This window comes from Homarus americanus, unplaced genomic scaffold, assembly GCF_018991925.1.
Source record: "Homarus americanus isolate GMGI-L3 unplaced genomic scaffold, GMGI_Hamer_2.0 scaffold26351, whole genome shotgun sequence".
NCBI classification, from domain to species: domain Eukaryota; kingdom Metazoa; phylum Arthropoda; class Malacostraca; order Decapoda; family Nephropidae; genus Homarus; species Homarus americanus.
In genome coordinates this window covers 6,071,236-6,143,324 of record NW_024724368.1, presented here as the reverse complement: position 1 = coordinate 6,143,324, position 72,089 = coordinate 6,071,236, and the positions used below count along the sequence as shown (strand labels likewise).

The 72,089-nt window shown below is 43.0% G+C and overlaps 1 protein-coding gene and 15 non-coding genes across 16 annotated transcripts; 14 read left to right on the top strand and 2 right to left on the bottom strand.

Moving 5' to 3' along the window:
- Window positions 1-27,921: 27,921 nt before the first annotated feature.
- Trnam-cau lies at window positions 27,922-27,993 on the bottom strand. Its single transcript has one exon. It is a non-coding gene; the product is annotated as a tRNA-Met (tRNA).
- A 453-nt stretch (window positions 27,994-28,446) lies between these two features.
- Window positions 28,447-28,518, top strand: Trnam-cau. The gene has a single exon. It is a non-coding gene; the product is annotated as a tRNA-Met (tRNA).
- An 8,887-nt stretch (window positions 28,519-37,405) lies between these two features.
- On the top strand, window positions 37,406-37,478 carry Trnav-cac. The gene has a single exon. It is a non-coding gene; the product is annotated as a tRNA-Val (tRNA).
- A 1,361-nt stretch (window positions 37,479-38,839) lies between these two features.
- Trnam-cau lies at window positions 38,840-38,911 on the top strand. Its single transcript has one exon. It is a non-coding gene; the product is annotated as a tRNA-Met (tRNA).
- A 1,978-nt stretch (window positions 38,912-40,889) lies between these two features.
- Trnav-cac lies at window positions 40,890-40,962 on the top strand. Its single transcript has one exon. It is a non-coding gene; the product is annotated as a tRNA-Val (tRNA).
- A 3,052-nt stretch (window positions 40,963-44,014) lies between these two features.
- On the bottom strand, window positions 44,015-44,797 carry LOC121864280 (calcium-dependent protein kinase 1-like). The gene has a single exon (XM_042363367.1). The coding sequence runs from the start codon at window positions 44,795-44,797 to the stop codon at window positions 44,015-44,017; it is 783 nt and encodes a 260-aa protein (XP_042219301.1).
- Window positions 44,798-48,942: 4,145 nt separating this feature from the next.
- On the top strand, window positions 48,943-49,014 carry Trnam-cau. Its single transcript has one exon. It is a non-coding gene; the product is annotated as a tRNA-Met (tRNA).
- Window positions 49,015-49,519: 505 nt separating this feature from the next.
- Window positions 49,520-49,591, top strand: Trnam-cau. Its single transcript has one exon. It is a non-coding gene; the product is annotated as a tRNA-Met (tRNA).
- Window positions 49,592-51,039: 1,448 nt separating this feature from the next.
- On the top strand, window positions 51,040-51,111 carry Trnam-cau. The gene has a single exon. It is a non-coding gene; the product is annotated as a tRNA-Met (tRNA).
- A 2,720-nt stretch (window positions 51,112-53,831) lies between these two features.
- Window positions 53,832-53,904, top strand: Trnav-cac. The gene has a single exon. It is a non-coding gene; the product is annotated as a tRNA-Val (tRNA).
- A 2,173-nt stretch (window positions 53,905-56,077) lies between these two features.
- Window positions 56,078-56,149, top strand: Trnam-cau. Its single transcript has one exon. It is a non-coding gene; the product is annotated as a tRNA-Met (tRNA).
- A 4,355-nt stretch (window positions 56,150-60,504) lies between these two features.
- Window positions 60,505-60,577, top strand: Trnav-cac. Its single transcript has one exon. It is a non-coding gene; the product is annotated as a tRNA-Val (tRNA).
- Window positions 60,578-63,854: 3,277 nt separating this feature from the next.
- Window positions 63,855-63,927, top strand: Trnav-cac. Its single transcript has one exon. It is a non-coding gene; the product is annotated as a tRNA-Val (tRNA).
- Window positions 63,928-64,364: 437 nt separating this feature from the next.
- Window positions 64,365-64,436, top strand: Trnam-cau. Its single transcript has one exon. It is a non-coding gene; the product is annotated as a tRNA-Met (tRNA).
- A 969-nt stretch (window positions 64,437-65,405) lies between these two features.
- Window positions 65,406-65,478, top strand: Trnav-cac. Its single transcript has one exon. It is a non-coding gene; the product is annotated as a tRNA-Val (tRNA).
- A 1,627-nt stretch (window positions 65,479-67,105) lies between these two features.
- Trnam-cau lies at window positions 67,106-67,177 on the top strand. The gene has a single exon. It is a non-coding gene; the product is annotated as a tRNA-Met (tRNA).
- The last annotated feature ends 4,912 nt before the right edge of the window (window positions 67,178-72,089 follow it).

The window sequence follows — 72,089 nt, the reverse complement described above, 5'->3', positions numbered from 1 at the left end:
GATTCCTCAAAGGAAATGCGCCAAGGTTTTCTACCCCGTCCGGCGAATTTATGTGGAAAAGAGTAGGTTCAGCTAAATTGGCTGAAACCACATCTAAACACCGATTCCGTGGGCAATCCAGAGAGTGAAAGGCTTGATCCTTCCTGCTAGAAGACGTATAATCGACGCCCTGACGATACAAAACGACCCTTAAATGACGAGCATGTAAGGCCGAATTCAGCAGGGCTTTATCGGGTGTTGGTCTGATCTGCATGAATACTCCTGCGATACGGTAGCATCCATGTTATCCTCTGACCTGATGCCAGATACAGCCACACCACTCAACACTTTCCCATTTACTCTACCGCTCTCCACAATACTATCATAATTTATTTGATAAACATAACAAAACGAGGTGTAAAAAACTATGATTCATTTGTCCGTAAGGTTGTTAGCCACTCTAGTCGAGAACTAAAGCTCCTGGCGATGGTTGTCGTACGAAATACAAACAGAAGGGGACACTACCCTGCGGAACACCCTGCCAGTAGTCTTGGGTCGGGGCGTCGGTGGCGGGACAAACTTGTTTACCCAAGTCGTGATTTGCCTTGGTAAAGACCGCGACATTATGTTGCTAACTCTCGCACTACTCGTTGAACCCTCATATACCCTCGTTGAACCCTCACATGACCTCGTTGAACCCTCACATGACCTCGTTGAACCCTCACATGGCCTCGTTGAATACTCACACCATATCCTCTCATTAATGGGTTAAACCTCACACTGTTCACTGATCCCCACACGTCTAGATGACACCATTCCACTACATGTTAACCTCCAGAATTCTCGACGAACCCTTATTCGATATTTTTCTTAACCTTCAACGTTTCTTCAAGAAGCTTTACACCACCTACTTGAACCTTCACACTGCACCTGCAATCTTCACACATCATGTCCAACCCAAACACCACTTACTTGAAGCCTCACACTATCACCCCCCTTGAAACCCTGCACTGGTCCGTGAAGCCCTGCATGTCCTCCCTGAATTCTCTCTCTTTTGAAGCCTCTTAATTCCCCTTAAAGCCTCGTCATGGCCACCTTGAACCGTGTTAAGTTCTCTTCAAACTAACTCAGAACAACTTTAAATTCTCTCAAATCCTCTTAAATAAAACAATATTCTTTTTTAGTCGTCTTAATTTCTTTTTCAACATTTTAAACTTAAACCGCCCTGCAGGCTCCTCTGAATTATCTGAAATCCCCTGTGAACTCTCTCAACCACTCCGAACCCTTTTCATCTCTATTTGAACCGTGAAAAATCCCAAGTGAACCACAGACGCCGCCTTTTGGAACCTCTCGTCTCCTCCTCACAACCTTTTCATATAAATATCCTCTCTCTCTCTCTCTCTCTCTCTCTCTCTCTCTCTCTCTCTCATCCTGGGAAATATAGACTGACTGTTTTGACGTTTAGGTCGGATTCGGATCCAACTGTGGATTTTGCTTTGCGGATTCAGATTCAGATAAATAATATCCGAATCTGAATCGCTAACGTAGTAGAGCAACAATTAAACTAACTTCACCCAGTCTTACCGAATTTACCCTAGAGTAAGATATTTCATCTTAAGTTAACCAATCCCTAACCTAACCTAACCAACTAAACACCTAATCATCCTAAATTTTACACAATCAAATTTAACTCACCTTAACCCAGCTTCAACCTAACCTACCCCAGCAGAACTTACACTACCCTACCCTAAGTCTACTCATCAAAGCCTAGCCTAGCCTAGCCTAACCTAACCCAACCTAACCTAACTTAACCCAGCTTTAACCTAACCTACCCCAGCAGAACTTACACTACCCCACCCTAAGTCTACTCATCAAAGCCTAACCTAACCTAACCTAACCTAACCTAGCCTGGCTTTACACTACCCTACCTAACTCATCCAAAGCCTAACCTAACTTAACCCCTAACCTACCACCCCAGCAGAACTTGCACTGCCCTACCTAAGTCTACTCATCAAAGCCTGGCCTAGCCTGGCCTAACCTAACTTAACCAGCAGCTTTAACCTAGCCTGCAGCAGAACTTGCACTACCCTACCTAAGTTTGCTCATCAAAGCCTAGCAACCTCCTAGCCTAGCAGCAGCTTTGCCTAACCTGCCCCAGCGGAGCTTACACTACCCTACCTAAGTCTACCATCAAAAGCCTAGCCTAGCCTAGCCTAGCCTAGCCTAACCTAACCTAACCTAACCTAACCCAAAATTGAGTTCCTGGCTCCCACCACTTCTTCCTCTTAAAGTGGTTGAAAGAGATGAGGTGCGAGTGTAAAATACCATAAATAGGCCTACCAATTATGTGGTTCATTAGACCTATGCTAGACAAGGGTGTGTGGAACTAATGTGGGCGGCGAGAGAAAAATGAAACCAGTGAATTATATTTTATAAGGAAAAGAAAATGGTGGAGAAACTTTGTATTTTGATTATGTAAATATATATACTGTACTGATAAGATGTATGTATGTATGTATGTATGTATGTATGTATGTATGTATGTATGTATGGTACCAACACTACAGTTCCTTATCTAAAACAAGAAAGTCACTACACACTTACCCTTTACGCCTTTATTCATCATTCTAATCCATAATTATAAAGCCTAAAACCGTAAAAGGCAACACAAAATGGTCTTACACGAGGCCAAAAGATCCAGAGTAAAGTTACGTCAACACAAGAATGGTAACAAGAAACACAAATACAGGAATGGGTTGAGCGTCTGCCTGTGTGACTGTCAAAGAGAGCCCAGACCTCACGAATGTAAATACTGGCCAAGACTCAAAACCCGGATTCACCCCCCCCCCAAAAAAAAGCGTTCGTGGGATTAATTCTTTTTTGTAAGGATTCATAAAACTTCGTATGATAATTTTAAAGGTTCGTAAGATTTTTTTTTCTACGGATTCATAGATGTTCGGAAGATCAATATTTTCTCAAGGATTCATAAACATTCGTACGAAACATTATTTTTCCATAACGGATTAATTAAAATTTTTACATTAAATTAATCTCGTAATATATTAATTAAACAAGATAATAACAATAACATATCTAACAAACTCTCCAGCACAAAAAGAGGTCAAGATGACGTTAATACCACACCGAGACTCGACTGCTACCACGGACAGACTGATACTAACGACCGTTCTATAGGTACACGTGTAGGGGAAGTTACTAACGCTCGAGTCTTCAAGAATGCGGAAACCGATAAGTTGTTTTGAGTTTGGTGTGCGTGTGGGTGTAACGGGAGGGAGACTGTGTGTCAACAGAGACCGCACGCACTGTCAACTTGCTGGTACACTGACACACGGGGTGGTATTTTGACACACGGGTGGTATTTTGACACACGGGTGGTATTTTGACACACGGGGTAGTAACTCGACACATAGGGTAGTATTCTTGACACATGGGGTAGTATCCTGACACACGGGGTGGTATTCTGACACACAGGGTGGTGGTCTGACACACGGGGTGGTATGCTGACATACGAGTAGTATTCTGACACACGAGGGTAGTACTCTTGACACACGGGTAGTACTCTTGACACACGGGGTGGTATTCTGACACACGGGGTATATTCTGACACACACGGGGTAGTATTCTGACACACACACACACACACACACACACACACACACACACACACACACACACACACACACACACACACACACACACACACACACACACACACACACACACACACACCCCCAGAACTCCGCGTCACTGTTGTCCTAACTGTAAGGTCTCTTAAGGCAGAGGCCACGTGAGGTTACAGTATAGTTGGAGGCAACGGTTACTACACTGTGGAACACTACCGCAACACTGACCTGGCCTTACTTAACACTGACCTGGGCTTATGTAACACTGACCTGGCCTTACTTAACACTGATCTGGCCTTATGTAACACTGACCTGGCCTTTTGTAACATTGATCTGGCCTTATGTAACGCTGACCTGGCCTTACGTAAGACTGACCTGGCCTTACGTAACACACACCTGGCCTTACGTAATACTGACCTGGCCTTATGTAACACTGACCTGGCCTTTTGTAACATTGATCTGGCCTTATGTAAAACTGACCTGGCCTTACGTAAGACTGACCTGGCCTTACGTAACACACACCTGGCCTTACGTAACACTGACCTGGCCTTATGTAACACTAACCTGGCCTTACGTAACACTGACCTTTTACCGAATTACTTAAAATTTAGGGAACCGTTCCAGGTCAAGATCACCCCCCCCCCGCCCTACTACCACCACCTCGTAACAACACCCTTTAACCTAACCCCTTAAAATTGTCCCTTAGTTACTGGACCAACATAAAGGGTAACTGAATCACCTTTAGGGACAATGAGGAACCTGTATTCTCAAAAAAGACTTAAGATAATTTGTTTTCCCTTAACTCAAGATATAAGAACCTGGGCAATATTCTCAAAGGTTCGTAACTTAATTTTCCTCGTAAGTAAAAATATATGAACGTGTATCTGTAGTTACTTACTGATATGTTAATAGTAGAAATAATAAAAAAAGAAATGGCACAAGAATTACACTGAGACTCTGCCTTATCTAGATACTCATTACTTAACACCAGATACAGGTCAGGTCAGGTCAGGTCAGGTTAGGGTGTTTAATCAGCAGGTTAAATAAGATTGGGGTGTCTAACCTTCAAGTGATCCCAAACATTTCTAAAGAAGTTTTGTGGCCCACGACCTAAGATTTGGCGGAGGCAGCGTTACACACACACACACACACACACACACACACACACACACACACACACACACACACACACACACACACACACACACACACACACACACACACACACACACACACACACACACACACACACACACACACACACACACACACACACACACACACACACACACACACACACACACACACACACACACACACACACACACACACACACACACACACACACACACACACACACACACACACACACACACACACACACACACACACACACACACACACACACACACACACACACACACACACACACACACACACACACACACACACACACACACGACTCACCGTGATGTTGAATAAATCTTAAGATGCTGCCAACACCCCCCCATCTTTTATCAATTCATCTGTTGGTTTACATTTTTCTTTTCTTTAATTTTCTCCACCAAGGTCAGAGATACATCGAGGCAGCCACCCAGAGATACAAGTGTGTGACGAGATGGTTCAAGAAGGATGTGGAATAATAATAAATCTCACAGAAAACCCATCAGTGTGTTTGATTGGGCGTCTGTCACAGCTCTGAGAGAGAGAGAGAGAGAGAGAGAGAGAGAGAGAGAGAGAGAGAGAGAGAGAGAGAGAGAGAGAGAGAGAGAGAGAGACTGAAGATACAAGCAATCAAACCCCATTTACGAGCAATACAACGAGTGAGTATGAGCAAAGTACCTCGTTGGTGTCAAGGGTGATCAAGGCAGCAGGAGCCAAGACGGTGGTATTTTTCTTTAAGGTGCAGCCACTGTGAGAGGTCAACCCGGGTCATCCTTCGTGTACGGTGGAGACAATGGAGGTCTTTGGAGGGTCATTTAACGAGTCATAAAACGAGCGGTGATGAATAAATTGCTTGTCGGGGATCACCTTAAGATTAGATTACCCCCAGTTTATTTCCCCTCATGACTAACCACCCTAACGCTACCAAGGTAAGGAAAGGTAAGGTTAGGTTAGGTTAGGTTAGGTTAGGTTAGGTTAGGTTAGGGGAGGGAAGGGTCGGTTAGGGTAAGTTAGGTTAAATTATCTCAGGGTAGGGTAGGGTAGGGTAGGGTAGGGTTAGCATATTCGGTCATCAAGTGATAAGCTGGAGTGCCTAATCATGTGGTGATCACTTATTGGTCACCTGAGTGCCTAGTTAGGTGGGGGAGTAGGTCATCCATTCAGTGAAGTCTTCATTAAGTCGATGACATGGCTCTGGTCAATCCGGGTCAACCCTATTACACGTCGGGAACAAGAGGAGTGTTGAGAGGCCATTAGAGTGACTGGCAGTAAAACGAGTGTTGGGGGAGTCAGTTGCTTGTTGGTGTCGCGAGTGATTACCGGACACGACCACCCTGACCTGGTGTCTTCATCCTCCGCCTCACAATTGCTGCTCAGGTCAACCCAGGTCACTGATTCCTGGCACCAGATTTTCAGAGGTTCAAACGTTGAATTTTCCTTATAACTTGAGATGTAAGAACCAACGTAACCGGTTGACTTACAGTAAGCTACAACACAAAAAAACCACAACCAAAATGGCGTCAAAATTTCGTTGACGCTTGAGATTCAGTAGATAACGTTCAGTCAGCCTCAGTTAGCGAGCAAAGTTAGGCGAGGGAATCATTCGGAAAAAAAAAAATATTCTTAATTTTAGTTTTATTTCCCGACAATAAATAAATCAAATTATCTATTGTAAGGTAGAGTCTCTGTGTAATATTGATGCCATTCTTAAACGTATGTTGTTTTCTTTAGCTCAAGTCAAAGAGCTAAGAGATAAACTGATCGTGTGACCCTATGTGTGAACCCACCCCGGCCAGACACAGCTGAAGGAACAACAGATAAACAATGATTTATATCCAACATTATCGTTTAGATTCCACCCAACAGCTAGAATAATAACAAGGAACCAAGTGAAGATTAGGCACACCAGCTTATTTCACCTGGTGGTTAAACTCCCTCACACTAACCTAACCTAACCTAACCCACCATGGTAACAAACATTAAAGTGTATTACCATCATGTGAAATACGCTGAGGATATCTAATCTTCACGTGATCCCTAACAAGATATCAATTCTGCAGGATATACCACCAATAAATGCTTTATAACCCCCCCCCCTCCCCTCGCCCCGACCCTGCAACCTAGTGAGCACATCTTGGACCTCCTCTTAACACGGGGATCGATAATACCCATAGTACTCTCACACACCTCACGTGATAAAAACTCTGCAGGGGGCCGCGGTGAAGTGGTGGGCAGGGACGCTGGGATCATGATTTGAGGTGCCCGGGCCAGATAGGGGTCAAGACCTCAGCACATCACCTGCTTATTGGATGACACGTAAAACTCTCCCATAAAACACCTGTATATTTTGTCTTCAGGTAAACGTCCGGTGGAGGGAGAGCTTACAAGAGCCTGGTACAAGGGTGTGTGGATGTTAGAGGTGGATGGTCAGTTACAAGGGTGTGTGGATGTTAGAGGTGGATGGTTAGTTACAAGGGTGTGTGGATGTTAGAGGTGGATGGTTAGTTACAAGGGTGTGTGGATGTTAGAGGTGGATGGTTAGTTACAAGGGTGTGTGGATGTTAGAGGTGGATGGTTAGTTACAAGGGTGTGTGGATGTTAGAGGTGGATGGGTTACAAGTTACAAGGGTGTGTGGATGTTAGAGGTGGATGGTTAGTTACAAGGGTGTGTGGATGTTAGAGGTGTGTTGTGTGTTACAAGTGGTGTGTGTACAGTGTGTTGTGTGTACAGTGTGTTGAGTGTACAGTGTGTTGTGCGTACAGTGTGTTGTGTGTACAGTGTGTTGTGTGTACAGTGTGTTGTGTGTACAGTGTGTTGTGTGTACAGTGTGTTGTGTGTACAGTGTGTTGTACGTACAGTGTGTTGAGTGTACAGTGTGTTGTGCGTACAGTGTGTTGTGCGTACAGTGTGTTGTGTGTACAGTGTGTTGTGTGTACAGTGTGTTGTGTGTACAGTGTGTTGTGTGTACAGTGTGTTGTGTGTACAGTGTGTTGTGTGTACAGTGTGTTGTGTGTACAGAGCTTTGACAGTACAACCACAAAACCCATCACAATAACAACCACCACCACCACCATCCACAACCACAAAGCCACAACAACCACCCCCCAACAACCACCCCCACCATCAAGTCTTCATTACCTGCCATCATCAGGTAACTAACTGTATGTAGGATCAAGCAATCACCAACCCCGTTATTGTCAGTGACCGTAATTGCAATATCATTATCTCATCTCTGTACAACCAGGCTAATGATACCTTTGCAACAGTTAGCTGAGGCAGTGATATTATCGTTGATTTTGTTGCTTTTCACTATTTTCATTATTACTGTAGACCTTTTATTATTATTATTATTATTATTATTATTACTACTTTATACCTGCATACACCTCCACCACACACTACAACTAATATCATCAACCACCCCCTCTCTACCTCAACCACCCCCTCTCTACCACACCCCCCTCTCTACCACACCCCCCCTCCCTACCTCAACCAAGACCAGAACCGAAATTGACCATAAATAGTGAATAAAAATCCTATATATAGCCTGACTATTTTACAGCCAATAAAATTCCACTTATTGAGCGGCCAGACAGACAGACAGACAGACACCACCTTAATTACTCTACAACAGGTAACAAACTATTAATCCCTTCTCACACACTAACTGCAGTATTATAACTACCACCACAACCTGAGGAGTACAATATATTCACCTCATTACCTGTAGTGTGAAGCTTAACGAGGTAATCTTAGGTGTTTGTTGATAGTAATATAAAGACACACTGATACAGGTGTCTTAACTAACTCAGGTTAAATGTGTTAAGGAATTAGAAGAAATATATCGTAATATCTCCAAAGTATATTAGTTATATTTAAGAAGAAGTATACTGTAATTTGTTTCCGCCTTTTGTGAATTGACTGAAAGTGATTTTGCTGAGAGAGGAATTCCTTTAAAGTGGGTGTCTAATATACCACCCCCCAAGCTTGTTTCACCTGGTATATAATTAAACGCCCTAACGCTACCTGGGGGATTTGGTTAGGTTAGGTTAGGTTCAGTCAGGTCAGGTTTGGTTAGGTCAGGTTAGTTGGTCAGGCTTTAGGTCAGATCAGGTTTAGGTTAGGTTAGGTCAGGTCAGGTTTGGTTAGGTTCGGTTAATTTAGGTTAGTTTAGGCTAGATTACGTAAAATTAGATTAACGTGATTAATCTGAAGGCGAAATAAGCTGGCGTGTCTAATCTTCACGTGATCTGAAAAACTGTTGTGACGTAACACCTTCCAAGCACCATAATCACGGTTTGTAATTAAGTGTTAAAAAGATTCGCCGGAAGTGAGGGTTGGTGAGGTCACGGAGGCCACACCACGAGCATGAGGGCGAGGAGGGGCATCGCGAGGGAGGGGGCATCGCGAGGGTAGGATTGGCCAATCTAACGGGCCTCAACCTACTAATAGACCCTAATCTTAATCCTAGAAGGCTCCTAATTCTAACACAACAATCCTAACTACCCCTATCCTTAGAGACGATAATCCTAACAGTCACCAATCCTGATTATTCCCGATCGTAATGGAAGGAATAGTAATAATCCCTAATCCTACTATGCCGTAGTCTAATTGATTCCATCCCCTATAGAATCAAATCCTATTGAGTCCCAAACTGAATGGCTTGGCTGTGACTGAGGGGCGATTAAGACTGGACCCCATGTGACTTGTAACTGTTGCTGTAAGATGAAGAATAGGAAGAAGAAGGGGAGAGGAAGAGGAGGAAGGGGGGAGGGAGGAGGAGGAGGAGAGAGAGGGGGAGACGAGGAAGAGGGGGGGAGGAGGAGGAGGCGGCAGAAAGCAAAAGAAAACTACTGAGTAAACAAGGTGGTGACAGCAGGTGGACGTCTTGTAATAACAAATAAGAATCTCAGAGAACCTGCGGTGAGGCGGGGTAGTCCTGCAGGTGGAACCAAGGTAAGGTAAGGGTGGCATGGGTGCAGGTAAGATGGCAGGTAGTAGGCAGGCATGGAGGCAGTAGAGGCAGCAGCAGCAGTAGTAAGGACCACATGGGGTAGAGCAGCAGCAGAGTAGAGTAGAGGCAGCAGCAGCAGTAGTAGGTAAGGACCATGGAGAGGCAGGTAGAGGCAGCAGCAGCAGGAAGTAAGGACCCAGGTGAGGCAGCAGGCAGGACCAGAGGCAGCAGCAGCAGTAGTAAGGACCATGGAGAGCGGGCAGGTGCAGAGGCAGCAGCAGCAGTAGTAAGGACCATAAGGGAGAGGCAGGCGGGTAGAGGCAGCAGCAGCAGTAGTAACAACATTCAGAGGAGCGGAACGACGATCCTCTTGTTCACCACTACCACCTCCACCTGTCTAGGGGGGAGGAAGGGGAAAGTAAGAAGGGGAAGAGTAAGAAGGGAAAAGAGGAGGAAGAGAAAGGGGAAGTTAAGAGGGAGGGTAAGAGAGGAAGGGAAATGGAAGGGGGGAAGGATAATGGAAAGAAAGAGGGGAAAGTAGGAGGAAGGGTGAGGGAAAGGGCAGATGAAAAGGGAAAAGATGAAATAGAAACGGAGAGGGAATGAGAAGGGGAAGAGGTGGGGAAGGAAAAGGAACAAGGATTGAGAGAGAGAGGGGTGGGGGAGAGGGGAAGAGAGGGGAGGGAGGGAGGGAGGAGAGGAAGGGGAAAGGAAGAGAAAAAGAGGGGAAGTGGGAGAGGACGCATGATACAACAGGTGATAGTGACAAGAAGAAGGAAGTTAGTACAGGATTTAACAGGATGGCAAACATGACATTAAGGACAGGATGGCAACAATAGGATATAAATGAATGACGCTGACCACAGGATGACCGATAATAGGATGCAAAATGAGGATGAGTGCCTTGTATAGGGAGGATGGTGCCGTAGGGAGGATGGTGGTGCCGTGTGAGTCAACCCAGTGCCTCAGGAGGTGTCATGGTGGGGGGCAGGAACACACGAGGATATTACCAATTATTAGGTGTTGGCAGCAGGTGGATGGCGGGCCTCTCTCTCTCTCTCTCTCCTCCTCCTTTAAGTATCACATAAAAACTGAGATAGTTGCTAAGAGGGCGGAAGAGGAGGGTGGGGGGCAGTGAGGTCGTGGTAGAGGCAACATCCTTCCTCCTCCTTCCTCTTTCTTCTCTCTTCCCCTCTCCTCCTCTCCCCAATCTTCCCTCCGTCCTCCTACCCCTCCCTCATCTACTAACTGAGAGTGAGAGGCGGATATGGTAGTTAAGCTTTGTTAGTGAGAAGGGGTAGAGATGCATCCCCCCTACCCCCTCATCTCCCCTTTGTTCACCCCCTAATAGCTTAAAGTGGTGGGGGAAAGGGATATAGTTATACGAGGAAGGGGAAGAGGGGAGATAGGGAGTGGCTGGTGGAGGGCGGTGGGGAGGGCGGGGGGGAGGTGGGGGAGATTGGAGAGAGTGGGGAGGGAATAGTGGGATATACTACCTGATGGGAGAGAGGGCGTGGGGGAGTGACCAGAGGGTTGAGGGAGGGCGATATTTCTTGTTCAATAATTTATTTTGTCTCAAGTGTTCGAAAAGTAGAGCTTGAACAACAACAACAACAACAACAACAACAACAATAATAATAAAAATAACAACAATAATAATAGTAATAATATTAATAATAATAATCACCATTTTTAAATAATTCAAATACAATACCAAAACTTATCCAATAAAAACTTTGTTCACTCTACAGAGGTCAAATGATTCTATCTAACTCATCTAAACGAGGTCAAAACAGGTCAAAAACAACGACAAAAACCACAGCAACAAATATCGACACTCCCACCACTGAAAGGGAAGGTAGACACCACAACCTGACCCACACAGCCAATCACCAGCGAGGAGAGGTTGAACCCGTGACATTGATTGGTCGTCACGCAGCCTGCACCTGTCTCACTCGGAGCTCCAGAGGTGTGTGTGGTGTGTGTGTGTGTGTGTTGAGCTTTACCTCAGCTTGATATGAAACACAGCTTACTGGGTACTTATGTTTGTTATGAAGCTTAGATGAAGGGATGTGAATCTTTCCTCTGAGTGTACTTGTAGCCGTAAGAGTATCTACGGGGTGTTAGTGATAAATATATAGATAATAAAATAATATACCCAAGACTTACTATACTGATACACGGTGATATTATATTTATTTTGAACTCAGCTGGGCGGGTTAAGATTTGTGTGTACAGTAGTGTGTTTTCGGGGATGATCACTGTGTGTGTGTGTGTGTGTGTGTGTGTGCGTGTGCTTGTGTGCGTGTGTGTGTGTGTGTGTGTGTAAAGGTGATGAAGTCTTAACAACATTTCTAATACTAACTAGGGTTAAGGTATCCTTTTCTTTACAAACTACAAAATGGCTCACCTAAAGATTAATCGTCACATCTTATTTCACTTGACGATTAAACACCCTAACCTAATGCTACCTGAGGGGGGGGGTGAGGAGGCTAAGGTTAGGTTAGGTTAGGTTAGGTTCGGTTAGGTTAGGTTAGCGTTGCTGTATTTAATCATGAGGTGAAATAAACTCCGGCGTCTAATCTTCACGTGAGCCGACCAAGCAATAACAAATGATGCCCGCCAGAACCTGCTCCGTCCCCTGGAGTACAAGGCCTCGGGTACAACAGCAGGGCGAACACAGCAGCCCCCAGCAGACTGATGGAACGCCACCAACCCGTGAACCCCGACCAACACACACACACACACACACACACACACACACACACTACAAAAAGAAATACTCGCCTCACGACTTGTTGCCCCTTCAGGCTCAAGTGACAGCTGGCACTGATCTAGATCTTATTGCTTGTTACCAGTCGACTGATACAATAAAAAGAAGAGGATTCACTTTGTATATTTTAGTTTGCTGGTTGAGTAAGTAAGTGAGTGTGTGTGTGTGTGTGTTTGTGTGTTCCTACGAGGCGTTTCACCACTTACCTGTCACCTTCTACACCTGTCTTACACAAATCACACTAACCATGTCTCACGTTCCTTCAGGTTCCTGTTTCCCTTGAGTCCTCCCACACAAAACTGGCAGAGGAGGAAAAATAAGGAAAGAGAGAGAGAGAGAGGCAGAAAAAAGAGCCATAACTTACTTATACACGTCAAGAGGATAAACTCACTACAGGACTGCTTCGGGTGCGGCTCACGGCTCACTCTCTCAAAGGTTCGTAAGTTGAATTTCCCTCGTAGCTGATGATGTTAGGAGGTGTACCTGAACTGGCTGACTTGAGCTAAGGCACGAAAATTACACCTAAACGAGTGTAAACATCATACTTGAGACTCTGCCTTAACTAGATACGTTCACTTAGCACCAGTTAGGAGATAAAATTAACATTAAATACATTCACTTATAATCAGTCAGAGAACAATATTTACCCACAGAATCATTGTAAGATTAAACACGTTCACTTAGTACCAATCAGGGGATAAAATTAACTTAAAGAATCATTGTAAACTTAAGATACGTTCACTTAACACCACACACTTAATAATATCACCCTATAGAACCATTATATGATTAGATACGTTCACTTAACACCACACACTTCAACAATATCACCCTATAGAACCATTATATGATTAGATACGTTCACTTAACACCACACACTTCAACAATATCACCCTATAGAACCATTATATGATTAGATACGTTCACTTAACACCACACACTTAATAATATCACCCTATAGAACCATTGTAAGATTAGATACGTTCACTTAACACCACACACTTAATAATATCACCCTATAAGAACCATTGTAAGATTAGATACGTTCACTTAACACCACACACTTAATAATATCACCCTATAGAACCATTGTAAACTTATATACGTTCACTTAACACCACACAATAATATCACCCTATAGAACCATTATATGATTAGATACGTTCACTTAACACCACACACTTAATAATATCACCCTATAGAACCATTGTAAGATTAGATACGTTCACTTAACACCACACACTTAATAATATCACCCTATAGAACCATTGTAAACTTATATACGTTCACTTAACACCACACAATAATATCACCCTATAGAACCATTGTAAACTTATATACGTTCACTTAACACCACAAACTTAACATTATTAACACTATAAGAGTCTCCTAAGTGAATCCCGACCCTGCTTGGTTACGTCCTCACGACATAAAACAGGTACTCACAGGGACACTATCTGAGCCCCTCCCCCCCCACCCTCTTAATGAGATGCACCATTGCACCTCCCCTCCTGCTGGGTGTGTGTACAGGACACCTCCCCGCCACGCTGTCTTGGAGGCGACTGTTCAATGGCTTGTTCCTGTACAATGGCTGCTGGTATCACTTCTCTGGGTATGTAAAAGAGCATATTGGGAGGCTATTTTTACGAGCATTTTGTAACGCCATTTAAACAGTATTTTGTAACGCCATTTAGAAGGAAGTTTCAGTGCTTATTTTAATGTTTTGTAATGAGTATTTTATAATGGCATTTAAACACCATTTTTGGAAGGTAATTAAACATTATATGACGTCATTTAAAAAATAAATACATTCGATATATAAAATCTTTTCAGCAGGATTTTGCACGAGTGGAAAAAAGCGATATGTCTAAATGTCTAAGGGTGTAAGAGGCCAGGGTGTAAGGGACCAGGGTGTAAGGGATCAGGGTGTAAAGGACCAGGGTGTAGGGGATCAGGGTGTAAGGGACCAGGGTGTAAGGGACCAGGGTGTAAGAGGCCAGGGTGTGAGGGACCAGGGTGTAAGAGGCCAGGGTGTGAGGGACCAGGGTGTAGGGGATCAGGGTCCAGGTGTAGGACCAGGGTGTGGGGACCAGTGGGAGGGACCAGGGGTGTAGGGGACCACCAGATGTGAGGTGTGAGGGACCAGGCCAGGTGTAAGGGATCCATCAGGGTGTGAGGGACCAGGGTGTAAGGGCCAGGGGTGGGACCAGGCGTAAGGGACCAGGGTGTAAGGGACCAGACCAGGTGTAAGGGACCAGGTGTGGGGACCAGGTGTAGGGGACCAGGTGTGAGGGACCAGGTGTGAGGGACCAGGGTGTAAGGGACCAGTGTGTAGGGTGGGGACCAGGGTGTGAGGACCAGGGTGTGGGGACCAGGGTGTGAGGGGGATCAGGGGTGGGGACCAGGTGTAAGGGACCAGGGTGTAAGGGATCAGGGTGCAGGGTGTAAGGGACCAGGGCGTGGGACCATGGTGTAAGGGACCAGGGGGACCACGATGTGGGGACCAGGGTGTGAGGGACCAGGTGTAGAGGCCAGGTGTAAGGGATCAGGGTGCCAGGAGGCCAGGTGTGGGCCAGGGTGTAGGGACCAGGTGTAGGCCAGGGTGGGGACCAGGGGACCAGGGTCCAGGGTAACCAGGGACCAGGTGTAGGGGACCAGGTGTAGGGGACCAGGGTGTGACCAGGTGACCAGGTGTGTGTAGGGGACCAGGGTGATCAGGGACCAGGGTGTAGGGACCATGTGAGGGACCAGGGTGTGAAGGACCCCACGTCAGTCGTTTCCTCCCTCAGCCTCCGACGTGTCGTGACTTCCGATGACTGACCCTGACCTCCCCTCCACCTCCTCCTTCCTCCCTCCACCTCCCCCCCCCTTCCCCTCCCTCCCTTCCCTTCCTCTCTACCCGCCTCCCTTCCTCCCCCCACTTCCTTCTTCCTCCTCGTCTCCACTTTCCAACCTTTGACATCACCTTCCTTCCTTCCTTCCTTCCTTCCTTCCTCTCTCCTTCCCTTCCCTCCCTCCCCTTACTCCTTCTACCTACCCTGAGTGGGCGCCTGTCTAGACACATCTTCCTTTGTCTGGCCTCGTGTATGATTGCTTTTGTCCTTGTGTGTTTGTTTCTGTCGTTGTTTATCTGTCTGTGTTTGTTTCTATCCTTGTCTGTTTGTCTTCTGTCTGTGTTTGTCAGCTCTCTCTCTCTCTCTCTCTCTCTGTGTATGTGTGTGTGTATGTGTGTGTGTGTGTGTGTGTGTGGTTCCCAGCAGCTTAGGCAGGTACCGTGTGTGTGTGTTTTTCCCAGCGTCGTAGCATGTAATCACTGAGGTGTGAGGTGAGATGCCTCCTAGTGCGGCCTCACGACACCTGGCCTTAATTAGTACCTGTCATCAGCATCACTTACCTCCACAACAATGATCATGCCCAGATAGATAGATAGAGATAGATAGATAGATAGACGTTGACAACTACCACTATTCCTTCATCATGACGTTGACAACTACCCAACTACCACGAGCGAGCGAGCGAGAGAGAGAGAGAGAGAGAGAGAGAGAGAGAGAGAGAGAGAGACAAGGTGAGTGATGACAGGTGGTAGAGACAGTACTAGTTAACACCTGTCCTAACACCCAGGTAAGGTTCCTCAATAGTGACTCAAATTCAGGGTCAAAGTTCAAAATATAATAAGACCGAAAAAAAGTGTCGTTATAATGAGTGATTACAAAATGATCTTTCCGATTTTTAAGTTTTATTATTAATTAAAGTATCAAAGCTCCAGCGAAAAGTAGGATACACAAATATCTTTTAATGGAATTTGTGTCTTTAGTAATGAAAATGAGGTCAATTGGCTGATCATTGGATTGGGCGTGGTTGGGTGGAATGGGCGTAGGGGGGGGAGGGGGAGGGAAGGGAGTCATTCGTTCATTCATAGGCCAGCTCGTTCGTTCACATAAGCCCCATAATGAAAGAAAACATAATACCTCTTTGGTTGTCTGCAGATCTTCACTACATAAGAGTCACAGACCATTTTTTTTTTCAGGGGTCAAACATCAAGTATTATATAAGATGTAACCCACAAATTTCTTATGTGGCTCGATCATGTAGACCAATTCTTAAGGTCAAAGGTCAAGAGTTAAACAGACAAAAGATGTGGCGTTTAACCTTTTATAAGTAGCCATAACACAGACATAAACTGCTTAGACGAGACTTTGCAACTATCGTGTTAAGAGATCCTGAGGGAAAAGTCAATGGTGGTCACAAATAAACTGAGAGAAGCCAAGTACCGAGAGCAGGAGACAATTATCGCCCCTAATTTGAAGTAAGTTGGCCACACTATCGTCGAGAAAGTGTTCAGAAATAAGGAGCCTCAGTATAAATATCAAAATTCTTCATAAATGCTTCAGAAAAATCAAAATCACACACCATGATAGACCACAACATACACCATGATATACCACAGCACACACCATGATAGACCACAACATACACCATGATATACCACAGCACACACCATGATAGACCACAACATACACCATGATATACCACAGCACACACCATGACGTCAAAACATACATAGAAGTTACAAGTCTGAGGAACACAGCCTTAGTACTGTCGAGGAGGTCTGTTGTTCCGAAAGACATAAGACTCAACGAAAAATCCTCCGTAACTCTTAAATTATGATATAACTCTCCTGAACTATTTTCTACGGGTTTCTATTACTTCACAGATATATTATACTCTCCTCTACTGCTTAAGGGGAGGAAAGGTCATCAGAGGTCACGGTATCCCCAGTCCGTCTTGGCGAATTACCCCTTCTACCAACAGGGCTTTCTTCTGGACAGGTGCTCGCTCATCCAGATGCTAAGCAATAAACAAACAATCCAGAGCTTAACCACACTGACCCAAGAACCAGGAAATACACACACACACACACACACACACACACACACACACACACACACACACACACACACACACACACACACACCACTGATAACTTAAAAAAAATGATAATAAATGCAAATGAAGTTTAAAGAGGGACGGGAATGAGAGTTAGGAGACAGGGGGGAGGTAATAAAGAAGACGTGGAGGGTGGAGGAAGAACAAGAGTGGGTCAGATAAGAGGCGGAGGCGTGGCTAATTTTCCCAGTGGCTGAACATCTCCTGTAAACTCAACCAATCTTTTAATACCTGGCCTCCAAGTCACGCCTGGTCGACCCCCTCACCCACCCCACGCCGTGTCCTGTCCGCACCCACCTAACCAGTCAGCTAACCAGTCAAACAGCTATCCAGTCAGTCAGCTAACCAATCAGCCAGCTATCATGCCAATCAGGTAACCAGTAAGTCAGCTATCATGTCCATCAACTAAGCAGTCAGCTATTATGCCATTCAGCTAACCAGCCAACCAACATTTCTGCTGACCAGGCAACCAACACACACACACTGTCAGTAAACCAGTACAGGTGTTGCAGTTCCTGTTGTCTAATATAGCTTAGGAGAACACACACAGCCGGGTACAGGATCTTCGCTGCTCACACTAATGCTTGTACTTTTCGGTAAATCAATTGTATCGCCTGAAGATTAACCTAACCTAACCTAACCTAATGTAGCTTCACCTAACCTAAGATGACTAGGATCTAAGAGGATTGGGACTTAAGGGGATTGGGACTTAAGGGTACTGGGACTTAAGGGTACTGGGACTTAAGGGGACTGGGACTTAAGGGGACTGGTACTTAAGGGGACTGGGACTTAAGAGGACTGGGACCTAAGAGGACTGGGACCTAAGAGAACTAGGATCTAAGAGGACTAGGATCTAAGAGGACTGGGACCACGTCGACAGTACTTAGCGGCCCCCCAGGCAGTTTCTTAAGCCACTCATTTAATTATGCATAACGAAATCTGATGATATGCCTTTTTTTTAACAGCGACTTGGGTACACATGTGGGTAGGTACATGTGTGGGTAGGTACACATGTGGGTAGGTACACATTTGGGTCGGTACACATACCATGGGTTAGGTGCACATATGTGATAGATAGGCAGTTTACATGTGTGGTGGGTATGTACACACGTGATGGGTAGCTAGTGGATAGGTAAGTAGGTAGGTACACATGTGGTGGGTACATATCTCGAGGGTAGGTACACGTGAAGGCACACCCGAGGGTACACAGAGGTGGGCACTAGGGGACCACACACACACACACACACACACACGCACGCACAAACAAACACACACACACACACACCTCAAGGGTTAGCTATGGTGGTATTTCACTTTCTATTTAGCTGATAACGCCGGATGAGAGAGAGAGAGAGAGAGAGAGAGAGAGAGAGAGAGAGAGGAGAGAGAGAGAGAGAGAGGAGAGAGAGAGAGAGACAGAGAGACAGAGAGACAGAGAGACAGAGAGAGAGAGAGAGAGAGAGAGAGAGAGAGAGAGAGAGAGAGAGAGAGAGAGAGAGAGAGAGAGAGAGAGAGAGAGAGAGAGAGAGAGAGAGAGAGAGAGAGAGAGAGAGAGGTAAGTAACAAGTGGCAGTGTCACCGGTACTGACGCTGATGAACGACTCTTAACACACTCACACGCCGCACCCCCATGTACACACAGGACCTCATGTACACCACTACCTGTGTACAGAAACACCTGTGTACAATAATACTCTATACATAACACTGAGGCCTAAAGGTGAGGAGGACGGAGAGCTGAACACACACCATCAATAAACACGTCAGGAGTCATTAAGGTGAGGAAGGGTGAAGGGGAGAAGGGTGAGGAGTGAAGGGTGAGGGGTGAGGGGGGAAGAGTGAGTGGTGAGGGTGAAGAGTGAGGGGTGAAGAGTGAAGGGTGAAGAGTGAGTGGTGTGGGTGAAAAGTGAGTGGTGAAGACTGAGGGGTGAAGGGTGAGGGGTGAAGAGTGAGGGGTGAGGGTGAAAAGTGAGGGATGAAGACTGAAGAATGAGGAGTGAAGAGTGGGGAAGGAGTGAGGAATGAGGGGTTAAGAATGAGGAGTGAGGGGTAAGAGAAGGAGGTCGTAATGATAAAACACCACCACACCCACAGGGGACAGTCCTCAACCCAGGGCACAACAGTATACTGGGTGGATGGATATTGGTGGAGTAAATCCTTCACCCATTCTCCCATCTCATCAGCACCTTGATTATAACGACACTCACAGTACATTATTAAAACCTAGACACCTGAGGCCCTTCTAAGACGATACTTGAGGCCCTCTGATTACACCTGAGGCCCTTCTAAGACGATACTTGAGGCCCTCTGAGTACACCTGAGGCCCTTCTAAGACGATACTTGAGGCCAACTGAGTACACCTGAGGCCCTTCTAAGACGATACTTGAGGCCCTCTGAGTACACCTGAGGCCCTTCTAACACGACACTTGAGGCCCTGATTACAGATTACCCTTCCTGATGGGCCCCTTGACGACACTTGAGGCCCTCTGAGTACACCTGAGGCCCTTGAGGGACCTGAGGCCCTTCTAAGACGACACCTTGAGGCCCTCTGATTACACCTGAGGCCCTCTAAGACGATACTTGAGGCCCACTGAGTACACCTGAGGCCCTTCTAAGACGATACTTGAGGCCCTTCTGATTACACCTGAGACCCTTCTAAGACGACACTTGAGGCCCTCTGAGTACACCTGAGGCCCTTCTAACACGACACTTGAGGCCCTCTGAGTACACCTGAGGCCCTTCTAACACGACACTTGAGGCCCTCTGAGTCTAAGTACCATGTAAAATAAAACACTTTAAAGCGATACAATCTTATTCTTTATTAATATATATATATATAGACTTAAAGTATATATTGTTTAAATCGCCTCTACTGCTCTGTCACTATTTAATCCTCCCACCAACTGTACACTTTCCCTTCTGGTGAGATCATGCACACACAGACAGATATGTAAATACACACACAACACACACACACACACCTACATAAAATTACACATACACACACACACACGGATGTATTTACAGACACGCACACAATTACACACACACACACAAACACATGCACATAATTAAGGGCACACGCACACAATTAAAAACACACACGCACACACACGCACACGCACACGCACATACACACGCACGCAATTACATACACACACACACACAATGACGCAGCCCATTCTTGAAGTGACAAGAAGTGTGTAAGAAAAATAAAGTAAAAAGTTAAAATATCTGAAGAAAGTATCAGATTTATTCAATTATTTTAGTCTACTTTATTTTATTCTTACGACAGAGTAACAGAAATTACCTTTGGACCTTTATGTGGATCACCTCAACATTAACCCTCCAGTTTAATCTAGGTTAGGTTAGGTTAGATTAGGTTAAATAAACATAGGGTTAATCATCAGGTGAGCTCATTATATTTTGGTTGGCATCAGTCAGCTCAAACACTGGGCGGCGTCCTTCACTGACTCACCGACACTGTTCTTCTCCATGTGAGGAGTTTATACTTTCCATATGACAAGCCGGACGCACGACCAGCCAGACGCACGACCAGCCAGACGCACGACCAGCCAGACGCACGACCAGCCAGGTACGACCAGCCAGCCAGACGCACGACCAGCCAGACGCAGACCAGCCACACGCACGACCAGCCACGCACGACACGCACGCAGCCACACGCACGACCAGCCGCCACACGCACGACCAGCCACACGCACGAGCCAGCGACGCCACGCACACAGCCACACGCACGACCAGCCACGCAATGACCAGCCACACGCCGCGACCAGCCACACGCACGACCAGCCACGCACGACGCCACACGCACGGCGCACGCGACCAGCCAGGCGACCAGCCAGACGCACGACCAGCCAGACGCACGACCAGCCAGACGCACGACCAGCCAGGCGCACGACCAGCCAGACGCACGACCAGCCAGGCACAAACGCAACCATGACATAATCTTAGGCACTTTTATTTTGCTTCTCTTTTAAATGTTTTTCAGAGAGGAATTTCATCTCATCCGGAATTCAGGTAAATATATCCAGTCCCATCAATAATGTTTCGGTTTAATTAATGTGTCAAATCATTATATTTTCGGTTTAATTAATGTTCGACCCTGAAGCTTCAGTTAAATAAATACGTCCGTTCAATATTTTTATTTACGGGTTGATAAATGTTTCAGATCACCGACTTAATCCTATATTATAGTTTACCGTAAAAATATATAAACAACAACAACAACAACAATAATAATAACAATACGAACAATAACAATAACAAAAGTATCGATAATAATAATATGAAAAATACAGCACAAAGGTGTGGTTCAGTTATGTCACTTCCATATTTGGTAATCACAGCTTTGAATGTTACCTGTGCTGGTTATTACCTTCATCACGCTCAGGTAATATCCTCCACACACACACACACACACACACACACACACACACACACACACGAAAAAGTAATATTAGTAAAACATGAATCGTTTGTTTTGTTGAGTAGATGTGATTGACCTGGTGGTCATTGTTGTTAATGATGAAGAGAGAGAGAAGATGGAGAGAGAGAGAGAGAGAGAGAGAGAGAGAGAGAGAGAGAGAGAGAGAGGAGAGAGAGAGAGAGAGAGAGAGAGAGAGAGAGAGAGAGAAACTATTCAGTATTACATGATCATGAGTTCAAGCGTTGGAACATTTAGCGACCGGTTGGTGTATCCCCTTAATACCTCCACCAATTCACCCCCACCAATCCACCCCCACTACTCCATCTCCACTCCTCTCTACTACTCCACCTCCACCACTCCATCTCTACCACTCCATATTCACTCTCAGTATTCATTGCTTTAACGTACATACATACATACTATAATAATAACGGTTGCCCCTCGTGTAACGAGGATGGCCGGCCCAAGGGCCACCTAGGCGTGAATTTGTTTAAGGTGTAGAAGCTGTCGCCAACACAACAACCACACCCTAAGTTAACGAGCTGTATGACCCAGTGTCAAGGAATAGTCCGTGAAGACCGGAATACGATCCGCAAATCGATTAACATCCAGGTCCCCAATTACTGCTGGGTAGACAGAGGCAAATGGCTCACAGAAACTTGCCCGAAGTTTCACTCTCCCGGGTATCGAACCCGGGTCCGCTCGCGTGCGAGGCGAGAATGTTGACTATTACACCACATGTACATACATACATACATACATCGTCTCAAGAGGTCAGCATATAGTTTTTCTCTTTCTTATATAGATGATAACGTCAGATGAGAGAGAGAGAGAGAAGTACATATCTTTTAACACAGAGAGAAATATGATGGGACCCAGGAGCGGTAATTACAGGCCTGGTGTACGCCATAAACTTTATGATATATAGAATCCAGCTGGGTCATCAGGGCCCCCCACCCCACCCCTCGGCGTTACGGGAGCCTCCAGAATAGAACTTCGCCTCCTCCTTAATATCACCCAGCGAGATGCAATAAAAAAACTTGCAAGATAATTATGGTTTTTGGCTTGTTAAGTACGACCTGGCGGGGAGGATTACTCGGGCAGTGGAGGAGGAGCCGCAGTGTTTGAGCGTCCAGCAGCTACTGATCACGGCTACACACTGCCACGAGACTTTCTTCACCCTTCGTTCACTCTCACCTCTTTACGGCTCCAGGGGCCTCCTCTTGGCCTCCTGGACGCTGTTTAGCGCTTGTTTATGACTTATATCTGTGGTGGGACGCACAGGACGTTGACAGGTCTCGGAAGACAACACATCAACCAAGATTCTCTCAAGTTAAACACTCCCGAACAGGACTAAACTCAGTTGGTAAATTCAACCACGTTGGACATTTACTTCAATTTGATTATGTTAAAAGGCTTCATCACCGCGCTGGAGCAGCCAGTTTTTCACCCTTATGGCATCTGCTCACAAGAGCCCAAACTGAGAAGTTGTGGGCAGCAGTAGAGCATCGTTCTGCAGCAAATTAATCTGTGAGGGCATCTGGTGATCAAGGTCCTTAAAGATACTGCAGTCGTGGCTGGTCTGGACGGCGGGTCACATGTACCCCGCCGCATGAAATATTTTATTTTAGCGAAGGATGATGGAGAACACCTTAAAATTCGTGATAATTAGAGGCTGATGATAGGACGGTGGAGACCCCAGCTTTCATCAGGGGGTAAAACCTGGATCGTGTGAAAGAAATGTCTCAGTTCACCGTCAGGAACTCTCACGCTTCTGCACCAAGGAGCTGATCAACATCATACACTATACTATAACCTTTATAAGACAAACAAACAACTCGAGAGACACAGGAGGTGTTCCCTCAGGGGCCATTTATAAGTTTGTCAATGGCAACAACAACCATGAAATTGCTACTTTGGAAATCACGAATTGCTAATTTCACGAATCACTAATTACGGAGACGATCATGGCGGAGCCGGAGGAGGGTGTCACGACCACCACCACCACCACCACTATCACCACAATCATCATCACGCTCCTCCCCGGCCATCACCATCTGCCAGCTTGGGCTCCCACACCACCACCACCTCCACTACTATAACCACCATCATTTCCACTACTGCAACTATCATCATGACTACCATCACTATCACAAATACAACCACCACCTCCTTGTTAACATGATGATATGACAACCTCCAAAACTCACAGTACCACCACTATCAAGGGCTAATGACGTCACCACAACAACCACACCACCATTATCCCTTCCTTATGGTCATCACAACCACCCCTCCCGAGCTTATGATGTCACCGCCACCACTATCCCGTCCTTATGATGTCACCACAACCACCACCACATCACCACTATCCCGTCCATATGATGTCACCACTACCACCACCACATCACCACTATCCCGTCCATATGATGTCACCACAACCACCACCACATCACCACTATCCCTTCCTTATGGCGTCACCACAACCACCACAACACCACCACTCCCGTGCTTATGACGTCACCACAACCACCACCCCAGCTGTGTCTCTACAATTGCGAGTGATCCGCACCCACAGGAAGGCCCATTACACCCACACCCTAATTATCGGGAGAATGGGTGTAGGTCCTCACACCCTCCACCACTACACCGAGTCACGCGTACACTGACACTAAAATAAGGGGCTACACCCATCATGTGGCCACTACACCCCGCCACCCTGAATCTATGTGTGTGTGTGTGTGTGTGTGTGTGTGTGTGTGTGTGTGTGTGTGTGTAATGAATGCATGTGTGTGAATAAAAACTCCTAATTCAGTTACATCCTTTATAAATATTAACACAGGTACAGTACATATTTTTAGGTCATACAATAAAAGTGTACATTATCCAGGTATAGTACTTCCAGCCATCCTGTTGACGATAAAACCCACAAGAACATTTACCATTCAATTAACATCCTCGTCCGGTTATATTTCGGCGTTAACCTCACCATAGCCTTCAGTAGATTAGCTTTTACATCCGCTCGACTTTGATTATTATTCTCGGTTCTCTCATCATCCACCCTATCATCATCCACCCTATCATCATCCACTCTCTCATCATCCACTCTCTCATCATCCACTCTCTCATCATCCACCCAATCATCACCCATTCTATCATCATCCACTGTCTCATCATCCACTCTCTCATCATCCACTCTCTCATCATCCACCCTATCATCATCCACTCCCTCATCATCCACCCTCTCATCATCCACTCTCTCATCATCCACTCTCTCATCATCCACTCTCTCATCATCCACTCTCTCATCATCCACTCTCTCATCATCCACTCTCTCATCATCCACTCTCAGTCCACCCTCCATCATCCACCCCATCATCATCCACTCATCATCCACTCTCTCATCATCCACCCTATCATCATCCACTCTCTCATCATCCACCCTATCATCATCCACCCTATCATCATCCACCCTATCATCATCCACTCTCTCATCATCCAGTGTCCATATAAAAACATTAACTAGAATCAACGGGAATATTAATTAGTAATGAACCTGTTGATTATAGACTCATTAGGTGAAGCAAGAAAGGTGCAGCCACAGTAATTAGGACAGGTGATGCAGGGTTCCTCAGGTGACACCAGGATACGGCCCGAGTTTGCTTAGTCTTTTTTTGGGGGGGGGGCAGGAGGGGGGGCAGGGAGGGGGGGTGGGGGCAGGAGGGGGGTGGGGGAGGTGGATTTTGTGTAAGGAAATAATTATCTTATCTGGCATTTTACATGTATATTTTTGTTATGTATGTATGTATGTATGTATGTATGTATCTGTCTATCTGTTCGTGTGTGTTTCTTTAACCCTAAGATTCTCTCACAAAGCATATCAATTATTTCCGTCACTTTCAGTAAGGTGAGGAACACAACAGGTGAAGATGGCACAAGTATCCCCGGTTACAGCACAACACGAGGCCACAACCCTGCCAGTAGCCGTCACAGTGGACCCATCTTGGACACATACGCCATTTGTATTATGATTCGTGATATTCTGATGAAATTTCTAGGACAGTTTTCCAAAATTCACAAAACAAGTCAGACGTTTTTTGATTACAGAGAGTTAACGTGTGCCTACAGATAGATAAATCGTGACAGACAGACAGAGAGACAGACAGAGAGTCAAAATAGCATACTAACCGACGGTAGATAACAACAATGGTACCGGAAATACAAACTTGAACTGAAAAATTGGACCACATACCTCAGTCAGACAGACATTCATACTCAGAACCTCTATAAACAGAACTAAACAAAGAATGTATTTGAAGTACTCCCTAACATTCAGTACTATCCTGACCACTGGGGACTGTTATACACATCCATAGGACCTCTACTCTGTAATCCTTTTGCGCTACCGATCACAGGATGAGTGTGGGGGTGCACAATGAACTAGCTGCTGTGGCAAAATTAATTAAATTAAAATTATTACCATCACTTATCACAACCACCACCACTACTACTACCCTCACTATTACCACTACCACCACCACTACCACCACTACTACCACAACACAGCAGCCTCCTCGTCTTCGTGCTGGGCTGGCCATCTCCTGCACGCTTCCTACACCGTGGGAACAAGGATACGTGAGGACCTTAACCTTCGCTACCATGACCTGCCATGACTAGTACTACCATAACCTGTACAACCATTATTTGTATTGTGATAACTTCTACTACCATTATCTGTACTGCCATAACATGTACTACCATGATTTATATTACCATGATCTGTACTACCATCAATTGTACTAGCATGATCTTTAAAACCATTATCTATACTCCCATAATCTGTACTACCATTATTGTGCTACCATCACCATGACCTCCAAAATTGTTTTCCTTTACACCAAGATATGTTTATACCATCACAGTCTGCATGATTTACCATATTTTACACTACCATGAATTCACATAACCTCCCATAACTGGAACTACCAAAGCTAACCATAACTAGCAAAGTCTGTACTACCATGACCCACAACAGTTTCCTATTACTACCATTATATACGCCATCACAGTCCACATACCATTCTATAAATTGGACTACCATGAATAATACTACCATACCCTATTATCCGTTAAGTACCATAAATTACACCCTCTCAGTCTACCATGGGTTGAACTACGATGTCTTACCATGAAGTGTACTACAGTAATGAGACCTATCCTGTGTTGTCTCAAGAATTTAGGCTAGGTTAAGGTGTGGTTAGATTATGTTGGGTTAGGTTTGGTTAGGTTAGGTTAAGGTATGGTTCAGTTGGGTTAGGTTTGGTTAGGTTAGGTTAAGGTATGGTTCAGTTGGGTTTGGTTAGGTTAGGTTAAGGTATGGTTCAGTTGGGTTAGGTTTTTAGGTTAGGTTAGGTTCAGTTAGATTTGGTTAGGTTAGGTTGGTATGGTTCAGTTGGGTTAGGTTTAGTTAGGCTAGGTTAAGGTGTGGTTAGATTATGTTGGGTTAGGTTTGGTTAGGTTAGGTTAAGGTATGGTTCAGTTGGGTTAGGTTTGGTTAGGTTAGGTTAAGGTATGGTTCAGTTGGGTTTGGTTAGGTTAGGTTAAGGTATGGTTCAGTTGGGTTAGATTCGGTTGAGGTATTGGTTATGTCCTTAAATAGAACCCAATTTTGAACCTGGATCCTAGAAATACAACGTGTGTGTGTGTGTGTGTGTGTGTGTGTGTGAATTTTTACTCCCTGAAGTGCGGAAATTATCAGAGATGAACACAGAAAAGTTATTATCCTTCAATTATAATTATTAGACTATATAAATACGACATATTAAATATTTAATACCTGCGGTAGTTCTTTCAAAGTCCGTCCGCCAACCAATCAGCTGCCTTGTTACAACTGACCCTAGTTTTTTTTTCCAATGGGCAGTTTCATCCTATAATGTTCAATTCCATTAATTATTATTTTTTCACACATTTGCAGCGAAAACAATTGTCCAACATATTCTTAAAAAGGAAGTATAGCAGAGCGTGGTTTCGATCCACGGACCTCTGGGTTATGGGCCCAGCACGCTCCCTCTGCGCCACTCTGCTATGTATAAAGTATAATAGACTAGATAGTATTTGATGTTAACATACAAGGTAATATTTAATACGTTTAATACATGTGAGGTGTTACATGCTGCTGCCGCTGGCTATCGTCACCGAGTCGTTGTTGGATTTTTCTTTACTTGAGACATAATTCGACGGACTCATTGCCTTCAGTAACTCAATGAATGCTGACTTAACCGACTGACTCACTCACTGAAAGAATTTTTTCCTCCCCTGTATCACTTGAGGATGCTGGAGATAAGTTAATTTCCCTGAACTTATTCTATTTAATGTAATCTCTAATAAATGATAGCATCGAGAAAGGTTGTTTGAAGATTAATCATAAGAGCGTAAGTATATGTAAGTAGCTGTTTGTACTGCCAGTAGTGTTTATAAAGTGTGTGAAACAATCCTTCGTGTTGAAAAAGCAATGTAGTGAATCACAACTCTTAATACAGCAGAGTGGCGCAGTGGAAGCGTGCTGGGCCCATAACCCAGAGGTCCGTGGATCGAAACCACGCTCTGCTAACTTTCATTTTTTAATTCCGTCCATAGGCAACCGAGGTTACTTGTTTCACGTGTGTGTGTTTGAGTGTGTCTTTGCTTGTGTCTACGTACTTGTATGTGTGTGTGTGTGTGTGTGTGTGTGTGTATGATTATTATATACATTGACGACATAGATATAGGCGTAGACAGGAATGTAAGAAAATTTGCTGACGACACTAAAATAGGCCGTGTAATCTGACGAGGACTCCGAAAAATTATAGGAAGATCTAAACAAATTTTTCTTCTGATCTGAAAAATGGCAGATGAAATTTTATGTGGAAAAATAAATAGAGAAAATAGATATCAGATGAACAATGTTGCAATATAAAAAGATTTAGGAGTAATGATAAGTAGGAATCTTAAACCAAGTAAACAATGTGTATTTGCTCGAAACAAGGCTAACAAAGTACTTGGGTTCATACAAAGGAGTGTTAGTTACAAGACTAGCGAGGTTATCCTTATATTATATCTTGCGCTTGTAAGACCTCAATTGGATTATCCAGTTCAGTTCTGATCACTGTACTACAGAATGGATATCGAATCCCTAAAAAGCATTCAAAGAAAGATGACAAGACTAATCCCGGACATGAGGAACCTTGAGTATAGGGACAGATTAAAGCATATGAACTTGCACTCACTCGATAGACGTAGAGTGAAAGGCGATATGATTGAGGCGTATAAATGGAAGTCAGGGTTAAACAAAGGTGATATAACAGAGGTACTCAAACTATCTAACCAAGAGAGAAGACGTAGTGAGGGTTTATATTAGACAGATTTAGATATAGGCGCGAGATAGGTAAACATTGGCTTGGAAATAAAGTAGTGGACGAGTGGAACAAGTAACCAAATATCATAATTAACGAGGCAGCCCAGGCATTTCATTAAAGTAGATGAACACTTCATTTTGGAGAAAATTACCCTGACTGATAGTTTACTTATACAGAAATAAATGGAAAATAACTATACAGAAGAAATGGGCCCCAACAATTTATCACATATTTGCCAACAATAAAATATGTACAATAAACTGGTAAATTATAAAACTATATAAAAAATCCAGAATTTGTACTTATGCAAATTATAATTATTTACACTTAATATGTTCACATATCGGTTCTTACTGAAAATCTGCAGCCAACTACTGACTGAATAGACTGTAGTGAGCCCGAGTAATGACCGTGTTTCTGTTGATGGTACAGCAGCAGTCATTCCCACTTGGTCGTGAGTAGTTTCTGTAGAACACCGAGGGATGTGAGAACTAGAACTGCTCGTTAAAATGTGTGTGGAAAGACTACGGTCCATTGTTGGTTCTTTTGCTGCCAATTGATGGTACAGCGGCCCACATGTTGGACTCATGACACATAATTCCCAACTATGTGGTTCACAATGGCAGTGAACCGCCTGTCGTCTGGAATATCTTTCATCACGTCCTCAATAAAGCAATCTGATACTTCATCTGTGTATGTGTGTGTGTGCGTGTGTATGTGTGTGTGTGTGTAACGGCCACCACAACACAGCACATTCTTCCACGGAATTTATTCATTAAACAACACGATATGATGGAGAAGCTTCACGTGTTGGCAGGTCGGCGGCCCCCTGCTGTGCCACCCACCTGCCGTGTGTGTCAGCCCTCTACCACCTCCCTACCCACCACCATCACCACCTCCCATGTATTGAACCAAACACACAATGTGCTTGAATACCTTTCACGCAAATGTAAATAACAAAGACATACTGCCTCACACTGCTGTACTCACTAAGTCACCCTGCATGTACAGTAGTGAACTAAACAATGTATATGCAATATTCTGAAACATTCAACGTCATAAAATCCTGACCACTGGGGTCTGTTATACACGCCCTCGTGGCCTCTTCTCTGTAATTATTTTGCGCTACTGCTTACAGGATGAGTATGGGGTGCACAAACAACTAGCCGCTGTAAGTGGCAAAATTAAAAGTATAAATAATAATTGTCCCTCACCACCACTACCACTCCTACCACTGTGGCCAAACATAATATTATAGTCTCACAGTGCAGTATGTCACACATGCAGGTGTGAATAATTAAATTCAACTCCGATGTACGAAACAAAACACACAATGTACTGGAAATATTCGCTAACATTCAAGGCCTCAACTCAGTAATTCTTTCACGCTACCACTTACAAGATGAGTATGGGATGCACAGTAAACTAGCCGCTCTGCTGTAAAATTAGATGAAAAAATTATCACCATCAAGAGGACTCATGGGGCGTAACACAGCTCGTGGGAACAGAGTATACTGCAGGGCTCCTCTCCTGCAGATAACCATCCCCGCTTCACTGATAAGTAGTAATACCCTCTCCTCCTCTCCCTCCTCCCTTCATCCTTCCCTCCCTTATCCCTTCCCTTATCAGCCTCCTCCTCGGCGCTGGGCTCACACAACACCTTCATTACCTGGCCTAATGGAGGTGTCAGTCTCACAGGTCCCGCGCGTCGTGACTCCCTGTATGGCGCCCCAGTGGTAATATTTAGACAATGTTGACCCTGTGTTGCTGTTAAACTATTATTGTGGTGGTGGCTGACGGGGTGGTATTGGTGGTGGTTGACAGGGAGGTTGGTATGATGGTTGAAGAGTGGTGGAGGAGAGGCGATGGTGGTGGTTGTTTATAGCCGATGGTGGTGGTGAGTGGTGGTTGAGGGGTGGTGGTAGGCGATGGTGGTGGTTGTTTATAGCCGATGGTGGTGCTCCACCACCCTTAGGGGAGGTGGTTGAGGTGTAGTAGTTGACGGGTGGTGGTGGTGGTGGTTGACGGAGAGGTGGTAGTGGCTACGGAGGGTGGTGGTGGTTGACGGAGAGATGGTTGTATTGGCGGAGTGGTGGTGGTTTTAGCAGCTGAAAGGTCATGACGATGGGTAATGGTGGTGACGGTGGTTGAGGGGGTGGTAGCGATGGTGGTAGGTCCTAACGCTGGGTGATGGTGGTGATACAAACAGAATTTCACTTAAGTTGATGTTGATGTTATAGAGGTTGACAGGAATGTTGTAGGTTACCCTATACACCTCCCCCAACACACACACCTCTCCCTCCCCCAACACACACACACCTCCTCCTCCCAACACACACACACACCTCCTCCTCCCAACACACACACACCCTCCTCCCCCACACACACACCCTCCCTCCCCAACACACACACACCTCCCTCCCTCCCCACACACACCTCCCTCCCCAACACACACACCTCCCCCTCCCCCCAACACACACACCCCCTCCCTCCCCAACACACACACCTCCTCCCCCAACCCGCACAGAAAACAAACTACAATTCTACACACACACACACACACACACACACACACACACACACACACACACACACACACACACACACACACACACACACACACACACACACACACACACACACACACACACACACACACACACACACCCATTCACAGCCATCTCGTACAATAAACTCACTTGGTGACTTAAGGGGTACTAACTCAGTGAATCAGGGCCTGATCTGACGGTAAAGACCCTCACTGTACTGGTGGTGGTACATGTGTCTGTCTGTTCCCTTTAATACTGACGCGTTGGTTATAGAGACGCGATCCAATGCACCTTTATGAGATTTGGGGCCATACAGTCTTTGGTGCTTGTTTTGTTGGGGTTAAAGAGGCGGGGAGATCAAGTGATGGATTCCACGATAGATGATCTGTCTGTCTGTCTGTCTCTGTCTGTCTGTCTATCTATTCATATTTCTAGATAGATATATATATTCGTCTATCTATCTATCTTCCCGCCTACCTTTTCATTCGTCTGTCTGTCAAAATATTTGTCTTTCTATCTATTTAAATATCAAATCTCGTCAAGATCAGTAACCCGTTATTTCACTTGAATATTAACCACCTTAACACTAACCTAACCTAACCCAATTCTAACTCTAATCCTAACCTAACCTAACCTAATCTAACCTAACCTAACGTACCAGAAAAAAAAATCCTCACAAGCGAAAAACATCATTCACGTCAGTGAAGGCGAAGACCGAGGAAAGGTATAATGTTACCTGTTAATTGATATTATAAGTGACAAGAGGTAAAAATTTAGGACAGGTAAGATGGATTGAGGTAATTATTTTCTCTGTACCTGTTGACTGAATTGTTCTTAATGACCTTCACCACCTGGGAACCTGATGTGCAGGTGAGGGTGACAAACACACACACACACACACACACACACACACACACACACACACACACACACACACACACACACACACACACACACACACACACACACACACACACACACACACACACACACACACACACACCGTAAGACGATGAACCCAATCTTTAAAAAAAAAATAATAATTTATAGGATTTTTTCCTAGTATCATTAGTTTATGAATATAGATAGATTTAACCTCATGAATAGAGATGACGTGTGTGTGGGATGACCAGCCTCTCTCCTCTCAATACTGCTAACTGAATATTGATCACCACAGACCCGCCTCACTGAATATATTATAACCACAACACTCCCTGACTTAATATCAAGCAGGATAAACTTTGATGGCTCATAAATTAAACCGTTTAATTTATTTGATATATATATACTGCTCACCTGATAGCTTGAGGGAAGGGGTGGGGAGGGTGGGGAGGGTGGGAGAGGTGGGGAGGGTGGGGAGAAGGGAAGGGTGAGGGAGAGGTGGGAGGGGGGAGGTGGGGGAGGGGAGAGGGTGGGATGGGGAGAGGGTGGGAGAAGGAGGTGAGGAGAGGGGTGGGATAGGGTGGGAGAGGGAGAGGGTGGGATAGGGTAGGAGAAGGTAGGGAGAGGTGGGATAGGGTAGGAGGAGGAGGAGAGGGTGGGAGAGGATGGGAGAGGGTGGGAGGGTGGAGAGGATGGGGAGGGGGTGGGAGAGGGTGGAGAGGATGGGGAGGGTGGGAGAGGGTGGAAGGAAGGGTGAGGGTGGGGGAGTGGGGGTTAATTGAGGTTGTCTCTAACCCTCCTCGCTCTATGATGAATAAAATCGTCTGGGTCACCCAAATTAAATATTAAAAGTGGTGTCCCTTGTTGTGAATGTGTTATGGTTAATGGTGGTGATGCTGGGTGCTAATGGTGGATGCTAATGGTGGTGATGCTGTGTTAATGGTTGGTGATGCTGCGTAATGGTGGTGATAATGGATGGTTGGTGATGCTGGGTGTTAATGGTGGTGATGCTGGGTGTTAATGGTGGTGATGCTGTGGTGTATGGTGGGTGTTAATGGTGGTGATGCTGGTGCTAATGGTGGTGATGCTGTGTTAAGGTGGTGATGCTGGGTGTTAAATCAATGGTGGTGATGGTGGTTGGTGATGGGTGTTAATGGTGGTGATGCTGGGTGTTAATGGTGGTGATGCTGGGTGTTAATGGTGGTGGTTGGGTCTTAATGGTGGTTATGGCGTTTGTTAATGATGGATGTTAATGGTGTTTATGGCGTTTCATAGTTACGAACAACTCCTACTAACTCTCTATAAGGAGTATGGGGATAATTTAAACCGTCTGTGAAGTCTCAGCGTCTGTTAATATTTGATGATTTTTATTATTAAACTGTTAAGAATATATGAAGTAATATATCGTGTTTTTTGGTATTTGTTAGACAATAAAAATTCTATTCGATATATTGAAAAGTAAATATCGATACAGCTACAAGCACACAATGCATTATAATGTTTATATTTACAGCCAATCACATTGTCGATGCATGGAATAAATTAGTCTGGGCTGCTTGTTTGGGCAGGAGGTGTCATTATAGAAAACGGGACGTGGCAATGCAGGAGTTAACGCTGACGTCATAATGTTAACGGTGACGTCATAATGTTAACGGTGACGTCATAATGTTAACGCTGACGTCATAATGTTAACGGTGACGTCATAATGTTATTAACGTCAACAACTAAGGTCTTTCAACACGTAACATGGTTTAGTAACACACTAGTCAGTCAACATCTATAAATTGCGACACATAAAACTCTCTGAATGAGGGGTTGAGGGAACGATCTATTTAGTGTTCATTTTCTCTACAACAACGGGGAGAAGCTTGACCGACTGTGTTCATTACGAGTGACTGAAGGTATGATAATAATAATAATAATAATAATAATAATAATAATAATAATAATAATAATAATAATAATAAACAATAATAATAAACAATAATAATAAACAATAACAATAACAATAATAATAAAAGCTGCATGCAAAGGATTTGGAAGACATTGATGAGAGAGAGAGAGAGAGAGAGAGAGAGAGAGAGAGAGAGAGAGAGAGTCTGTCTGCCTGCCTGCCTGCCTGCCTGCCTGTCTGTCTGTCGAAGCAAACAGAAATCGAGGGTAGGAGTACGTGATTTAAGCGGGAGGAGGAGGAGGGTAGAAGGAGGGAGGGAGAGGGTAATGGGAGGGAGGAGAAGGGTAGAAGGAGGGAGGGAGAGGGTAGAAGGAGGTAGAAGGAGGGAGGAGGGGGATAGAAGAGAGGAGGGAGGTGAGAAAAAGAAGGGAGTTAAAAAGAGAGGAAGAGAAGGAAAAATAGAGAAAGTGAGAGAGGAGTAGAGGAAGAGAAGAGGAGAGAAGAGAAAGAAAAAGGAAGGGAAGAGGTTGAGGGAAAGAATGTGAGGGAGGGAGGGAGAGCTTGAGGGTAAGGGACAGTTTCTCAAAGATATAGCCAACTTATCTTCCTTACTGTCTCAATATTAAACTGTGGGACTAAATGGCGTCGAAACTGTTCTGAGACTCTACCATAAACTTACATCCCCACCACCTTTCGTACTACTCTTCTACTGCTACCACTACTATTACAACTAATCCTACTACTACTAATACCGCTACTACTACAACAACTACTACTACTACTACTACTACTATTAAATGGATCAGGTGTCGATCAGAGACAGCACCCAGTTTCAACACCGTCCTTGCCTCTATTGCCGCCTCCGTGTCTTTACAGCTCACGTTGACAATAGGTGTTACGTCAGGGCCTCGAGTGTCAACAATAGTGCCAGACGTGATAACCTGAGCCAACACGAATACAACCACCAATCTTTACGTTAGCAGATGAAAGTCCACCCACAGCTGGTCGACCGCGCAACACATACACACAATCGCGCACACACATAAAAACGCTGCTCCCCTCCATCCCCATTATCTCGTCTCCATTAGCCTTGACAGTTTTCCCCATTAGGCAACATTTGGTGTAATTAGATCAAGGTACATACTGGGAACAATGAACCAAGCGTAACAGTGATGGATATTACAATGACGTCAAGATGAAAAAACTCACTTGAAGGATACCAAGTGAGTTAAGGTGACCCGGATTACTAAGGTGATGCTAAGATGTGAACAGTGAATGAAGCAATGAAGCCAAACAGCTGAAGCGTAAAGGAATTCGTAGTGTTTGCGTGTGTTACTGAGTTAAGAAACAGATGTAAACCCTGAAAGCAGACAAGCAACTTTAAAATATTCAAGAAATACTGAAAAATAAATTAACACAGAGAACACAAGTCACGAGAGACAATTTAGCCCAGAAAAACACAAACAAACCCTGAGACACAAAACAAATAAAACCTAAAAAAACAACACATAAAACAACTAAACAAAAGAATCACTAAATAATAAAAGTGACTAACAAGACACAAGTTGACCCTGAAGAAAGTGGTCGTCATCTGCTGCGTTAAATCACACTTAAAAACAAAAAAATCTCCTTCATTCGGTAACAAAAGATTAGTAGTTAGCTGGTGGTGGTGGTGGTGATGATGGTGATGGTGGTGGTGATGGTGATGATGGTGGTGGTGATGGTGGTGGCCGTCATGGTGATTTTGTAATGGTAGTTGATCAATTATGTTAATGAATTATGTTAGTGTGTACAACCCTACCCTACCCTACCCTACCTTACCCAAACCTAGAATAGTCTCCACCTTCGTCCCCTCTCCAGGTCCCTCTTCCACTTCATCCCCTAAACATTCCCCCTACCCTACCTCATCCTCTAAACCCTCCCAAACCCCGCCCTCCCCTAAAACCAGCCCCTCCCTGCCCTTGCCCTCCGCTCCTCCCAAAATCCCACTTTCCCCTTAACCACCCCCCCCCTCCTCAATCAATTCTGTTTTATATCACAGCAGGTTAGTGAGCCGCGCCCAGGAATTTATTAGGTCACAGATAAAAGCACCGGCCGACACTAACTGCCGGGTACTGTGGCCAAACAATGATCCTCGCCTCCTGCTAAAACAAAAGTGAGGAGTGAGCCTGGGTGTAATTATGGGTGTTGAGAGATGGTGGTGGTGTGTGGGGTAGGGGTGGAAGATGGTGGTGTGTGGTGTAGGGTAGTGGTGATGTGTGGTGTAGGGTAGTGGTAGGAGATGGTGGTGGTAGTGGTGGTAATGATGGTGTAGGATAGTGATGGATTTTTTTTGGCCACTTACAGCGGCTAGTTTTTTGTGCACCCCACACTCATCCTGTGAGCGGTGGTGCAGAAGGATTACAGAGTAAGGTTTACCCCAATGGTCAGGATATTATGGCAGTGAATGTTACACAGTGGTGTGTGGTGGTGACGGTGATGCGTGATGGTGTAAGATGGTGGTGGTGATGTAAGATGGTGGTGGTGATGTAAGACGGTGGTAGTAGTAGTAGTGTAGAGAAACTGGTGAATTTTGCAAGTTAGTTAGCCAAGTGATGACCCAAGCCATACTGAAGGTCAAGGCTGGCATCAAACGACACGGGTAGTACATAAGGTCAAAGATTGTACCAAAGGTTAAGGGTCGCACCACATCTCCCACAGACTGAGGTCAAAGACTTAGAAATTATACCACAGAAAGGATTAATTCCTTCCTGACAGACTACCCTAAACAATTACAGGTTTCCGTAGTGTAGTGGTTATCACGTGCGCCTCACACGCGCAAGGTCCCCGGTTCGATCCCGGGCGGAAACACGGGTACCCATTTTATAAAAAGTTAAAAATCATCACAATATGTAATTAAATCCGTATAGTACAGTAATATCTCTGTGTAACGAGATCTGTTTTGTAACATGAAAATTGTGCTGTGTTTGTTTTTGCACAGACTGTTAGTTTAATATTTTAACACGAACTAAGATAAATATTACTTTACAATACAAATCTTCGACTTGAAGTCATAATTTGCACACACACAAGCTCAAACTAACCTCGCCCTCCCCAACACTAACATATTAATACATATAAAATCTTTGTTGTTATTATTTCACCAAAGAAAGACACACAAATAATAATACCAACACACAAATTCACCACCACAACAAGGACCAGTCACCACCACCTGCCCAACACAGTTAATAGTGAAGCAACACCAGTCAAAACATTTCTCCCTTTTATTATTATGAATTTTCCCATCATTATACAGGATGGTCGTTATCAGGAGCAAAAATAACTCACTCTATTATTTCGTTGTTAATCTCTCTCTTTGAATGTTGATCACCTGAAGAGTAATCACCGTATATTTCACTTTACGATACCTGGTGGGGCAGATTTGGATAGTGTTAAGAGTTACGGTAGTTTAATCACGTGTAATAAGCTGGGGTGTCTAGTCATCAGATAATCACAGGTACTACCGCCTGGGAAGATATTGGAAGCATACTGTATTGTCTAATGGTAGACCCTCCTGCCATATGGCATCACAAAAATTGTCACCAAGTCCCAGGTTGCTGATCTGACTTTCTGCTTCATTTACACACAATTGCAGGGTCTCAATTGTTTTTCTTACTATTGACAACACAACATACACATATATTGTTTCTCACTCTTGACCTTTTTTATTTTTTTATTTCTTTATGGTTCTTTATTATTATTATTATTATTATTATTATTATTATTATTATTATTATTATTTTATTTAAGATTATTTACTTTTTTATTATAGATTTTATTTCCTATTAATTATTATTACTGTAAAATTATTAATATTATTATTATTATTATTATTATTATTATTATTATTATTATTATTATTATTATTATTATTATTATTATTATTATTATTATTATTATTATTATTATATTTTTCCCCCCAAGCTCCGATGTGGGTCAGTGACCTGTGCCCGGGTGGGTTAATCCCCGTAAAAAAAAAATGTTTTCTGTTTTAGTGTTCCTCTTCCACAACAAGACCCACAAAATCTATCTCATTTACCTCTGGTTCCTTACACAACGCAGCATCATCCACCTACACCAAGTAAACAAACTCCAAAATCTAAGCCATGATCTATTTTCTATTCTTAAAACCAAATAAAAATTCAGGAACATTTTGTGTGTATTTAAGAAGCAGAGTGGCGCAGTGGAAGCGTGCTGGGCCCATAACCCAGAGGTCCGTGGATCGAAACCACGCTCTGCTATATTCGACTCATTTTTGTGTCAGTGTCTGTGGGAAGGAGTGACGTGGTTAACTGGCAAGGCGGTGTAACACTGGATCAGAATGCTGGAGACTGAACCAAGGACACGACAGGGAATTAGTTTGTGTGAAAAGTCGAACTGATGACGAACATATTTAAGGTTAATTCATTCGCCAAATTATACCCAGAGATCGAGCCGGTACACCCAGTGGTCACTACACTAAATTACTCTAAACCAGTGATCACTACACTCACCACCTACACCTTGGGATCACTACACTCACCACCTACACCTTGGGATCACTACACTCACCACCTACACCTTTGGATCACTACACTCACCACCTACACCTTGGTTGCAGTAAAGAGTTTAGGTGTTGCCATCCTGGCCATTACTGAAATTCATCTTTTTTTTTTTAATATTTCCTTAACTACAAGGGCTACAATCAAATAAATGGCGTCTATACCCGTGTTTTCAAGGTCTGTGAATCAAATGAAATGGGCGATGAGTATGTACGTCTCTACCAAACTCACCAAAGATGTTGGTGACATGACCGGAGGGTAAAAACAAGTAAATGTCACAACCCACAAAGAAGAAACACCATCACGAGTACACGCCGACGACCAGGACCGGGTGAATATTCGAGAGAAGTTGCAGTGAAGTGTAAACCCCTGGACAAAGACGACCATCCACAAGGCGTCCTGAACATCGTCACTGGAAGGGTTACTCCATTTTCACTTGTACATCCATAGCACTTGGCCATGAACTTAGCAGCTTCGTCGATTACCTCTGGCATAGCGGTATCCAGTTCCCCTAGCTTCTTTTGAGTCTGCTTGGCTTGAAAGGTTCTCAAGAACAGTGGCTTTGCCAACGCCAAACAGCAAGGCAACATTGTCTCACCCAGATAGGCCATGCATTGCCAGAAGCTGTGGGGCAATCTTGGTGTGTGTCGTTGCTGTTGCTGCTACATCAATCATGGCTCTGTCTGGACGAGTGGCTCCCATGGTCAATTGGCAGCTGAGGCCAAGTTTGTGGAGGAGGAGCACGAAGACGTCTGTATCATCACATAATACATTTATGCTTGTGGCCCCATTTTCTGCAAGGTTCGCCATTTGTTGTACGATGATAACGTCTGCCTCTTCGTGGTAAGTTGTTAAATCACTCCTCCGCCGAAGGACAACACCACTGACTTGTACGGGTATTGGATATGTACCGGTTATGATTAGCTTGGTCTTGTTCTAAAGTCCTCTTCTGATCAATTCTTCACAGACTATGTTGATGAGCTGGACTTTATTACCAGCTACCGTCAGGACTGTTTTCTGCGGTGGCAGAGAACTCTGTGGATTGAGGCGATGGTGCTGAATGACATGTTGACCAGCTCGTGTCGATCTTGTCGAAATCTTAATGCTGTAGTTCATGTAGCGGTCTAAGATGACGAATACATCATTGTCCACGTAGTCCTGGGTAGTTCCCTTGTAGGGCCAGTGCACACACCACAGAATGGCACATCCATCAATGATGAGGATTTGTGTATCCGGTGATAGACGGACGGAAACCAACTCTTGGAATTTCTTCTTGAGTGTCGACTTTGAAGTGGCAATGAGCATACCTCGGGACTCTGTGAACATGGGTGTTGGAAGAGGAGCTAGCTCGTACTTAAGGACAGTTGTTAGTTCTACGTCCCTCGCTTGGTGTAGACCCAACAATCTGTAGTAGATGAGATTAATGTCATACACATCTTTGCCTGATACTCTCATGGACTTCTTCTTGATTTTCATTGTGATGAATTTCTTCGAAACTGGACCATGGACCCCTGATGGCAAGGAGTTATCAAAAGACATCATCTGTGCTTTGCCTCAGTCAACAGCTTGGTGAACATTCACAGATTCAGGACGAACCTTTCCAGTGACGATGATCATGACACCACAAAGAGTGTTCATTCTTTCCTTATAGACTACATTGTACATTATGTTATTACAGGTTTCCGTAGTGTAGTGGTTATCACGTGCGCCTCACACGCGCAAGGTCCCCGGTTCGATCCCGGGCGGAAACACGCGTCTCCATTTTATAAAAAGTTAAAAATCATCACATAATGTAATTAAATCTTATAACATAATAATTCCTCTGTGTAACGAGATCTGTTTTATAATGTGAAAATTCTCATGTGATTGTTTTTGTACAGACTGTGTTTGTTTAATATTTTAACACGAACTATCATAATTATTAGTTCACCATACAAGTCATCTACTTAAAGTCATAAGTCACTTACACACACACAAGCTCACACTTACCTCGCCGTCCCTCACACTAACATACAATCTATATATATATAAAACAAAGAAGTCTGACTGTGTGTCTGTTTGTCAGCACAAGAATCTCGTTATTTACTTTACCGATCTGGACCAAACTTGGCATGGATAGCAAGTGTCATGTGGGGATCTAAAAAAAAACTCCAGCCAACCCGATCCAACACGCCCCAGAGAACGAGACTAACGATTAGCCCGGACACACACACACACGTAGAAAAGTCTTATTCCCTCCTATGATTTACACAGAGGTTTAAAAGTCATATCCCATCCCACGTATTATAACTAATTTTATCCTTATGCTCTCTCTCATTACAGCTTACTTTTCTTTGATCTCAAACTTTTCTAGGCTGTCCATTCTAACAAGGTAGGTAGGTAGGTTGGTAGTCCTAGCGAAAGAGCTGCCCGGAGGACGGCGTTTCTGCTAGTGAATAATAAGAATGAATCCTCCCTTTAGCAGACTTTGAATTTAGTCACTACAACACCATCCATCATCACTACATATATCACCATCCCTCATCACTATAGTAATAAACAGAGCTTCATTTTTTCTACCATATTTATAAATTCCAACCTTCATTATACAGTAATTATGTCTGAATGGTCAAATTTTGAATTGGCCTCAGTGAGAGAGCTGTTAGGGTCAGTACATCACAATGGTGTTCCGACGCACTGTAACCAAGGTGTCAAAGGTGGAGGTGAAGGGCTGCCAGGCCCAGGTGAAGGAGAAGGGGCCCCGATCTCACAAACTACAGACCACAAAACACAAGACTCAAAATAACAAGAAGAAAGTAACCACCACTTTCTGCCATGTACAGAAGGACCAGTACCTCCCCTGGGGAGAAGTCAACCAGCAAGAAGCGCTGAACAGTCACCATCCCTTCTCAAAAATAATAAAAATATTAATTCATTTCGTTTGTATTATTTATGCTTATATTATTTTCATCTGTACACCATTACCTTTAACCAATATCTATTTATTTATTTATTTTTACAGGGGTTAGCCCACCCTGGCACGGGTCACTGACACATATCGGGGCCTGGGGGGCGAAAATGTAATTATAATAACAATATTAATAATAATTAATTCATAGTAAATGAAATTTATAATAAAAAAAAAAATTTAAAATAAAATTCCAATAGTAACAACATTAATAATAATAATAATAATAATAATAATAATAATAATAATAATAATAATAATAATAATAATAATAATAATAATAATAAACCTTAAAAAAATAGAAAAAAATCAAGAACAGCAGGTCAGGTTCACAGCAGGTTAATATCATAGCACCTCAAGGACAAAGCAGGTTAGTCACTGTAGGTCAATATCACACCAGTTCAAGGTCATAATGGAAGGTCAAAGTCACAACAAAAGGTCATAACGTAAGATCAGAGTCACCAGAGATTATTTAAGTATTATTATTGTTATTGTTGTTGTAACTGTTAATATCGAATATAGGTAGGTAGGTAGTCCTAGCGAAAGAGCCGCCCGGGGGGCTTCGTTTCTGCTAGTTTACATATAAAATCTTTGGTGTTAATATTTCACCAAAGAAAGACACACATAAATAATAATACGAACACACAAATTTACCACAACAACAGGGACCAGTCACCACCACCTGCCCAACAAACACAACGTCAATAAAGCAAAGCAACACCAGTCAAAACATGTCTCCCTCTCCATTAAGACTCAAAATCTATCCATTATGTGCTGGAGGTCTGGACAATTTGTGGCAGTAGATCACGTTTGGATAACCAAGGAAAAGGTAGATCCAGCCCTAGGAAAGTTTGGCCTCCGCTGTACAGAAATTAACTATACAGATGAGAGGAAAACAAACATCATAATAATAACTGTTAATTATATATAACTAAATAAACCCTGAAACTAAATACGTACTATTGAAGAGTTGATTCTGCAATTTGTAAAAGAAAACATAAATCAAAAGAAAAAGTTTGTATTTTTGTGAGAATTGTGGGTGTATAAATCTTACACAAATGCCTACACGAATGACTTCCTCTGCGGTTACCAAGCTGCCGACACCAACACACTAAAGTAGTCAGGAGGAAAAGTTGCTCTTGAAACACACATACACTGTTATGTTTTAGTGATTATACATATACTATTGTTTTTTTTTTTTTAAGTAATGAATTACAGAATATGAAGAATCTTCTCCACCGTAGTTTATTACACCTTAAGAATTTAACCACTTTAACGCTATTTAGGTTAGGTTAGGTTAGATCCTACATCACAACTCTTTCTGCAATTATTATTATTGTATTTAATTAACGTAACTCATCAACATCAGAGTTCCCACGTGTGTCCGGGCCAAGCACGGTACTCGAACCCGTGTCAAATACATAAAGAGTGACCATGGACACCAGATGACATGAGACAGACAGTTAGACACCTCAGAGCAACACAACAATATTAAATAACCTGTGTACCTGTAATTACCTGCCGGAGAAGTTTACTGAATGACTGTGTGTGTGTGTGTGTGTGTGTGTGTGTGTATATGTGTGTGTGTCACCTGTTTTCTCAAATAATCATAAGAAATTATGAGATGTCTTCCACGTACGATAAAATTCTCTCTCTCTCCCTCTCTCGCTCTCCTATTTAACCTATTTATCTATCTGTTTATTAATTTTTCTCTTATAGTTACAAGTTTCTCTCGGTGTTTTGTAACTAATTCTCTCACTCCTCCTCCTCCTTCTCCTCCTTCATCCTTCTTAAAGTAGATTGGGTGGTTGCCGCCGGTGGAGATTGGAGAGGCTTAGGTGACCTGTGCCTGGGATTCAAGTCCATATTTCTAGGATCTGTGCCAAAACCTCCATAGTGTTTCGAAGGTTAGGGACGGGGTTGATGGCGTGGCTCACCCATCGCTGTGCGTCACGGCTGAGATGGTGAACACCGACAAGAGTCTGTAGAAGGCGACCCATGCTGTATACATCAGCCTGAGAGGTCACTGGACTGTTCTTGACCACCTCAGGGGCCATGTAGAATGGCGACTTTGTTCCGGGAGAGAATCGGTTAAATTTTCCTATTTGTGCAGACAGACCAAGGTCAATGAGCGTAGCACGAATCCCACTGGTGGTATTTTGGATGCAGATGTTTTCACACTTGACATCGGTGTGCACCCATCCCCGCTCCTTTACCGCCAGCAGGGTTCGGGTGACCTGTTTTACGATCTGCAGGCGCTGGCCTATGGTGCAGGTGTGGGTCTGGAGGTACTTGTCCAGGCTCTCCCCGGCATATTCGGTGAGGAGGGTGAGCTTCGAGGGACACACTCCGATTATCTTCTGAAGACCGGGTACATTCTGCAGGACTGAAAGGGCCTGGATTTCCTTCTGCAGAGTTAAAACAATAGATGGTGTAGCTGGAATGGCCTTGATGACCCACTGGCTATTGGACACTGTAACCAAGTGACAAGACCCGTAGGACCCGTGACCCAAAGGCTTCATGCAGGTACGATCAGCCACGAACTCAAAGGCCCCATCCCCAAACACGTTTACAAAATGGCATTCGCAGAATTCGCACAGTGCACGCACCGATTGTTTTACGTAACTGCTGGTGTCCATCCTGAGGTATATTTACCCTCAGGTTTAGGTTGCTCAAGGACCTAGTAATCAAAATTCGAGGAGTAAATGAAAAATTCAAATCGAAAACTGGTTAAATCCAGTTCTCATCCCAAGATTTCCTGTTTATAGTCGAGAGGGAAGCTGTTGTGGTGAAGATGCAATAGTGTAGTAATGATACTTCGTTGTAGTATAGTTCTATAGTGGCGTTATAGTGGAGTTCTGGTGTTGTGATGATAGTGTTTTAGTGGTTATAGAGTTGTAGTATACTGTTGTAGTGGAGTTTTGGTGTTGTGATGTAGTATAGTGTTATAGTGAAGTTATGGTGTTGTAGCGATCTTCCAGTGTTGTATTGTTGTAGTACAGTGTTGTAGTGATGTAATAGTGTTGTAGTAGTGTTGTAGTGATGTTACAGTGTTGTAGTACAGTGTTGTAGTGATGTTGTAGTGTTGTAGTAGTGTTGTAGTGATGTTACAGTGTTGTAGTACAGTGTTGTAGTGATGTTACAGTGTTGTAGTACAGTGTTGTAGTGATGTAATAGTGTTGTAGTACAGTGTTGTAGTGATGTTACAGTGTTGTAGTACAGTGTTGTAGTGATGTTGTAGTGATGTAATAGTGTTGTGTACAGTGTTGTAGTGATAGTGTTGTAGTACAGTGTTGTAGTGATGTTGTAGTGTTGTAGTACAGTGTTGTAGTGATGTTGTAGTGTTGTAGTACAGTGTTGTAGTGATGTTATAGTGTTGTAGTACAGTGTTGTAGTGATGTTATAGTGTTGTAGTACAGTGTTGTAGTGATGTTGTAGTGTTGTAGTACAGTGTTGTAGTGATGTTATAGTGTTGTAGTACAGTGTTGTAGTGATGTTATAGTGTTGTAGTATAGTGTTATAGTGATGTTATAGTGTTGTAGTAGTGTTGTAGTGTTGTAGTATAGTGTTGTAGTGATGTAATAATGTTGTAGTACAGTGTTGTAGTGATGTAATAGTGTTGTAGTACAGTGTTGTAGTGATGTTATAGTGTTGTAGTGATGTTGTAGTGTTGTAGTACAGTGTTGTAGTGATGTTATAGTGTTGTAGTACAGTGTTGTAGTGTGAGTGTTGTAGTACAGTGTTGTAGTGATGTTGTAGTGTTGTAGTACAGTTGTAGTGATGTAATAGTGTTGTAGTACAGTGTTGTAGTGATGTTATAGTGTTGTAGTCCAGTGTTGTAGTGATGTTATAGTGTTGTAGTGATGTAATAGTGTTAGAAGTACAGTGTTGTAGTGATGTTATAGTGTTGTAGTCCAGTGTTGTAGTGATGTTGTAGTGTTGTAGTCCAGTGTTGTAGTGATGTAATAGTGTTGTAGTACAGTGTTGTAGTGATGTTGTAGTGTTGTAGTCCAGTGTTGTAGTGATGTTATAGTCTTGTAGTACAGTGTTGTAGTGATGTAATAGTGTTGTAGTACAGTGTTGTAGTGATGTTGTAGTCCAGTGTTGTAGTGATGTTATAGTGTTGTAGTACAGTGTTGTAGTGATGTTGTAGTGTTGTAGTCCAGTGTTGTAGTGATGTTATAGTCTTGTAGTACAGTGTTGTAGTGATGTAATAGTGTTGTAGTACAGTGTTGTAGTGATGTTGTAGTCCAGTGTTGTAGTGATGTTATAGTGTTGTAGTACAGTGTTGTAGTGATGTTGTAGTGTTGTAGTCCAGTGTTGTAGTGATGTTATAGTCTTGTAGTACAGTGTTGTAGTGATGTAATAGTGTTGTAGTACAGTGTTGTAGATAAAATTGTTAACTATGATGATGATAGTTATTACTATTATTATTATTATTGGCTAGCAGGTTATTATTATTATATTATTATTACATATTATTATACATATTATTATTGCTATTATTTTCATATTGTTATTATTTTTTATTAGTTATTATTATTGTTATTATTATTATAGTAGCTATTATTATTATTATAATTTTATTATTATTATTATTATTATTATTATTATTATTATTATTATTATAATTTTATTATTATTATTAGTATTATTATTATTATTATTATTATTATTAGCAGGGTTATTACTATTATTATTATTATTATTATTATTATTATTATTATTATTATTATTGCTATTATTATTATTTTTATTATTATTATTATTTTTTTTATTAGTTATTATTATTGTTATTATTATTATTATTAGTTATTATTATTATTATTATTATTATAATTTTTATTATTATTATTATTATTATTATTATTATTATTATTATTATTATTATAATTTTTATTATTATTATTATTATTATTATTATAATTATTATTATTATTATTTGCAGCGTTATTATTATTATTATTATTGTTAATATTATTATTATTATTATTATTAGTTTTATTATTATTATTATTGTTATTATTATTATTATTATTATTATTATTATTATTATTATTATTATTATTATTATTATTATTATTAGTATTATTATTATTATTATTATTATTATTATTATTAATATTATTATTATTATTATTATTATTATTATTATTATTATTATTATTAATATTATTATTATTAATATTGTTTCTATATTATAATTATCATCAATATACACAGTACTTTTTTTTTTACGTGGGGTCGTTTATATAGGGCGAGAATATTGGGAGGGGTCCACTGTTATCTGCTGGCCTCTCCTCGCCCCTCACCTGTCACTCAGGCGGTCACCAGGCGTGTAACTCACCACCACTCCTCTCTGGACACTCTCTCATCCTCCTTCTTCTTGACACTCTCTTCCCCCTCCCCCATCTTCCTCCCGACACACTCTCTTCCTCTGCCTCCTCCTCCCCCATCTTCCTCCCGACACACTCTTTTCTTCCCTCCTCCTCCCCCATCTTCCTCCCGACACACTCTTTTCTTCCCTCCTCCTCCTCCCTCTTCCTGCTCCTCTTACTCCCTGTTATATTATTTAGTTATATTTGTTTGTGTGTGTTCCAGGCAGTAAGGTTAGGTTAGGTTAGGTACCCTCAAGAGATTCAGATTCATGAACCTGAAGCATTTATGGACAGAATAATGTATCAGTCTACTGCTTCGGGTTCACAACTCTCGAGGGTTCATGGTTCGGTTGTTTGATAAATAAACCAGAACGCGAAATTTTGCTATAGGTTAGGTAAGGTTAGGTTAGGTTACGTTACGTTACGTTTCTTTGGGTTGAGTTTGATTAGGTTTGGTTAAATTAGGTTTGGTTAGGTTAGGTTGTATCTATTGGGTAAAACACAAGAAGCAAAATTTAGTTTTCTGGTTCTTTTGAAAACATCCACAACGCGTTGTGTTCGTTTTCGTTCTTTGAGCCCAACATATATACTGTAAATCCAAAATTATAGTAACACATTCTTTATACCACTAATACCATTATGTCATATATCGTCACGTAGATAGAAAAAGATTACCATTTCAATAATTATATATATTGCCGTTAAGACATGATCCTCACTGTTTCTGTCACCTTGTTTCACCTTAATACAACTCATGTTGTATTGCTTCCCTCACTTGTCAGACTAATGTGTATCAACTCCACTATAAAATATGTATATACTTAGAATATTAATTAAAACATAAAATAAAAATAAAATTAAATAAAATAAATAACGAAGTGATAATCGTGGTAACATTGGCATATGTTCTTACTACAACCATGTTAAGTGGACTGCTCCAGATGATGTTAATGTTCTATGATAAATGAGGTATACTGAAGGATAGCTTCAGGCGTAGGTTGGGTGGACATATGAGCAATAGGGGCTGGGTGTAAATGGGACTGCCCAGTATGGACCAATAGGCCCGCTGCAGTTTCCTCCATTCTTATGTTCTTATGTACTAAGAGAGCTCTGTATCTGCATTTTTCTGACTAAATAAACAGTTTTATTATCAATAATATCAATCCAGGTCTGCCTCTAGGTGAGTCAGTCAGTCAAGCTCGTCATTCATTGAGCTGACTCAGGCAGCTAGTACGTCAAATTCTTGGTGTTTCTTTAGCGGTAATAATGGCGATGGTCATCATGACACAGGTGAAAGTGCAGTAGAGTGACACCAACAGGTAACACCTTAAAAGCTTCCACACACTCACACATTAACGTGGATATTAAGAAAAACATTATTTAAGTCTTCTCTCATTGTTACTAGTAGCAGAGTGGCGCAGTGGAAGCGTGCTGGGCCCATAACCCAGAGGTCCGTGGATCGAAACCACGCTCTGCTATATTCGAATAATTTTGTGTCGGTGTCTGTGGGAAGGAGTGACGTGGTTAACTGGCAAGGCGGTGTAACACTGGATCAGAAAGCTGGAGACTGAACCAGGGACACAGCTCACCACCTACACCTTGGGATCACTACACCTACACCTCGGGATCACTACACTCACCACCTACACCCAGTAATTATGACACTTGCTATATTACACCAAATGGTCGATGCCTTTACCAGCCTACACTCAGAGGTCAATATACACCTGCCTACACTTAAATGTTTATACCCAACCATCGCTACACTTATCTACACCTACCCGTGTTACACCTCCGCCTTAATACCAAACCTAGTTCTCACAGTAACCAATATTGGGATCACCAGAAGTGGTACCTCAGAATATTTCACCTGGTGATTAAACACCTGGACGCTAATTTAACACAATTTACACTAAAATTATGGACTATTTTCTATTCTTAATATCAAATGAAATTTCAGAAGCATCTTGGTTATATTACAATAGCAGAGTGGCGCAGTGGAAGCGTGCTGGGCCCATAACCCAGAGGTCCGTGGATCGAAACCACACTCTGCTATCATCATTTTTTCCCAGTCCTGATCATAGAAACGGATTTTTTTTTAATAAAATATTCTATAACAAGTACACCTCCTGTGATGAAACCGGGCAGGTGTGGTGGGGAAAAACAGGTCAAAGGCCAAAGCTGCAGGAGGTTATCCTGGCCTGACTTGGGTATGTGCCCCGAGGTACAGTTGTGGACAAAAAAAATCGTCTGAGAGGGAGAGTAAGCGGTGTCTGCCTCAAAATTAAACGAAAAATCAATTTGTGGTGTGGAAAGAAAACCGTAGACTTTAATCGCCACTTCTATCCGACGTGTCAGGTCTCTACCTATTACTACTACTTTGCTGTCACTCGGAATCGAGTATGACGATCATCCAGCTATGATACATGATATGAGTTGTAAAAATATCACCATCGTTGGTGAACTCTGAGGTGACTCGAGAGGCCGATACGGGGCCGGCAGGGTCGTCCACAAATATTGCAGGTGTAGATAGTGCGAGAAGGGCGGCGGCAGCGTCTTTCCGTCGCTGGCGCTTGTCTGCTTCGGTATGCTGTCGATGTAGAGTGATCGTCTCTCAAATGAGGGGGTAAATTTGGCACTTTTTCAGGTTTGTCTTAAGACTACCCTTATACCCTTTCTGTTGCCCGCCAGCTTTACGTTTGTCATTCATTAGGCGACAGTAAAGTAACTATTTTAGGAATCTGCTATCGTCCACGCGGGTAATATGGCCAGTCCAACGTAGTTGTTCATGGATAATGGTAGCTTCGATGCTCCTACATTTGGTGTCAGAGAGAATACCGGTATTTGTTTTCTTGTCTTCCCGGCGAACTCAGAGGATGGAACGTAGACTAAATAGGTGAAAGTTTTCAAGTGCACACACAAACATACAGGTTACATCAACACCTTTTTCACTCATATTTTATCAAAGGAAGACACACATAAAAAAAATAATACGAACAGACAAGATTACCACAACAACAGGGACAAGACACACTTCCTGCCCAACACACACAAGGGGGAACAAGTCAAGACACACACCAGATTTTTCTCATCATTATGCAGGAATGGCGTCATCAACAGCAAAAATAAATGACTACAGTATTATTTTGTTGTCATTCATGTTAGATTACTTGAAGATTAGGCACCCTAACTTATTCCAGCTTACGCATGAATACTTTTACGATACCTGGGGGAGGTTCAGTCAGTGTTAAAGTTACGGTGGCCTAATCATAGGGTGAAATAAGGTAGGGTGTCTAATCTTGTGGTAATCCCAGATGTTTCCTGTTCTGGTGTTCCTCTTCCACAACAAGACCCTAAAATCTATCATATTTACCTCTGGTTCCTTATACAACGCAGGAACATCCACCTACACCAAGTAAACAAACTAAAAAATCTAAGCCATGATCTATTTTCTGTTATTAGAACCAAATGAAAATTCAGAAATATTTTGTGTGTATTTAAGAAGCAGAGTGGCGCAGTGGAAGCGTGCTGGGCCCATAACCCAGAGGTCCGTGGATCGAAACCACGCTCTGCTATATTCGACTCATTTTTGTGTCGGTGTCTGTGGGAAGGAGTGACGTGGTTAACTGACAAGGCGGTGTAACACTGGATCAGAATGCTGGAGACTGAACCAAGGACACGACAGGGAATTAGTTTGTGTGAAAAAGCGCACTGATGACGAACATATTTAATGGTTAATTCATTCACCAAATTATACCCAGAGATCGAGCCGGTACACCCAGTGGTCACTACACTAAATGACTCTAAACCAGTGATCACTACACTCACCACCTACACCTTGGGATCATTACTCATCATCTACACCTTGGGATCACTACTCATCATCTGCACCTTGGGATCACTACTCATCATCTACACCTTGGGATCATTACTCATCATCTACACCTTGGGATCACTACACTCACCTCTCACACCCAGTGGTCACGACACTTAATATATCACACCAAATGGTCGATACTTTTACCAGCCCACACTCAAAGGTCAATATACACCTGCCTACACTTAATTACCAAAACCCAACCATCGCTACACTTACCTACACCCACCTGTGTTAATACTACCGCCTTATACCCAAACGTATGTCTCACAGTAACCAATATTGGGATCACCAAAAGAATTACCACCAGCATATTTTACCTGATGATTAAACACCTTAACGCCAACTTAACTAAATTATCTAAAAAAAAAATGGACGATGAAAATTAAGTACACGAACCAATCTACAGACTATGTGCTTGTTCTTTCTACAAACAGCGTCTTAGTTACTGTACAGACTGTGTGTTTGTTCAATGTTTCAAGACGATATATGAAAACTGTTACTTCACAATACAAGTCATCTACTTAATGTCATAAATCACACACAAACCCACATTGACCTTCTCGTCCCCCCGTCAACATACAGTGCCCTCCCATACAGTTGAGTACATAGCGCACACACACACACACACACACACACACACACACACACACACACACACACGAACACTTTACATGTAAAATCTTTGTCGTTATTTTTCCAATTAAAAAGACACAGACCTGCAGAGAAATGATAATTTTGAGGTGAACCTTGGAGTAGGGTCCTTAAAAAGCTTTTTTTTGTAGTTTTTATATCTTAGAAGGTTGTTGAAAAGAATCTAGGTGATGACATCCTGGCCATTACTGAAATTAATTTGTTTTGCAATATTTCCATAACTACAAGGTATACGATCAAATAAATGGCGTCTATACCCGTGTTTTCAAGATCTGTGAATCAAATGAAATGGGCGCTGAGTATGTACGTCTCTACCAAACTCACCAAAGATGTTGGTGACATGACCGGAGGGTAAAAACAAGTGGATATCACAACCCACAAAGAAGAAACACCATCACGAGTACACGCCGACGACCAGGACCGGGTGAATATTCGAGAGAAGTTGCAGTGTTGTGTAAACCCCTGGACAAAGACGACCATCCACAAGGCGTCCTGAACATCGTCACTGGAAGGGTTACTCCATTTTCACTGGTACATCCATAGCACTTGGCCATGAACTTAGCAGCTTCGTCGATTACCTCTGGCATAGCGGTATCCAGTTCCCCTAGCTTCTTTTGAGTCTGCTTGGCTTGAAAGGTTCTCAAGAACAGTGGCTTTGCCAACGCCAAACAGCTAGGCCACATTGTCACACCCAGATAGGCCATGCATTGCCAGAAGCTGTGGGGCAATCTTGGTGTGTGTCGTTGCTGTTGCTGCTACATCAATCATGGCTCTGTCTGGACGAGTGGCTCCCATGGTCAATTGGCAGCTGAGGACCAAGTTTGTGGAGGAGGAGCACGAAGACGTCTGTATCATCACATAATACATTTATGCTTGTGGCCCCATTTTCTGCAAGGTTCGCCATTTGTTGTACGATGATAACGTCTGCCTCTTCGTGGTAAGTTGTTAAATCACTCCTCCGCCGAAGGACAACACCACTGACTTGTACGGGTATTGGATATGTACCGGTTATGATTAGCTTGGTCTTGTTCTAAAGTCCTCTTCTGATCAATTCTTCACAGACTATGTTGATGAGCTGGACTTTATTACCAGCTACCGTCAGGACTGTTTTCTGCGGTGGCAGAGAACTCTGTGGATTGAGGCGATGGTGCTGAATGACATGTTGACCAGCTCGTGTCGATCTTGTCGAAATCTTAATGCTATAGTTCATGTAGCGGTCTAAGATGACGAATACATCATTGTCCACGTAGTCCTGGGTAGTTCCCTTGTATGGCCAGTGCTCACACCACAGAATGGCACATCCATCGATGATGAGGATTTGTGTATCCGGTGATAGACGGACGGAAACCAACTCTTGGAATTTCTTCTTGAGTGTCGACTTTGAACTGGCAATGAGCATACCTCGGGACTCTGTGAACATGGGTGTTGGAAGAGGAGCTAGCTCGTACTTGAGGACAGTTGTTAGTTCTACGTCCCTCGCTTGGTGTAGACCCAACAATCTGTAGTAGATGAGATTAATGTCATACACATCTTTGCCTGATACTCTCATGGACTTCTTCTTGATTTTCATTGTGATGAATTTCTTCGAAAGTGGACCATGGACCCCTGATGGCAAGGAGTTATCAAAAGACACCATCTGTGCTTTGCCTCAGTCAACAGTTTGTGAACATTCACGGATTCAAGACCAACCTTTCCAGTGACGATGATCATGACATCACAAAGAGTGATCATTCCTTCCTAACAGACTACATCATGTTATTACAGGTTTCCGTAGTGTAGTGGTTATCACGTGCGCCTCACACGCGCAAGGTCCCCGGTTCGATCCCGGGCGGAAACACGATTATTCTTTTTATGAAAGTTAAAAATCATCACATTATGTAGTGTAACGAGATCTGTTTAGCACTGTGAAAATTGTCCTGTGTTTGTTTTGTAGAGCCAGTGTGTTTATGCTTGTACAGACTGTGTTTGTTTAATATTTTAACACGAACTATGATATTTGTTTGTTCACAATACAAGTCATCTACTTTGTCATAAGTTCCTACTACTTTGCTGTCACTCGGAATCGATTATGACGATCATCCAGCTATGATACAATGATGTGAGCTATTAAGGATGTCACCTTCGTTGGTGAATTCAGATGTGACTAAAGAAGCCGATACGGGACCGGCAGGGTCGTCCACAGATGCTGCACGTGTTGAGGGCTACATCTAGTGCGGGAGGGGCGGCGGCAGCGTCTTTCCGGCATTGGCACTTGTCTGCCTCTGTATGGAGTCGCGCTAACTTGAAAGTAGTGGCAAGGTGTGGAGTAATCGTCTCCCAGGTGAGTGGGTCGATTTGGCACTTTTTCAGGTTTGTTTTAAGACTATTCTTATACTTTTTCAGTTGCCCGCTAGCGTTACGTGACTGTAAAGCAGCTGCTTTGGCAGCCTACTGTCGTCCATGCTGTGTACTGGCAAGGGAAGACTTACGCAAAGTTGATTCTCTGTTCACCATGAGGGCTAGCCAGCGGCGGTAGCTGCAAGCGAGAGGAAGGAAGCTGTGCCTGCACGTTAACACTAACATAATGCTGCCACACTAGACGCATTACACTACCCTGTGTGCACACACATACAAGAGCAGTGACTAACATAGTTTTCGTGTTCTTGGTCCTGTACTGCTGTACTCCGGTACATTACTAGTAAACAATATTTTTATATACTTTTGCTACAACACTATTATAATGTGTTCACTACAACACCAGTACTATATGTTCACTACAACACCAGTACTATATGTTCACTACAACACCAGTACTATATGTTCACCACAACACCAGTCCTATATGTTCACCACAACACCAGTCTATATGCAGTACTTATATGTTCACCACAACACCAGTCCTATATTTCACCACAACACCAGTATATGTTCACCACAACACCAGTCCTATATGTTCACCACAACACCAGTCCTATATGTTCACCACAACACCAGTACTATATGTTCACCACAACACCAGTCCTATATGTTCACCACAACACCAGTCCTATATGTTCACTACAACACCAGTACTATATGTTCACTACAACACCAGTACTATATGTTCACTACAACACCAGTACTATATGTTCACCACAACACCAGTCCTATATGTTCACCACAACACCAGTTCTATATGTTCACTGTGTACAGGCCACAGTATACCTGCACTCTCAATGTCCACTGTATAGCTGCACTGCCTTTGTATGTGTTGAACCACTGTAGACATGTTTAAGGTAATTACCAAGAGAGGTTAGGTTATGTCGGGTTAGCGTTTGGGCGTTTAATCACCACGTGAAAAAACTGGGGTGTCTATTCTTCAGGTAATACTAAAAATATTTAAAATAAAATCAGATGAAACAGTGGCCCCGTGCTGTGATTAATGGCATTGGCTACCTTAGTGGAGTACAGCATTATATGTATCCGAGTTCTGTAATACCAGGTGAACCACAGTAATTCGCTCGTCTCATGTTCCTGTAATACCCTCACTCTTCATCCGTGTGCAAATGTTGGAAAACTTCGGTGTAACTCTTCAGGGAATGGTAACCCAGCCAGTAGGTTCCGTCTGACAGGGCAGATGAGAGAACTTTAACAAAAATCAAATTAATTTTATAAAAAGAGATAAAGAAATAAAAGATTAACTCTTGAGCTTCAGTTTCAGTCTTTTTCTCCTCTATTTTTTTCTTCCCCCCCCCCCCATTGTGGGTTGACCGATGACCTGTGCCCGGGTGGGCTATTACCCGTAAAAAAAATATATAAATAAAATAAATAAATAAATAAACCACCCAAAGCACAGCATTTATTGAGCTTGCTGGTGCAGATATTCTTTCAACTTTTTAGTACACGTTAACAAATGAATAACATTACTATGGCGTGCAGCACCGTGATACAGGAGGTAATGGTACAGTGCAGCAGCTTTAACATGTAGCGCCTTACAATGATGTCACGTTTAGAAATAAACTGGATCTTGTATTTTACTACTCAAGTAACGCAGCAGAGTGGCGCAGTGGAAGCGTGCTGGGCCCATAACCCAGAGGTCCGTGGATCGAAACCACGCTCTGCTAGCCTCGTTTTTCCAGATCCTGATCGTATATACGGCTTTTTTTTCTCTTTTTTTTTCTTTTTTTTAATAAAATATTCTATAACAAGTACACCGCCTGTGATGAAACGGGGGCAGGTGTGGTGGGGAAAAACAGGTCAAAGGTCAAAGCTGCAGGAGGTTATCCTGGCCGGACTTGGGTATGTGCCCCGAGGTACAGTTGTGGACAAAAAGAATTCAGCAGGGAGGGAGAGTAAGATGCGTCTGCCTCATGATTAAACTAAAAAATTAATTTGCAGTGTGGAAAGAAAACGGCAGACTTTTAATCGCCACCTCTATGCGACGTGTGTGGAGGGGACACACACAACCTTCCTCCCTGCCGAATTCTTTTTGTCCTAAACTGTACAGTCGGCAACAAAAGTTCTCGAACGCTCTAAACGTCTTATAATATGACAAAACTAATGAGAAATCTTAACAGTCCTCTGAGGAAGTTTTATTGCATATTAAATTATTGTACCTCTTTTCACCTGTAAATAACATAAAGACGAGCAATATTTTTTTATTACATATATTGAGTCACTTCCCAACCAGGCACACAATCCATTCTGAAACGACAAGAGCCATAACGCTCATGCTGACATCTGTCGTAACAGCTGTTTGAGAACTTTGTTGTCGACTGTACACACAGTCAAAAAAGTATCTTTACGGAGGTCCGATGAATTTCAAAACAAACACTGCGACGCCTGTTGTCTCGGTAAGGTTGTCAACACCCTTCGTCCGTTGTGGCTTATTATCCAACACAATATTGTAAAGATACGTCTTTAATTGCCTTACAGCCTGTGTGACTATGTATATAAGCCTTCAATTTCAGCGTAACAGTTAAATAAATCTTACCCCAGCATCAGATCAGTACACTGGTGAAAACTGGATGATAGTTTTAATTAAATCCAACCAGACACAGATTTGTCAGATTTACCCCGCAAGGGGGCTAGTTTGTGGGCACCCAATTGCATCTTGTGCAATGCAAAGCGCCAAACTGTTTGTAACGCCCAGCAGGGAAGTATGTGGAGTTCATGCTTGCCTTCTTTGATTCATGCGATTAAGGATGCAAGTGCCTGAAGGGCTATGGATAACCAAGGAACCATGTGAAGGTCAAAGTCCACAATTTAATGTCAAGAACCGTGATTTGACAAAATATTGTTTAATTGGTGGATGTAACACAGAACAAGTGGGTGTTGATCAAACAAGACTCCTGCAGATATTATACTGTTTCACTTTGACTGTGTTTATGATTTTGTCTCTTTTTATTTAAAGAAACAAACAGGGATGACCCAAAATTCGCCACAAGCTGCATTAGCATATAGTACGGGACGCAGTGAAGGTCTGTACAGTACAGCACGGGCGGGCCAGGAGCAGAGAGAAACACAGTCAGTGAGTCAGCTAAATCCCTCAGTAAACACATTCAATGAGCTGGCTGACGCAATCAAAAACTTTTATTGACAAATATGCATCATAACAATTTACATGGGTGTTGATGAGAGAGTAACTTACTTGGATGAGGTCAACATTAGCTCCCAGTTTATTTCACCTGATGATTTAAACACCCGAACGATACCTGAGGGGTTAGTTTAGGTAAGGTTATGTTAGGCTAGCTTATATTAGCATAGGTTAAGTTAGGTTAGATTAGGATAGTTTATATTAGGATAGGTTACATTACATTTGGGTAGGTTATATTTGGTGAGATTTGGTTAGTTATATGTTAGGTTAATCATAAGGTAAAATAAGCTGGAGGGTAATAATTCTTCACGTGAATCACTTTATCACGTTGAAGTAAACAGGTCACAGCTTTCGCCCACAGGCCAACCTACACCTGGCGAGGGTTGGTGCTCTGAGCAACACCTGCCCGTGTGCGCATTACACAATATTGTTGTTATTTACAGTAAGCCTAGAAGTTGCTAAAATTTTACTCGAGTACCTTTCTCGTGTACAATATGCAACACCTAACAATATACAACAGACTAATTGTCTAATAATAATGACAATAAGTGAAAAGCATACAAAATAAAATTACATTATAAACAGCAGAGATACAGTACTAAAAATATTTACGGAGATAACATTCATGATTCTGATAACAGCTGTCCCTGAGTCACTACCCACGCCACCCGGGGTCACAACACAGCGTAATAGCCATAACAGCTCTGCCACACCCTGTAAATTGGACCATTAACCGCAACTTTTATCTCCTTAACTACAACATTTAATATTCAACAGAGCTACACAGTGGAAGCGTACTGGGCCCATAACCTACTAGAGGTCCGTGGGTGAAAACAACGCTGTTATCCTGATTTGTTTTGTCTTCGGATACATGAGGCCGTTAATAATTTATATAATATTATTTCTTTCAAGTGTGTGAGCAGGTTTGTGAACACCAGGTTAGATCGGAGGTCATAACCCAAATGACCTGATTTCAATGAACGTCTGCAGATGGGTTGGATCTTGACCAATTTATGAAACTCGTTTTATTTGAAGAACTCTTTGTGTTACTTTTAAAAGAGTTATGTAAAATAATTTAGGTCACTATTATATTCCTTATTATTATGGAGACTCGTTCTTGACATTGACACTTCCTCCGTCTTATAATGATCTGATGTTAACAACCAATAATAACTTTACGACAATCACCTTAAAAAAACATTACATTATTCGTGGGAAATCCTTGTATGAAACACAAACAGTGACGCCAATAACCCCAACATCATAAAGGGAAATTTTTTACTAGCCGAGAGACGGACCTGAGGCCCAGCACGCTCCCCCTGTGCCACTCAGCTACACGAGTTATTTCATCACCCGCGCCGAGTCAAGAGCTTCAGTAGCAGAAACTTACTAGTGGTTAGCTCTCGCCTGCGAGTGATTTTTCACTGGCGCAAAAGTTGTTGGCCGGCAAACTTTTCCCGTCACTCTCCTGCTAGCGGGGCGGACGGGTGTACAAAACATGGTGGAATATTTTATGTCTTTCTTGTGTTTACAGCTTCGTGTTCTCCCCCAACGTGGTGTAGATATCCACGAAAACGGGAAGAAATTTGTTGACTACATCCTCACTTGCCCTATGACCTCCTACAGGTCCCCAGCCGTCACCAACAACTCGTTGCCTCTCAATGGAGATGAATTCTGGTGGGTAGCCAAAGCAGCTGAGGATCCACCAGAGGGCTTCCCTGTTCAGCGAGTCCAAGGCCTTGGTTAGGTCGATGAAGGCCATGTACTGGATGGTCTAAGGCCACATTGATATACTGGGAGGAAGTTTTCCTCCTCAGGAAGAAGTCTATTTAGGAGGACTTGGGCGATAATCTTGCCAGCTACGGACAGCAGCGAGATCCCGCGGTAGTTGCCACAGTCTGACCGGTCTCCCTTTTTATAAATATTGACGATGGAGGCGTCTTTAAAAGCTTGGCGGATTTCTTCTTATTCCCATATATTTTCCATGAGAGAGAGTGGAGATGGTTGGTAGGCGGAGGTCTTCCTGCTTTATACACTTGTACCAGGCCAAGGCGTCAAACATCTCGAGAATAAGTGTAATAAGGCCAGATGTTCACGTAGGGAAAGAGACACAATCGCACTCCCAGAGACCTCCCACCCAACCTGGAGCTGCCCTGCCTAATGGGCAATAGAGTCTGCGGGTCAAGGATCTGACTCCACAGCCACATCCAGTGGCACCGCCGACAACATCCCAAGTTCACCACTCATTATCATCATCCATTTTATGATGAAGGAGAGTCGCCGGCGGCTACGACGGACAGCCTTAAGCTAAGTGTGAGAGGGGTTGTGTGTTAGGGGTCACAAGTCAAGTTAATCGGGTCACAGATAACGTTAGTCGGGTCAGAGGTCAAGTTCGTCGGATCAAAGGTCAAGTTAGTCGGGTCACAGGTCAAGTTAGTCGGGTCATAGGACAAATTACTCAGGTCACAGGTAAAGATAGTCGGGTCAGAGGTCAAGTTAGTCAAGCCAAAAGTTATATAAGTCGGGTCATAGGTCATATAAGTCCGGTCACAGGTCATATAAGTCAGGTCAAAGGTCATATAAATTGGACCATATGTCACGCGAGCAGCTCGGATAGTTAAGTTAGAATAGGTGAGCGTTAGTTTGGTTAGGTTAAGTTAGCATTAGAATAGTTAGGTTAGCATTAGAATAGTTAGGTTAGCAACATTATTGTTAGGAGAGCTAGGTTAGGTTAGTGTTAAGGTGGGTTAGGTTTGATTAGCATTAGAGTGATTAATATTAAGGTGAAGTAAACTGGGAGACCAGCCTTCACGTGATGCACTTTTTTTTTCCAAACGCACAATAGAATTTATCAAATAGCAAGATACCCACAGTATTATTATCGTTTTCGTAGTGTAGTGGTTATCACGTGCGCCTCACACGCGCAAGGTCCCCGGTTCGATCCCGGGCGAAAACATGTTTTACACGAAGTAAAATTATTAGATTAATTTAAACATTTTTAGTACTCCAAATTCATAAAAAGATATATTATTAGATAATTTGTTCAATGACGCTGTTTATTGTATGCGAATAAGAATAAATTATTAAACAATTCGGGTCATTACTTTTGTTTAAATAAGGTCTCCTTTTCTCTTGTATAAATTCCATCGCACTATAAATTAAGGTAGCGACGATTAAACACATCCCCAGTCTGACGCAACACCTCCCAGTTAGTCCAGGAGCGTATGTAGATAAATTATGCTCCGTGGTAGGTTTAGTGATGAAAAGGCGGGACTGGTTTTGTTTCCTCAGAAACTACCCAGGGTGTCGCTCAGTGGTGCCTGGTGTGTGCAGTATTGATGACGTCAGCGAGATGGCCCCCAACGCAATTCCTAAAATCTTCAATATTTATGGACCAATTTTATTTTTTAAGGTTTCATTTTAAATATATTTTTAGGCCTAAAAAGTGGTCCTAACAACATTTACTCTAAAGTCAATGGTCTCTCAGATATTTCAATATTAATTTTATGATGCAGATATACAATTACATCACTGGTGTTATACGTTCAGGAAATAGGCTCCTCCTACTGGTATTACGTCACAGAAATGGGCGAAGTTGTCTTGATGGAGATGTGGGGAAAATAACTATATTGCAATAAACAAATTACGAATCGAACATAAACGGACCTGAACTTGTTAACATTACAACCAAGTCAGTTTTTAGTGAAAGTATTACAAAAGATGTTGGTCATTCCTGAGCTGTTGATATTAGACTACATGAGAAGTACAAAACACAGAAACTCATCTCTGAATCTAGCACCAGGGATTTATGGGAGCCTATCAAAAAGTACAAACTAAATCTGTGTTCAAGAGCCAAGAAGAAATTAATAATGAATGTGCCTGGTACTGTTAAAGAGACAAGAGCAGACAGATCACTATTTGTTGTAAGCAGATTACAGCGTCAAGTAGGGTACGTGAGACATTAGGGCTCTGTGAATTCTCTCCTGTACCACGATCACTGTTTAATGATGATGAAACTATGCACCTTTGCCTATCATTACCCTTTAACTATCGTCCAATCAGTTTAATCTCAATTGTGGGAAAATTATTGGAAGCAATTAGTTACATATTCAGTTCAAAATCACCTCGAGAAACACAAATGAATCTCAGCATGGCTTTACCAGAGGGCATTATTCTCCGACAAACCTATTATCATTCTCTTCGGTCGTTTGATGCGGTATACCTGACTACAGCAAAGCCTTTCATAGGGTCCCTCATGAAAGGCTAATACGGAAAGTGGAAGCACATGACATTGGAGGAGAGACATTCTAAATTGTATTAGTGCGTGGTTAACGGAAAGGAACCACAAGGTTAACATAAATGGCACAAGTCCGACTGGGATAACGTCACAGTAGCGTACCCCAGGCTCAGTACTTGGGCCATTACTATTTGCTATGCACATTAATGACAAAAATATTGGAGTAGACAGCACTATGAGTAAATTTGTTGATGATGTGAAAATAGGGAGTATAATTAAATCTGATGAGGACACCGAAAAATTACCGCAAGACCAACACAAACTCTTAATGTGGACCGAAAAATGGCAGATGCAATTTATCGTAGAATAGTGTAAATCTGTAAGGCTTGGGAACGGAAACAGGGAACAAACTTTCAGATGAACAACGTAGATAAAGATATATCCGACTGTGAGAAAGATTTAAGGGTTATGATAAATAGAAGCATCAAACCAAGACAGCAATGCAGTTAAGTTCGAAACAAGGCTAACTAAGTAATAAGGTTCATATCTAGGAGCACTAGTAACAGGAGAAGCGATGTTATATTACAACTATATCTTTCATATGTGAGACCGCACTTTGAACGTTAATTGATTCCCTAAAAAAACATTTAGGGAAGGATGGCAAAGTTAATCCGGGACATTAAGAGCCTTGAGTATAAAGACAGAATAAGAAAACTTAATTTGCATATTCTTGAGAGACGTAGAGTGGGAGGCGATATGATCGAGGTGTATAAATGAAAGTCGGGGTTAAATAAACGTGATGTAAGAAAGGTACTTAAACTATCTAACCAGAGACGAACACGTAGCAAGAGTTTAAAATGAAACAAATTTAGATTTAGGCGAGAATTAGGTAAACATTAATTTTAAAAGGTGTTTTGCATGAGCGGAAAGTTACCAAGCATCATCATTAACTCCAACTCGCTGTGAAGTCTTAAATATAGGTTGAACAGAGTGATTAGGGTTGGGCGTAAACAGGACTGCCTAGTATGGACCAATAAACGTTGAGTGGGAACAACTTTCACCTTTTTTTCAGATTTCCTACATTCTTATGTTGTTAATGACTTCCCCAAGACGACAGTATAAAATCGTAAATGACAAGAGAACTCGAATTATACACAACAAGAGACCATAACACATTTATCATAACAGTAACATATTCACCAGTACAAGGCTGAAATAATAATGAGCGAGTCATCCCACCCACAAAAACACCTTCCCCCGTTTATTTTTTGTGATGACATTTCTGTAACTCCAACAAATACGATCGAAATTCGTTGAAACTCATAATTTTCACAAAACTACAAATCTGGATTAAATTTGATCTCATGTGGTCAGTCTATTACAAAAACAACACTGACAGGCAGACGGATAGCGTTTTCTTCTATATGCCTCCCGCTCTGGGTGTGACAGGCAGACCATGAAGAGCACTGGAGCAACAACTTCACGCAACAGGTAGCTTAACTGATCATGGTTAAGGGAAACTGTGCAAAGCGTATACAGTATCCATCTCACCTGAAGCCAGTGACACACACCTTGGTCTACAATTAGAATTCCTCACCTCACAAAGATAACTTCGAAACGGCGTTGAAATTGCACTAAGACACTACCTTAACTTGCCTCGTTCTAATTTAAGGCAATCATTAATCTCGTAACCTAATTTGAGTTCTCCTAAAGATCTGCAATATTTGTCTGACTGAATGTGGTGCAACTCCTTACTTCGCCCAACCCATTAACTCGGCAAGATTAAAGGTGTAATATTCTCATTACTCACAGGTCATGATGCACCGTATAACAAATGTACTGTACTGTACCGAGATCACCAAGGCTGTGTAAAGTGTTCGTGGTTCTGAAGCAAGACACAGGCTTTACTCCTTCGTCCACAAGATAAACAAATATTAAGAGTTTATAATCAATAATGTAAACAACAAATACCATTATCGCATACAATATGTTACAGGTTTCCGTAGTGTAGTGGTTATCACGTGCGCCTCACACGCGCAAGGTCCCCGGTTCGATCCCGGGCGGAAACACTTTTAAGTTAACACCCAGCTACTGTAGACTACGAGGCACCGTGTATCATTGAGTGACTCACGGCTACACGGTCCCTCGCAGTCTAGCGCTAACTTCATGTTTTTGGTGAACAAAACTAACTGGGATATTAAGGTCTTAAAATATTATAATGTAACATCCAAGGAGTATCACTTTATTACCTCTGTGTTATGATGGAGAAATATGTAGGTACTGTAATGATATAACTTTTTAATAAGATTTAATAACATAACGTAAAGGAGATAAAAATGACAAAAACTGAGCAAAGCTTACAGTATATTCTCTGTAACTGAATAAACATATTACAAGACTTACAGTAAAGTACAGCGACACAGAGGCAAGCCAGAGAGAGCCAAGACAGAGGGAACAATAACCTGACTACTGAGCATATACCCGCTTCCTCCTCTATAAGACAGAAAGCAGAGTGGCGCAGTGGAAGCGTGCTGGGCCCATAACCCAGAGGTCCGTGGATCGAAACCATGCTCTGCTACGATGATTTTGTTTCTTTTTAATTTATTATTAGTAACACTGTATAACTTGAGATTAATTTTGTATTCTCAATAAAAGAATGAAGGATTAAAATGACGGGTTAGAAGTGTCGATCAACATATAATATCCAAAGTTACTACCTGACTTTCACAACACGAGTCAATACATACCTAACCTATCCTCACTCGCCAAGCTAACTCGTCAGATGACCCCAGTCCTAACAGAATAGGGTCCCAGTTACGATAGACCTCTTGTGTTAACGGGGCCCAGTTCTAATCGTTAACTTAGGCCCAATTAAGGATAGAGCTGCACCCACCTGACACACACTGAACCTGTGCCTAGCTGATGGGTGCTGCTTTAGGAGGATATTTTACTCACTCTTAACGCCTTCACTACTGGACGCTACTTCCAATATTTTGCTTAGTCAACGTCAGAGGAAAAGAGCATTGAGAGTTGGGGTCGTAGTGCAGTTAGGCCTCTAGCTCGTAGGGGGGTTGTAAAGGTACTGCTGGTGGTTGGGTGGTTGGTACAGGTAGGGTTCCGGGTCCTAGGTCGTACTGATGGGAGGTCGTAAGGGTCCTGGTTTACGGTCGTATTACAGGAGTGGATCGTAGTAGAGGTAGGGTTAAAAGGTCCGAGGTCGTACTGCTGGGGAGATCGTGGTCCAGACAAGGTTCCGGGTTCTAGGTCGTACTGATGGGAGGTAAGGGACCCGGTCTAAGGTCGTACTGCTGGGAATGATTCGTAGTACAGGTAGAGTTAAAGGTCCTAGGTCGTACTGCTGGGGGTGGGTCGTGGTACAGGTAAAGCTCCGGGTCCCAGGTCATACTGTAAGAGAAAGAGGTCGTGGCACAAGCCGTGGAATAAGTAGTGTTGTCAGTCGTGTCATGAGGTTGTGTAGCCATGGGAGTTGTGTGTACGCGAGCGTTTATTTCAAGTTACCATTAAAGGATTAAAATACGTTAACATAGTTTCCGTAGTGTAGCGGTTATCACGTGCGCCTCACACGCGCAAGGTCCCCGGTTCGACCCCGGGCGGAAACAAGATGATATTTTATAAAGGACAACGAAAATTAACAGTGTCAAGTGTTCGTTGGATAGAACGTAGACCTTCGCTACGTGAATCTATCACTGACCTTTGACCTGATAGCTTACAAAATTAGACCAGCGAGCCAATCAATGGTTGGTAGGTAAAGCGGAGGGGGTGTTGTGGACTCACTGCTTGGCCCAGGCAGAGTTTATACAATGCTCTCTCCTGGAGGTCGAGGGCGGAAACAAACTTACTAGTTTACTAAGATTTGTTTTACATAGTCAGCAAACATTGTCTGAGTAACGTAACCAAGCAGTGTAGGAGGTGTCGAGTCAGTATCAATTAGTGTTCTGAATATATATCTACTAAAGATTTAATATCGACCAATAACAACAAATAAAAGGAATTCAGAACCGTTTATACAAAGACACGGAGAAAATGAAATCGACAAAAGAAGGGTAAAACTTATCACATATAATAACAGCAAATAAGTCTTGTTATAACACTGTGTTAATACCACCTTGTTGATGACGTAGGAAGCCAGTGACTAACAGAGAGACCATGCAGCTGGCCATTGCTACCATAGAGCTACAGGACGTACACACACACACACACACACACACACACGACTCCTGGGTCTGTCCTCTTGGGGGGGCACATTACTATATCTTTCATAGTAAAGTTAAGGAACTAACCGACCATAAATAATAAAGTTCAACCCACTTATAACGACCTACCTAACCACCTCACTACCACTCCAACCTGAGGGCGGAGGTCCTGCTTGTTCACTCACCCTCCACCACCACTATAATTACAGTCTTCAACCTTATACGCATTTATCTTCTCTACCATAATGCCCAACTGGCAGTAACACCTTATTAATAGAACAAGTACTAATTAAAGCCTCATACACAGTCAAACCTGAACCCAAACTAATTTACCGTAGCAACACACACCTCATCCTGCGGCCACAACACAACTTATAACATGATGTAAATACAGTAACAGTCTCGTCCCCTCGACCCGCAACTATAATGTAGTATATTGTTGTTCAGGTCTGACAAACACCTTGCCCCTCCTCTCTATGAACACTATAGCGACTACTTCACAAGTTTCACTCCGCATATAGTTGATACAACACCTACCTACGACACTATTTTGGTTGAAACAACAAAAGGATGTTCGGCATAACGGTATCCTATAAGCAACTGGCCAAGTGGCCATATACATATTGGTTGCCCCTCGCGTTAGAGGCTGACCGGCCCTAGGGCCACATAAGTCGTGAATTTGTTTAAGGCGTAAAAGCTGTCACCAACACTACAACCACACCCTAAGCTGTATGACTCATTGTCAAGGAATAACCCCAAAAGATCGGATTACTCTCTAACTGCACTGGCTATTTACTACCCCAGAACTTGATCCGCAAGTTAGTTAACATACAGGTTCCCAATAATGCTGGGTAGATAGAGGCAGCTGCTGCTGTAAAGAAACTTGTTCAGATTTCACACTGCTCGGAGATCGAACTGTGGACCACTTGCTTGCGAAGCAAACATGCCGCCCATTAAACACAGTTTCTTTCACCAAACAATAGCATGAATCTTTCAAAGTTTAAGTGTCAGTATTCTCACATAATAACAGAACAGCAGAGTGGCGCAGTGGAAGCGTGCTGGGCCCATAACCCAGAGGTCCGTGGATCGAAACCACGCTCTGCTATGCTTAAATATTTTCGCGATTCTTTTTCTGTATTCCTTAGGAGGAATATATTAGTCAAACTAAGGCTTCAGTTGTTTCAGGGCCAAAGATGATGAATATCGTACAGCAGGAACGTCGTCAACCACCACGGTGGCTCAACACCTGCATTACGCCACTCTCAGTAACTGCCACACTCACTATTTCTGCAGCTCACCAGTCACTACTGCACACTCACTCAGGTATTCCACCATTGTGGATGGATCCATAATGGTGAAGCTGTATGATGGTGAAAGTATCACCAATAGGAAAATAAAGATGCAAAGTTTCCCACTGCCTTCCTTAGCCTGTGAGGTTCATACTGACAGCTTGTGATCAACTAGTAAGTCATCCGCTCACCAGCCATCTGCACCTACGTTCATCTGATCAGGCATGCTAACACGATGTTGATGACCCCGCAATGTTGTACACCAATTAGGGCAGTAATAGATATTACTCACACATGGTGGCGTGTGGACACTGAGGGAGGGAACGTGTCGCAAAATCACCGAACACGATCCTGTCCACTGCAATGCACTAAATATATCCACACACCTCTTACCTGACTCGCCTTTAACCATCTTAACATAGTACACCACAACATAAACGACTTCTTAAGGACATATTATTGAGCATACTCATCCACACACCTCCATCCCACTATACTCTCACACTCCTTAACGCATCCTCTCATTCCTACACTGACCTCTACAAACTCTGTCTTTACCAGTTTATTCTGTTTTAAAATAATTATATATAACAGTGATGAAGCTTCCCCCAACAGAGGGTCAGGAGTGAGTGTGTCAGTAGCACTAAAATTCTGTGACTTTACTGTATTGGTTCCTGCTCAGCCAAGCATACTAACAAAGTCCGTCTCAAAAAAGAAATCTTAGCAATACAAAGCTCCTTCAAGAATGTCTTTGTGTCAGAGAGAGTAAGAAATAACACCAATGGATCGAACAGTGTTTCCGTGACGTCATTCGTTAAGGGGTATTGAACCTTGCGGCGGGTTAAGAAAAGGGTCAGTATCATGCAGATGTCTTACCTCGCCCCTCACAGGTATCCCTCCTCCATGTTTATGTTGGAGTCCATTCTGTTTCCGCGTCACGCGCTGGTTGTGCCGTGTGTCACCGCTGACTGTTGTGCTACCTCTGTGTAGTTGATCTTCTGTATATAATGACGAGTGTTTTTGGTGTTGATTCAGGCCGAGGTGTGTTGTGTTAAGACCCTGGACTCCGGTCTACTGGAGCTTCCTAACTTCCTCCCAACACCTGAAGAAATAACCCCTCCTTACCGCCTGACTTAAGGGTCGCTGGATCACGTCCGGGGATGTGAAGGCGGTCGAGTGCAGTGCCGGCTACATTGGCCCCGAGTGTACCGAAAAAAAAAAGGCTTAACTCTTAGGGCGCTGTGTCCGCATTACTCCGAACGGGATGTCACGCCTAATGGCCCCACGTCCACCACTCGCGTTTATTAGTCTATACTATAAATGTCACAAGTCTACCTTACATGTACCCAATGAGAGTTGTTGACCTGATCGTGTTTTCAGGCTCCACACCCAAACAATTAATACTTAAAACTGTTAAAAAAAAAGTAACATTATAGAAGAGAGGATCAAGGCGTCGTTATAAAGGTTCAAGAAGCGCTTATTAATTAAGAAAGCAGGTGAACCTTAGGTGCATGACAAGTTCAGGTGACCCTCGTGTACATGGGAGAGGTTCAGGTAGGCAGACGTATAGAGTGAAGGCTTCGGGGCGTCTATAGGTTGATGGTGGTGAGGACCCCTGATATAAATGGCCCCAGACCCCCATCACATTAATACCACACCCCCTCACCATTGACGCTGATGTTTTATGACCACCAAGATTCAATTAGGAGATAAACCAATGAGAAGCTTAAGTGTGGCTTTTTTTTTCGGCCAATCAATGTTGCCCATCCCCCCACCTAGACCTTCTTCCTCCACGCCTGCGAGACCTTCCTTCACACCTGCGACTTCTCTTCTCACACCTGCGAGACCTTCATCCACACCTGCGAGACCTTCATCCACACCTGCAGTGACCTTCCATCCACACACCTGCAAGACCTTCCTTCCTTCCCTTCACACCTGCGACCTTCCCTTCCTTCCTTCACACCTGCAGAACTTCCTTCCTTCCTTCCTTCACACCTGCGAGACCTTCCTTCCTTCCTTCACACCTGCGAGACCTTCCTTCCTTCACACCTGCCAGACCTTCCTTCCTTCCACACCTGCCAGATGCTGTGCTCCACTGAACGCCCCGGTGTATCAGTCTTGCTAACACGGTAACACTGCGATGAGTTTTTTCTTCACTGTGACCAACTTAAAATTGCCTGAAAATAAAAATCTACTCACAACATATAAGACTTGAGGTGTACCAGTCTCGCTAATGTGGTAATACTGACAACCAGTAATTTCATCACTGTGACCAATTAAAAATGACAACCCTTCAAGTCTTCCCCATCACCATGAATTCTACATAAAATATATATAATATAATGCGATGATTTTATTCATATTTTTTTCCATCATCGTCAGGGATTTGGCAACATTAGTTTCCCCAAATTGACGCCGGTGTTGTGTTGTTCATTTATGTTTCGTCAACACTTTTCTCTCTGGGGAATTAATTGTTTCAACTCGCTTTTCTTTTCATTTTTTGTGTGTGTTAATTTCAGTTCAAAAACAAAAATATAATCTCAATATTCTTCAGCTACAAAACTTTATCTTATATATTCAGCAACACAATTCACCTAAATATTAATAATTAAATTTTATAACCCAGTCAACTAGTTTTATTCTAATTTCTTCATCATTATTATTTTAAATAAACATCACATTAAACCTAAAATTAATAAAAAAAAACTACCCCCAAAAAATCCAGATTATATTAAATTCCTCTAAGTGTTTCAAATTCAACAACACGATTCACCAGGGAAAAATATCTTCCAATTCGTGTTTCCTTTACGTTTCTAACAGTGTTGCAAATTCATTCTCCTCTGCCTGGATGAAGCCATAGATCAGCGTGGCCAAGACTCCCCCGCTGAGTCAAGTTTGGTGTTGGGTTAATGTATGCGTCACCGTCCAGCGTTGGTGATGCTGAAGAGGGAGTGAACACCCAGGTTTAGGGGAGGGGGGGAACCAGGGCAACCAAGGGGGTAACCAAGGGGGTAACCAAGGAAGGGTAACTATAAGGGTAACCATGAAGGAATCAAGGGGGGTAACCAAGGGGGATCAAGCTAATCACAAGGGGGGAATAAAACAAGGGGTAACCAGGGGGGAGGCAACCAGGAGGGTGGAGTAACCAGGAGGCAGGGGAGAGTAACCAGGGAGGAGTAACCAGAGGGAAGTAACAAGGGGTGGAGCACCCAGGAGGGGTAGGGGCTCACAAATGACTGGGGGATTGGGGTCAAGGTGAGGGAGGAGGGTAAAGGTGAGGGAGGATGGGGTAAGGTGAGGGGGATGGGGTAAAGGTGAGGGGGGATGGGGGTAAGGTGAGGGGGATGGGGTCAAGGTGGGGGGGGATGGGGTCAAGGTGAGGAGATGGGCAAGGTGAGGGAGGATGGGGTCAAGGTGAGGGAGGATGGGGTCAAGGTGAGGGAGGATGGGGTCAAGGTGAGGGAGGATGGGGTCAAGGTGAGGAGGATGGGGTCAAGGTGAGGGAGGATGGGGTCAAGATGAGAGAGGAAGGGGTCAAGGTGAGGGAGGATGGGGTCAAGATGAGGAGGGAGGGGATCATGGGTAGGAATTTGTCCCTATGTAAGAACGTCTTCCATTAGTGTGAACCAATTACACTTTCCAGATGAGATGATCTACCGCCAATCACATTTCAGGACGCAATCATTCTGCCAAATTCTAAAATAGATATGCAAGGCCTCTCTTTAATATGTCATGGAAGCCACACATCCACAACATTGCTTAAGCTGCCTCCCTGAAGTGGGAATGCTGTACAGATGCTGGCTACTTTCACTCCCTGAGCAGTTGCTTCAAGTATTTAAGGATCTGTTCGTCCTAACTTGGAGTACTGCTCTCATATCTGGGGTGGCTCTTCTGTCCAACTATTAGACATGGTGGAATCAAAGGCATTTCGTCTTATTAACCTCCTTTAGTTGACAATCTTTCTTCCTTTCTTCGCCGCAATGTTGCTTCACTCTCTTTACAGGTACTTAACGGGCAGTTCGGTGATTTGGCATCCTGTGTACCGCCGGTAAGGCCGTGGGCTCATAACACTCGTCTTGCCTGCGAGGTGCCCACCGTTTCTCTGTGGATGTCGGTCACACTAGAATAACCTGTTATAGTACTCTGTCCTCACACGCCAAACTGTGGAATGCTCTGCCTTCTTCTGTGTTCCCATACCATACAATCTGTCTCTAATTTAAGAAGCTGGCATCTTCGTGGTGTAGATTAATATAATCTTTTTCTTTTCTATTTTTAATTCTCTAACTCTGATCTTCTGCCCCAAGGCCCCGTTGTGGGTCGATCGCCTGTGTCCTGGTGGATTATTCCCGTAAAAAAGAATAAATGTATGTCGGGAATCACTCGTCTATATAATCAAATCAATGGCGAATATTTCTCTCGTGAACATAATAATCACAGACGATAATCATCATTTCCCAGGTGGTAAAAGACGAGGATGACGAGCAGACGAAGGAAGAGAAGTGACAGAAGGAAAAGGAAGGAAGAGAAGTGACAGAAAGAAAAGGAAGAAAGAGAAGTGACAGAAAGAAAAGGAAGAAAGAGAAGTGACAGAAAGAGAGGGGGGAGGAAGAGGAGGAGGAAGAGAAGAAGGAAGATGGAGTACAGGAAGAGAACAAGGAAGGAAAATGAAGCAAGAGCAGAAAGAAGAAGGAAAATATGATGGAAGGAGAAGAAGAATAATAGAAGAAA

What these genes read in the sequence shown, in the direction of transcription:
- LOC121864280 (XM_042363367.1), bottom strand. Translation starts at nt 44,797, where the DNA reads ATGGACACCAGCAGTTACGTAAAACAATCGGTGCGTGCACTGTGCGAA.